General features: G+C 46.1%; 3 pseudogenes; all 3 read right to left on the bottom strand.

Annotated features, from left to right (window-relative positions):
* Positions 1 to 41,552: 41,552 nt before the first annotated feature.
* Positions 41,553 to 41,921, bottom strand: LOC116899558 (annotated as a pseudogene).
* A 21,234-nt stretch (positions 41,922 to 63,155) lies between these two features.
* LOC116898557 lies at positions 63,156 to 64,652 on the bottom strand (annotated as a pseudogene).
* A 141-nt stretch (positions 64,653 to 64,793) lies between these two features.
* LOC116898556 lies at positions 64,794 to 65,832 on the bottom strand (annotated as a pseudogene).
* Between the last annotated feature and the right edge of the window lie 6,257 nt (positions 65,833 to 72,089).

The following is a 72,089-nucleotide window of genomic DNA, read 5'->3' as shown; positions in this document are numbered from 1 at the left end:
TCATCTCCCAGTACTAAACCCAGCTCATATCTGTGGGAGAAGAAGACCACATGTCCCCTAAGATTTAAAAAGACTTAACATTCTGTTATGAGATTATGGGCCACTGCCACATCAGAGGAATCGAAATATCATGCTTCATGTCCCTAGAGGATATGGTGTCCACAAAGGTCAGTTTGCAGTTATGGTCTTCCTCTATGTGGGTCTGAATAGCTAAAACTCTCTGAGCATGCTCAAGAGAGGGTCTTTCACCTCTGCTTTCCCTACCAGTGTCAGTTCATCATCTGAGCCTCAGATGGATCACAGATGGATAAAGTCCTCTGAGTAGTTTTGAGGGGATCTGGACTAGGTCAGGAAAGAATGGGGTGTGAGTTAGCTGCTGTGTGCAATGGGTGGAATTGGTGCCTTTGCTCACCTCGAAATGCCAAAGACACAGTGGGGGAGCTGTGAAGACTTACAAGGTGGAGGGACATCCTCAGATGTCATTCCCTAGGTCTACTTTATAGGGAAAGCTCACACAAGGAGGAAGAGGCCCGCATGGCTCAGAGCAAAGCCTGCTGTGACAGGCCTGGCTGTGTGGTGAAGTGGGCTCAGTGTAGAGCTGTTAGGACACTGGACAAGGCCAACAACTGCCCATGTTACACAAAGGGAGAAGTATAAGTAGTAGATGATATCCAGACTGTGTGCCAAGGTGATCACTGTGAGAATGACTGAAATGAGTGTGTCTGAAGTGTTTTACAAAGAAAGCCAGGAGGAAGGAGAGTTCCTGGGTCTGGGGCCTGTCAAGCAGGACTTCAAATGTGGCCCTTTCTGGTGAGTTTTGATGGGTTTCTGTGTGGTCAGGGCAGTCAACCTCAGGAGAGACCTGCCTCAGCCTGCTGTCCCCTTTCTCACAAGGTCACAGTGTATCATTTATCTCAGTGATGGACAGACAGGAGTACATTTACCAGAACATAATACATAGCCCGTCCTTCCATATATGGACAATTTAGATGCATTGGGTTGTGATTCCAGCAAGAGTATCTAAGTCAGACCAGGAGGCACAGGATGAAGAGGTAGGGGGACATCCCTGACAACAGCTGCAGCAAGAGCGGTGGGACTAGTCATACGCAGCCATGTTTCCAACCTCCCTAGCTTTAGGATGTGGTGCCATCAAAGCCTCTGCTCTAGGTGCAGACCTGAGGCTGCTTGGGAGAGTTTCCTTTTACATGATGTAGAAGTTTCCCCGTGCTGCCCACTGAGAACAGAACCCCAGGTCATCAGCTATGCGTGGTGTCAGCTGCAGGACTGAGCCCCCCTTGTGCCCTCTCCTCTCATAGATGTTTGGAATCCCAGTTTCTTGTCATAAAACGCTAAGTTAACTAAGGTAATCATCTTACCAGCATCTAAAAGATGAGGACCACGGTGACTTTCAGTTCAGTCTCTAAGAGAGAGTAAGGAACGACCTTACTTAAGGTGATCTGAATCTTGGCTTTCAGATTTGTGGTGAACCTCTGAGTGCCTCATGTCAGGAATCATGCTAACTTCTGGAGTCATGGCTCATCTTCTGTGAGGTAGGACTGTGCAGATTTGTCAGTGATCCCTAGAAGATAGAATTGCAGTGTTAAGGTGGGAGACCTCAGACCCATTTTCTTTTGTGGGCTCTCAGTCTACCTGAGAGTTTTCTTCAGTCAGAGGCACATTGCTCCTTGAACAGGTTGTTGGTTATGACAGCAGATGAAGGTCCTACTGAGAAGGGAAGTGTTTCTGAGTGCATCCATGGTCTAGCTCAGACTCTGATAGAAGTCAGAGCTTGATCCTCACTCATTTGACATTTGCAGCAACCTCCTCACGGAATGCAGGACACTGGACAGTGTGGCAGATTTAGTGTGGAAGGTGGAGATAGAAGGAAGAAGACCCAACATGGGTCGAGGTCATGGAAGAACCCTAGCCCCTTCCTTTCTGGACTCCCAGCTCCTACAGAAGTAGTTATTGATGCTGCCAAGGAAAGAATGGAAAAAGTTCCAACCCTGAAAGAATCAAGAAGGTTTCACTGTGGAGCTGGGAGCTCTCAGACTCAGAAACTCAGAAACTGGGGTAGGTCACGCACTGAGCTTTAAGTTCACTCTCAAAACTGAGTCTAGATTAGGGTTCCTGGCTTGGACTTCTCACAAGTAAATAAGAGCATCTTGTGTAAGGGTTCTGAGTACCCTGATGTGGGCTTGCCCATCCTAAAGTGTTACAGACATACTGCCATAGCCACAGAAAGTCCTGGCAAAATGAATGTAGGCAGAAATTTCAGAGGCAAATGAAGTAGGATGCTAAGATTCAATGAGACTTAACCTTAGAGAACTAAGCTGAGAGGTTGAGGATCCCCAAGTCAATATTCAAGGCAAGTCTGCAGGAGAGATATGATCCAGACTGGCATCCAAGGAAGGAGAACAGCACATGTGTGTACCAAGGCAGAGGCTCCCCACTTCTCAGACTAGTCAGGTACTTTTCCTGGATGTACTGGGACTGCCTAAGACCCTGCAGGTTCTTCGTGTACAAAAACTTTTACTAGAATAGACAATAGAGTTCATTTCCTGGATATTTCACCGAGTTTGGGAAATGCTTCAAGAGAGTTATTCTCTGACCTCTATAGGCTACCCAGAAAATAAACATGCTACATCTCTAACACACACACACACACACACACACACACACAATGAAAGAGAGAGAAACAGACAGAGGCAAAAGGCAGAGAGATAAAGAAAAGGAAAGAGTCAGAAACAGATGCAGAGACAGACAGAAAGCAGGAGTATCAGACAGACAGACAGGGAGGATCGACAGAGAGTGAGTAGTGAAGTGAGTGAGGACATATGTAAATAATATAAAACCCTTTCAAGATTACAGGCTCTCAGAGCCATACCATCTGTGAAAATTAGGGTAATGTCTGTAAGCCTCATACATACCAAGTAGCATGGAATTGGACCTACTCAAGAAGCACAGGGTAGCAGAAGGAAAATGGCATGAGAGGGTGACCAGTCGTCTTGGAGGGAGGGGTTCCACACCTGGAAAAGGACCTGGCAGAGGAAACAGAAAAAAAAGGATCAAATGGAGGCAAAGAAGTCTGCTGAGAAATCTTCCTCTATGTCTGGAAGGCATTACTTGAGGACACAGTAGAGACATCGCAGTTATGAGCTGATGGCTGAGTGAAAACAGTGTCAGGTATAATGTGGGGAGAAACTGAGAGGGCAGAGAGAACACACTACAAGGTGTCAGCCTTGAGCCCAGGCAAAGTGAGAAGCTGAAGCCTCCAGTCATGAGTCTGAGAGTTTTCAATGTTGGGAGCTGTGGTGGCCACAGGAGCAATTCATGGTCTTTAATCAGACTCTCAAGCAGTGCAGGAGAGGTGACCTGGAGGGAGAGTCTTCACAGAGGAGTCCCTCTAGATGAAGTTCCCTGTGAGCATGTCTGTAGAGGACAGATTTGATTACCTTAATTGAAATGGGAAGGCACAACAGCTTCGGCAGTGTCATTCCCTAGGCTTGTATCCCAGACTGCATGACAGCAGAGAGCTCTAAATGAGCACAAGCAAGCAAGCCTCATGCATGCATTTCTGTCCCTCTGCTCTTGACTGTGGCTATGACATGGGTAGTCCCTTTGCACACGACCCTGGTTTTCACTGTGGTCATGCAGTATAACCTGGAAGTGTCACGTCACTGTGATAGAAATGCAACTGAAAAGGATAATCAGATAATCGCACTGACTCTAAAACAACCCAGGGCAACAGTAGAAGATATCTGGTGTTTCCCTTAGTCAGTCAAAGTTATCAACCTCTGGCTCCCAACTCATGCTCAGTGGGACCAGGGGCACACTGCCTCACTCCCTCTGAATGTCTCGTCTCCAGTCGTAGTGTAAAAATGTCCTTCAGGGAGTTCTGTCAAGCGTCAGAGGGACCTGTGTCAGTGTGTGCCATGTGTCAGAGGACAGCACAGAGGAGTTTCCAGGGACCCTGAGCACCTCCACTAATGACCTTCCCTGAAACACCAATCATATTGAGAGGCAAGCCTGTGCTACTCCCCTTCTTCTCTCTTTCCACCTCTGCACTGAGAGAAACGAGTGTGCAGCGTCCTTGCTGAAGCGTGGGGGAAGGCAAGGGAAGAGAAGGCGCTCGATAACAGTTGGATACCCAGAGGTCTCACATTTGAGGAATAACCACTGACCTGAACTGCCAGCCCCTCTGCACATGGCCATTTTCCAAGCCCTAACCTGCAGAGGAATTCTAGGTCTAGGCATTGAAATGGAGGACGAACATCACACGTGTCCACACTGTGTTTCCCAGACCTCTATCGGACATCTGCTTGTGATGATGCACGTGAACTTGCTGGACTCAGTGACAGTGTCTCCTGTCTGGCAGACAGAGGCACTTGGCCTGCCACGGGGCCATATCCAGCAGCATCTTGTGGGAAAGCACCAGGATCTGCAAGGAAGACATGAGGGGATGGGATGCCATGGGATGAGAAGGACAGAGTCCCCAGTACCTTGGTCATGATCCAGCCCATAGCTTCCTGACCTGACACTGTACTGAGATTCTGGAGAGAAGAAGTGTGACCAGACCGGAGGATGAACTCCTCACAAAGAGAGTCACAGGAGTTAAGTGTGCAGACAGAGAGGACAGCAGAGAGAGTGCATGGATGGTAGAACATCATAGGATATTGCCATGTTCCTGGAGAAGCATGCTGATACTAGGGAAATGCCATTCAGAGAAGGCTTGCCCACTGAAGATGGGAGCACAGTGTCTTTCGAAGCTGATGTCTGATCACAAAGTGTAGGTTGCTGAGAGAGACAAAGCTAGTGTTCCCAGGGACCCCACCTCGTGCTGCCTCTAGGCATCATGGAAGTCTAGCTACTCAAAACACTGTTTTAGTCAGGTTCCTTTTTGACTACACTAAACACGTTCTATAGAAAAGGAGGCTGGAACACAGAATCAAACAGGGGAGAACTTCCTGGAAGTGGCGGGCAGGTGTGCACACTGAGCAGTGAGTGTCAGCGTGTTCAGGGATACACACCACAGGATGGGTAATGAATGAAGAGGGACAGGCCCTCACAGGAGATCCTGAAGAGTCTGTGCAGGGGACATGCCACCCAGGGATCCCTCAGTCCTATCAGCCCTCCAGGACGCTATTCATCTTAGAACTATGAGTAATATTGAGATGGGACTGAAGGAACTTGGGGACGTGGGTTGAGATGAAGCACACGGTGAGAGCCATCTGGGACCTCACCATGTTCCTCACCTGGTCTTTCCTTTCAAGTGTACACACCGTCTGCTCTGAGACAGAAAGTTCAGGTTGGGGGATGGAAAGCTCATCTTCTCACGAGCTGAACTAGATTTTTGCCCCAGAGGCAGCAGCATTAGCAGCAACTACAGTTGCTCACAGAGTTCCAGAGGTTGGGCATTCAGTGACACAGCAGGTCCCGTCTTTCTCTTCAGACCGTCCTCAGCAACCACAAACAGGGAAGGACTTCGGTGCACAGAATCAGGATCTTGGCTCCATCCCGTGTTGTTCCTGTCAGAAAAGCCTCGTGACCCTTCACTGTTTACTTAAGGTCAGAATCATAACTGGAGGCATCTGAAGAGAGACAGTGACAGAAGGTCAGAACACGGAGGATTAAGATAACTCCTCCCACCTGTACTACTCAGTGTCTTATTTTCATAGTTAAGGAAAATCCTGGAGAGGGACAGGGTATGTGCAAGGAGACTGACTGTTTGCCTGGAGAGGGAGCAGGCTAAAGGCTGAGGGACACCCCAGGTCCAGGAGACCTCATGGTGAAATTTATCTGCAGCCATCACCTGCTTAGAAACTCACCATGCATATATATGAGAAGAATGGTGGAGCCCCAGGCAGGAACATGGCTTCTTTTTTCTGGGATTCCAACATTGTCCTCCTATCAAGATGGCCTCCTCATCTTCTGACTTTCCCATCACCTGTAAAAGAGGAGTGTGCACGTCAGCTCTTTGGCATGTCGTTACACCCAACACTCCCAGGGCCTGAGATCTGAGTGGAGAACACCATTTCACCAAGCAATGAATTACAATAAATTTCCCACAGGGTTTCCATAAAACTCACACTATCACAGCCCCTCCTCAGGTCCAGTCATTTATGATGGCTGTCTGTCCCATGGCTTTTCTCATCAGAGCTCTTTTCACAGGGACAGAGTTTCCCAACAACCTGTACTAGGATGACACTCCCAGTCTCATTACCCTTTTTACCTGTTTTGCTGTGGACTTACCTCATCACCTTTGTCTTCCCAGTGCCCTGGACCGTGCCCGAGTGTCAGCTCTTTGGGCACAGCTTGTCCCCCACACCAGTGATCCTGGGATCCAGCCACTAGCAAGGGCCTTGCACATCACTATGCATAGCGAACGGCAACTGACCAAAGGACAGATCACATGAATGTATAGAGACAGGAGGAAGCTGGGGTCACATCTCAGAGCCAATCTTCACCCTAAATCCTTGTGGGTAAGAATGAAGTCAGGCCTCTGAATGGAGAATGGCTTCCATGATGCTACAGGAGGATAGGATTAGGCAAAGTCCAGGTTGTGAGGAACAGGCAGCATGGTAAGAAGCGGGAGTCCAGCTCTGTCAAAAAGCCCACAGAACACAATCCCAAGGAACTGAAGTGGCAGTTATCAGGGGCCACCCACTGACCAATCTGTAGAGGTCTCCTCTAGACTCTTCAAGTCCTAAGACTGTGAAGCAAGGCTAAAGGAGTCTAGGAAGATGTTGCTGTCTTTTGGTGACAGGGTTATAACTAGAACACCAGCATAAAATGAAGGTCTTTTTTTTTTTTTTTTGGAGCTGAGGACCGAACCCAGGGCCTTGCATTTGCTAGGCAAGCGCTCTACCACTGAGCTAAATCCCCAACCCCTAAAATGAAGGTCTTAAGAGGGGCTCAGCAGTTGCACCATGTAGCTTCCAGGTTCAGCTGGATTGCCCATCATTTTTGCATGCAGTCCTCCTGTCCTTACTGTCACCTCAGTGACAATAGCACCTTCTAAGGCCAGGTCTCCTGTACAGAGACTGAGCAATCATCCCATAAGCTTGAACGTTCGAGTAGCCTTGCCAGAGGATAGTTCACTGGGACATGTGCTTCTATAGGTCATGGTAACAACACTGCAGCCTGAAGTGAAGGGGACCAGGTCCACCCACTGTTCATGTCCTGGGTCACTCTCACAGGGCTCAGGATTCTCAGTAGCCCCCCTTGATCTTGGGGTTCACATCAGGACACTGATGTCATCTGTGTTTGCTCCGCCATTCCTCCTTTGTCTCCTGGCCCTAATGAGGACAGACTTCATTCCCTAGACTCTAGACTCTGTCCACAGCCCTGCAGCATCTCCCACTCTTACCTCCCCCAGAGCTTGATTTGGACATTTTCTTGGGTATGACTGAGAATCTCGGTCCACTCTTGCCTTGAGCACTGGAGTCTCAGTTGGATAGGATCAGAGTTGCAGAAGTCTGTGGTCTTCTCTTTAGTCACAGACAGGGAGAATATGGAACCTTAGATTAGCATAGGGGTCAGGCCAGGTTAAGAAATCTGCAGGGATGTAAGTGTTCAAGCTTCTTCTGAAGACAAGGGCAACAGGGAAGAGGAGGCCTCCTTCCTTTCCTGTCAGCAGTATCTCTGGAGCAGCGACGGCTGCCCTGGTGTGACCTGCACTGATGTGGGTTACGTGTGCTTTAGGAGGAGGTGAGCCTCGGGGATCCTGGTGGTGTTAGAGGTCACGGAACACCTGTCCCTCCTTCACCTTTACTCTTGGGTTCTGGCCATTTGGGTGTGAATGCTGCTCTCAGGCAGGATCCTGGTGCACACAGCAGCATGTTTCACAGTAATTCAAGCCTTAGAGTTTCCTCAGAATTCGTGAGACCTACAAGTGGTCAGGATATAGGCATCATCTGGGTGCCCCCCTCTTCTGAAGTAAAGAAGTGTATGCATACTGTTTTTCCTATTTGGGCCGAAGTTCCAGGAGGCATGACTCTTTTACTTCCCTATGAACCTACACAGATTGAGTGCTCAGGGGCTTACCTAGTATTTTGTCAGAGCCTACCTAATTCTTCTTGGGGGGAACCTCCTGACACATCCCTGGACACTCAAGTGCAGTGCACCACTAGCTACTTTTGAAGCAGAGTGGAGAAAGGGCTCATGGTTGAGAGGTTGGACTGTTTGTTCTTGGAGATGATCTTACCTTGGTTCCCCGCTCTCATGCCCAGGGACTAACAATCACGAGTCACTCCAGCTCCTATGTGATCCAGAGCCCTCTGCTGGTCATCATAAGTGCCTGCACGTACTTGCACAGGTTACAGAGAGAGAGAGAGAGAGAGAGAGAGAGAGAGAGAGAGAGAGAGAGAGAGAGAGAGAGAGAGAGACAGAGAGACAGAGAGAGAGAGAGAGAGAGAGAGAGAGAGAGAGAGAGAGAGAGAGAGAGAGAGAGAGACAGAGACAGAGAGACAGAGACAGAGTGAGAAGAGAAACTAAAAATGTTTTGAAAAAGGAAATGCGCATTTAATTGGACGTTGCACAAAGAAAGACAGCACTTTAAATTTTATGTCACTCTGAGTGCCATGGTGAGAACTCAGGCCATCCCATGACAATCCGAGGACAAAAGTAGGGGCTACTATTCATATCCACTAAAGCAACCTTGGTCCATGCTGTAGGGACATATTTAATCAATGTGGCAGAAGATGACCCACAAGTTAATCTGGCATTTGAGTTTATCCTTAGTAAGATCATATGGGTGTGGTGACACACAGGGCAGTGGTTATGTGCACTGGCTGCTCATGCAGAGGCCCCAGGTTGGAGTCCCAGCACCTACAGTGTGCCTAACAAACCCTTGAAACTCCAGTACTAACGGATCAACACAGACAGGACATACAAGAATCTATTCTCCTCCTATCTATATGCTGGACTGGGGAAAGGAGAACATCAGATGCCTAGGCCTGGTCTTCTGACGATTCTGGAAAATATTTTAACCTCAGATTTCTTGCTCTTAGAAGCCAAATCAAACCTTTCACTTCAGCAGTCTTATCAAGGATGGTACTCTGTGGTCATCTAAGCCAGGCCCCTCCCTCAGCTCCTCTTGCTCACTATTTCCTGGTCAGTCACTTCCTCCACGGTGTTGAAGAGCAGCAGAGAGCTGAGAAAGGAACTTAGAGTCACCCTAAAACTGCACCCCACTGTTCACACACTGAGAAGCACTTAAGATTCACCTAAATAAGCTGTCCACGAGTCCACACTTGGGCCCCACTTCAGAGAAAAGTATGTCAAATATGACATGGGCCCAAGATATTGATCCCTCACTCAACAGTGCTTGCCCAGTGAGCATTTTACACACTTCACTATGTCCCTAGGACCGGAGCCAGAGCCACTAAGGGAGTGGCAGGATGTGGAGTGCAATTACAGCCAATGGCATCCTCAGTGTCAAGCCAAGTAGCTGCAGGGAAGCCTCCCCAGACTGCTGGGCCGGGCCAAGATCCAGCAAGGAAGGCTTCCTCAGGGAAAACTGTTCCCAAGAGTATTACAGCTCACTAAGACGGATGTGCTCGGATGATTCTTGGTGAAATAGCTCATGCACTTTTTCCCTTGTGGACAGAGGCCTGTTCCACATTCCAGGAATGGACTGGGATCCAGGGGTAGATGCTTCTATTTGGCTCAGTCTTCGGATGTTAGGATGCTTTATATGCATGGGGGAGGGCCTCAGGTGCTGTCCCTAAGTGACGTGATCCTTCTAGTGGAATGTCATGTTCACTTGTTCTGAGACCGGTACACTTGGTCTGATTTAGAACTAATGCCTAGTGTTCTCAATTATGAGGATTCCGGGGGAGGGGTTCTTTTTTTTTCTTTCTTTCTTTTTTTTTTTTTTTTATTTTGAACCGACTTCAACCTTTCCATGTTTTCTGTCTGGTAGCAAGCCCCATTGCCCTATGCAACAAAAATCAAAGCATCTAATCAATACTTGGGGTAGTGAACTGAAGAGAAGGCCCTCAAAAGAAGACCCACAAAGGTAGACACTTCAACAAGTGCTCAGCATCCTCACCATCCGGGAAGGGAATTAAAGGTGTTTGAGGTGACAGGTCCCCCTCTCCACCATGACTGGTAACAAGGAAACCAAGGCCAACAAATGACAGGCAGGACAGGGAGAATCATGGATGCTCACACTGATGGTGGGAAGTGAGACCGGGAAGTGACCCTGGATGCCAGCATGAAAGTTCCTCAGAACAAGGAAAAGGGGACTCCTGCCTGATCCATCAATGTAGGGCAGGGATCCTCAGACATCCAGGCTCATGGTTGCCCTGTTCACTATGGCTCAGAAGGGAACCGACAGGATGAGCACAAACATGTGGGAGGGGATGAGAAATCAGCAACACTGTCACATCATTACATGTGAAGGAAATTGAGATAAGCAGGACGTGTGTCGACATGGAGATCAAGATGCTAAGTGAAATAAGCCAGTCTCAGGAACAGAAGTGTGTGTGTGTGTATGCTTTAGTGTGCCTGTGTTCATCTGTTTGTGTGCCTACCGTGGTGTGTCAATCTTAAGACAGAAAAAGCAAGAGTAGACAAGTTCTGAGAGGGAAAGGTAAGAGATATTGTGGGCGAGAAGAGGAGGCACCGTATGTAATGTGTATGACACAACACAGAGTGAGGAAATAGCTGGGCTTGCAAGGAAACCCACCTATGAGGTTCAGGAAAGTGAACAGGCCACTGGGAAGAGGAAGGAAATACCACATAATCTATGCACAAGTACACAAAAGCTAGCACACACACACACACACACACAACATAATGGAGCACAGTTATTACAATTGGTTACGAAGAGAAACCTAAAATAGATCATAATTTAAAAAACAATATCCAGGGCTAAACCAAAGCAACTATATGAGGATAGATGTTTAAGCCTAAAGACCCATACTGCATCCCCAGATTCCAAACAAAACGGCTTACTGGGTAGCAAACAATATAAAGTAAAATATGCAAACACGGCAAAGCCTGAGGCAGAGACAACAGAACTGACTAAAATCTCCAAGGCCAGCCAGGCTAATATATGACCCAACAATATCAATGGGGACTGTAGAGCAGCAGGGTGGAAGGAGAGAGCTCACCATCAAACACTTTCCTCTAACCGTGACCCTTACTGTGAGTGCCCAGCACACCAACGCACATACACACATGAAGAAATGCACGTGTGCACACACATGTACACAGAACCACAGCCACACAAGCAAAGGTAATTAAAGAGTAAAAGCTATAATCAAATTCATACTGATCAGACATGCTAGTGCTCATGAAGGGGTGGTGTGTTAGACAGGGAAAGGTGACCGGTGTGGGGGATTTGAGTTCCTACAGGCACAGCTACAAGTTTTGAAAATCTCCTGGAATCATGTTTGCAATGCGTGAGATAATCGTACCAATGGCTGTTGAAATCTTAGGATATGTTCAAAAGTTCCCAAGTTGTACTCTACAAATCCCTGCGTTATATAGTATGAGAAGTTTAATAAATTCATTAATCAATTATAGAAATAAGAAAGTAGAGCATTTCATTAAATGTGGGAAATCGAACAGTAATCAAACTAGGACCCGGGTCCTGTGGGTATAACTGGGTGTCTCAACTCTGCAGCCTGCTCCATGGATTGCATCTGGACCCCTAAGCCCGGTGGGGGGAGTTCTGACTAGCAGGAGAGCTGCCAGTTCATCTGTTTCCCTTCTCTGGCTTCCTGGAATCCTACAAAGTCAATGGCTCGCCCTTAAGAACACAGCAGCTTGGGCGGTGCGGCTGGTACAGGCCTTAGCTTAGGTCCAGCAGTCAGGAAGCAGAGGCAGGTGAAACTCTGAGAGTTTGAGGGCAGCCTGGTCTACAGAGGGAGTTCCAAGACAGCCAGGGCTACACAGAGAATCCCTGTCTCAAAACAAAACAACCAGTCAGCCCTCTGAGGGGTTAGGGAGAGGGTATAGGTCCCTAAGGATATGTCCATAGGGTCACCTGACTCAGGCTGCTCTCCTGAGCTGCTGAGGAAATGAAGGAAAGTCACATTGAAAGTGAAGTTGGCTACCAGGAATCTCAGGCTGTTTAATTGGTACAGCACAGGGGGAGGGGTTAGCTAGCCTGGGTGGAAGGTGTCTGTCCATGATCAGTGTCAGGCTGTAAATATCAGGGGGAGAAAGCACACTGGCTAGAACTTGCACGCACTGATCAGACATTCAGCCACACTCATGACTGGACTCCAGAGCAAAGCTGTGCTCTTCACCCGGGCGCATAAGAGGAAGGTCTTTTGTAGTGGGGCTGCTATTAGGTCCTTTTTTGATTCAAAACTGCAATGAGAACTCTGTCAGTCTCCCATGTGTCACCAGTTAATTGCTCTTGGATGGTAACCAGACTTCCTCCTACTCAGGCACATTGGGAAGGGGTTGTAAAACCATTAACCAAAGGTCATAAAAAGGAATCTAACAATTTATTATAGGTTTTAGGACAGAAGATAAAATATTGACTGGGTTTATCTATGTGAAATGTCACTAATAACTTGGTTATGGCTTTAAACCTTCAGGGAGCCTGTGGAGCCCAGAGAGGTGCTGGGCGGTTAGGCAGATGATTACTCCTGACTGATATGCATGTCAGAATTCTCTGCTGTAAATTTCTATTTCTATTTATGACTTGACTTCATGTGTGAACTTGCAATCAACTTTTTTTTACATGTGATCATGTATTCTGAAAGATGTATAAGTACTGAGGACAAGAGAGGATGAAAGAAATTTTTTTCCGTTTCTCCACTTAGAAAAATTTTCCCTTTCCCTGCTTAGAATCTTTGTATAACGTAGTAATAAACACTATGATCACTTTTCAAAGCGTCCCTTTTCTCCCCTGTGACTTCTGACCAGCAGGCACGTTAGAGCCTCGCACTTCCTGCTGAGACAAAGGCTTGCTCCTTTGCCGTTTTCTGAAGAGGTGCGAAATGCCAGAAACTGCTGTTTCTGACTTCAGAGGAACACAAAAGGCAGGTCAGATCCAGCAGCAAGGTAACTTAGACTTAGATAAGTAATGTAATTTCTTTTTTTAAATTACTATACAGCAACTCTAAATACCTTGTAAGACAAATTCTTTTTCTTTTCTTTTCTTTTCTTTTTTTCGGAGCTGGGGACGGAACCCAGGGCCTTGCGCTTGCTAGGCAAGCGCTCTACCACTGAGCTAAATACCCCAACCCTGAAAGACAAATTCTTAACCCTGTACCTGGTAAGACAAAGTCTTATGCTTTGCTAGTACTTTCCCCCCTCAGCTGCCTCAGGAAGAACCAAGAAGAAGAAGAAGACCTCACCCCAGCCTGGCCCCCAGCGGGGATCCGCCACTACTGGGCAGCATGCCCAGAGCAAGTCAGGTTAGCAAGACAGTCAGCAGCCCTCCTCTGAAGGCTCTCTTTCACTTCCTGCCTCCAGGTTCCTGCCCTGATGGAGTTCCTGCCTTGGCTTCTCTTCAAAGACGGCCAAGGATCAGGACACATGAGCCTCATGAAGCTTGTGTTCCCTGCGTTGCTTTTGGTCATAGTGTCTGCCACATTGATGCAAAGTAGCCTACGACACACTTGTATTTTGTACACAGTCCTCACCAGGCAGTGGATGTTCCAGGACAGAGAATGAAGAAGGAAGGGAGGCTGATAGGCCCGCCCCCTTGCAGAAAGGGGATTGGTGGGCAGAACTTTGGGGGATGGACAAACCCTAACTGCCACAAGCTGTTGTTTAACTTAACATTCACTAGCCCAGAGCCCGCGGTGAGGTACTCAGATACTCTGTCTTTATCTCTACATGACATTTCTCACTTTGGGGCAGGGTGGACTCAAGGCAGGGTTTCTCTGAGTAGCCCTAGATGTCCTGGAACTCAGAGATCCACCTGCCTCTGCCTCCCGGGTGCTGGGATTAAATGTGCGCACCTCCCCCCACAAGGCTTCCTCATGGCGTTTCTCACAGTTCAACCTCCAAATGTGGAGAACGCAGTGACCACCCCCAGGAGCCAGGCACAGGGAAGGCAGGAGATGGGAAGCTGGCCTGAAGCCTAAGGGAACAAAGTTTCAGGTGGGCAGGAGGAATCGTCTCAGACACTCTACACAGCAGGATGATGGTCGGCCTGAAGCGATCTCCTAAGATGTGCAGAGCAACTGCCGGCTTCCTTTGCCCATGGGATCTTAGTAGACAGCGTGGAGACCCCTAACCCCCGGGATTTGAGGGAAGTGGGAGGGAATGAGCCAAGTTTGGATTCTTCCCAGAGTTAAGTCCTAATGTCTCCATAGTCTGTGCCCAGGCCCCAGCCTGTTGGCCTCCACAGTTGAACAGTATTAAGGGGCAGTATTGAGGCTGCAGTTGACCTGGCCGGTGGTGCAGGTTCTGTACTGGATAAAAGTCACAGAGAATGCCTTTGGGAAAGAATAACAAGGTGACCTGAGGAAGCAGACCTCAGAGTTTTCTTTCCCTTTCCAGAAGGCTGTCTGCAAACCTGACACGGTCCTGTCTCCTATTTTCCTTTTTTAATATAAGGAAAACAAAGTAGACCGAATACTCAAACTTCACTAAGAGCCTAGACAGAGGGAGAGTTATGCCAGGTGTCACCACGTCAGTCGAGGCATGCAGGGGACAGAACACCAGGCCTTTGGCCTCACCTCTAGAAAGAGCTGCTGTCAGGTCTGGTGTAAGCTGCTGGCTTGGGTGTACCGTTCTGCCACCCAGAATGACAGCTGTGAGTGAGACTTTTCTAGTGTCCAAGGGTTTACTTGCTGCACAGCTCCATGCCTCTGAGAATGTGACACCAGTGTCCAAGCAGGACACACCTGGCCGAATGGGACAGCTCCCACTTTCTGCTTATGGGAGGCCGCATGCAAGCACAGACCTAGGACAGTCACAGTCACCAGAGGATTGTGGGAACAAAGGGCAGTCCTGGGGACAGCAGGGTGAAGATACAGCTGAGTGCAAGGAAGGTCTCAAGGACATGTCCTGTGGTTAGGAAATTGATCCTGGCACCTTGCCAGTCTTTAATGAAACTAAAATTCTGTCTAGGTAGGCCCTCCCCAAGTCTCCAGAACTGCTGTTCCCCTCATTCCATACATGGGCCATAAAACCCAGCCTTCACTGACAGAGGCTGACATCAGACCCTGAAGAAGTGTGCACCTCAGAAGGATGCATGGGGAGGTGATGCAGGTGGTGCCCTAGGTCTGCTGTGTCTGTAGGAGGAGGAGGAGTTTCTCAAGGAATGATAGGAATGTGGGATTGCTTAAATTGGCTTCTGCCTCCAAAGAACAACTTGGTGAGGATCTGTCACCTCTGATGAGGCATAGGTGCCCCATCATGAGTTCCACTGTCAGCTTCTCCCTCAGGAGGACAGTTAACCGTCAAAGGCAGGATGCTCCCACTTTGGAAGAAGAGGGAAGGAAAGGCTTTCCACATCCTCTGAGGCTCCTCCTGCAATTTTCTAAGAATGCTTCTCATACAGAGAGGGCAGTGCCCTGAAGGTAGGAGAAAGCACTGAGCTACGATGAGATCTCAAGTTAACCATACATTGACCACATTCATTCATTCATTCATTCATTCACTCACTCCCTCTCTCTCTCATGCCTCCATCCCTCCCTCCCTCAGTGAAGAAAACATTATGCCTAGAATGTCTCCAGTATCTCCTGCTCATGAACCTGGTATCCACAATCACTAAGTTTGCTGTTTGAGCCTCCTATAGCAGGATGGTTTGGATTCAGGTCTCTGAGCTCAATGCCCTATTTCCTGGCAGTAACAGAAACGTTGCCCGCCTGCTGCCTCCCCAAGCACCAGCCCAGGCTGCACTATGCAGAGCTCTTCTGCACTTTGCTGCTCACAGGTCCTTTCTTTCCTCTGCCTGGGATCCCCGTCCTGCAGCTGTGCATTGTTTCTCCTTATCAAATCCAACATCCAGATGATCCTGCTTGAGTGATCCATAGACTTCTTAAATCCCCTGGGCTCCGCTGCTCTCTAGAAACACCCTGGAGGAATTCCTAAGTGAGGCTTCCTTCACCCATCACTGGGCACCTCGGAGGCTGGAAAAGCTGGCAGGCCTCAGCAAAGCAGCCCAGGCTTGTCCTGCAGATTACCCTCTCTAGACATGAGGAGCTTCCATGTGTCCAGCAAGGGCAGAATGGTAGGGCCTCCTTGTGTACACCCAGAAAGATACCCAGGTCAAGGATTCCACTGTGCTTAGGGCGTGAGCACAAGAGTGGTGAGATCAGTTCCTGGGAATCCTTTTACATGGGTCCAGGTTGAGCCCCCATAGAGATCTTCATTGAGAAACTTCAGAAAGAAGGGCTGGGTTACAGAATGAAGATGAGGGGAGGAATCCTGCACTAAATGCTGTCTCCCAGCACTGGAGAGATCAGTGCAGGGGAGGGATAACATGGAGTGGATGCCTGTTTAGGGCTGAGCTGGGCACTTTGACCTCTATGTTTTAGTATGGACACAGATACTTGGACATATACCATGGCTTTCATGTTAACCAGACACATATGTGGATGCCTACAGCCAATAGAGATGCGGATGCTCACAGGCAACCATTGGATTGAGCCTGGGGACCCAAATGGAGGAGTTAGTGGAAGGACTGAAGGATCTGTAAGGGTTTGCATCCCCATAGGAAGAACAACATCAACCAACCAGACATCCCAGAACTCCCAGTGACTAAACCACCAACCAAAGAGTACACATGGAAGGCCCTATGGCTCCAGCCTCATTTATTGCAGAGGATGGCCTTATCTGGCATAGATGGCAGGAGAGGCCTTCTGTCCTGTGAAGGCTCAATGCCCCAGTGTAGGGGAATGCCAGGGCAGTGAGGTGGGAGTAGGGGGGTGGGGGAACACCCTTAGAGAAGCAGGAGAAAAGGGGGATGGGGGAGGATGTTTGAGGAAGTGACACTGGGATGTGGGAAAACGTTTGAAATTAAATTAAATTAAGTTAAATAACCAATAAAGATTTTTTTTTAAAAAGGGTTCTCCACAAAGAGCTCACAGACATGTCCGAGAGCTTCCAAGAGAAGCCAAGCAAGCATTTTTGAGGAGCAGTGTGCATACTAAGGAGTGCAGGATCGATTCAGTGGCTTGATGGAGTTCACACAACAAATGACGTCTCTGCTGCCCCCTTTGATGACCTGGATCAATTATTGCTCCCATTGCCTCTCCCCAGTGCTCTTTTACATAGCTCACACAGGAGGCTGTCCATAGACAAATATCTATTATGATATTGTCAACTGCATTTAGGACACTTTCAATCAGTTATGACAAGTAAGTGTATGATATTCCTAGGGTGTAAGCCTGGGAACATTGCCACTTCAAAGAGATTCTATAATATTTCTCTCTGGAGTCTGACTTTTGTGCACAGTAGAGTTCAGTGTCTGTAGGCTAGCTTTGTAGACTCAAGCCTGTCCCTAACCCTTTAGGGCTGCTTCTAAGTGTGGATGGGCTTTGTGCAGAGCTCTTTTTCCCTTAATGTGCTGTGGGCTTAAGCCCTCAGCTTTTGCTCAGAGACCGGGGGAAATGCATTTGCAATTAGTACTCATGAAGTGACACATGAGTTGATTCCCAGTGACACCCTTCCTGGTTTGCAGAGGCTGCCATTCTCTGGGTCCTCATATGACTGGGAATTCTTTCTATGCACTTCAACCCATGCTAAAGTCCTATTCTAGAGAAACCAATCTGTCCCTGCCTCCCTGCAGGAGGCCTGTGTATAACACTGTTCCCAAGTGTGAGGGCCTTAGCAGTGCAATCCGGGGAAGGTTCAAGGATGGAACTCTTTCAAGCTGCAGTCTGTAAAGAACCCTGACAGATAAGCCTCCATTCTCTCCTCTGCCTCTTCTATGGCTCCTCTGTTTGCAGCCAGGGTATTGCCCAAAAGGCAAGGGCTCCTGAGAGTTTGCTGAAGCTCACACAAGGGACAACCACAGAAGAACACTGGGTCCTGGGCTCTACCTGGGGCTCTCCTTCAGGGGACAACAGAAGAAAATGAAAAGCCTGGAGACACGTTTGCCCCCTGCACTGTCTTCAGGCAGCTGCTGTTGTGCAGTGTCCTGAACAGACACTGACAGGATCAATGCTTCTTCCTTATGGGGAAAACTGAAGGAGAGGAAATTGTGACCGTCCTACAGCCAAGTCCAAGTTGATCACATGACCTTTGATATTAAGTGTGTCCCCATTATTTCCTCATACTCTCTCTTCTGCACAGATGCACACATGATATGTGTCACACCAAAATCACAGAACATGGAGGGCTAGGATGGTGTGGCCTGCGTAGGCCTCACTTGGAATAGTCTGTGAACTTTGCTCACTCATATTTGGTGAACCATGGAGTTTCTGAATATCTTCTAGTGGGTGCCTTCTCTGGGGCAACTGTCAAAAGTTGGTACATGAGGGGTTTTAGCTAAGCAGAGATGGGACCTGGAACTTCGTGTCTCCCTGTTAGGATTTAGGCCTGCAGCTCACCCTGTGTGTTCCCTATGCAGAGGAGGTGCCCTGTGCCCTCATCTCAGAGAGCTTCCTGCCCAGACTCCACCCAACATTCCTATTGTATGACTCCCTCAGAACAAGTTCTGGGGTATTGAAAGTCTCTGGGTCACAAGGTACTGCTCTAGGATTTATGGCAAAAACAAAGTCAAACACTTGACAGTGCTGTCTGCATAAACAGGTTGTGTGGGCTTTGCTTGGGGGCAGGATTTGATGCCATTATATTGTGTTCAGATAGCCTCTGTGCCTTCTCCTTGCAGTTAAGAACGTTCTTCTGCCAGGACAAACTCTCAATTATTATTGAAAAAGCTAGATGTCATCACGACATGAAACTTGAAACTTGAATTCAGAATCAGAACATTAATAGCAATACTATGTAGTATTCTGTGATTTCTGGGTAGTACTTTTATGGCTTTCAGGTCCCTGCAAAGCCAGGGTGGACTAATTTTTTTTCTTTTTTTTTTTTCGGAGCTGGGGACCGAACCCACGGCCTTGTGCTTGCTAGGCAAGCGCTCTACCACTGAGCTAAATCCCCAACCCCCAGGGTGGGCTAATTTTACAGAGTCAAGCCCACAGAGCTATAGGGAAAAGCACCATATACTCACTCTTGCGGTTTTTCTTTCTGAAGAGACTTGCCTTGAAGGGAGATTGAGTACTTTTCCTTGACCTCTGCTGACAGGTGCAAGGGAAATCCCAACCCATGGACAAGAAATTAAACCAAGACATGAACACAGGAGTTCTTTGGTTGCAACAAAAGAAAACAAAAACAAAAACAAAAACAAAAACAAAAAAAACAGCTCCCTGGACTTTAGGAACAAAAACCCAACCCAGACCACAGTCTTATGCACATGGTGTTTTTCACTTAAACAATTCCCCCACAAATGTTCCATGTGAACATAAAGTGGAGGGTGCCTCTCTCACCACATTGTCACAGAAACTGTCTTGACTTTTGCCTTAACAGCCTTTTTCTTCCTAGTGATCATGCTAAGGACCTAGGTAGGGGTTTGAATGAGGATGGTCTCCGTAGGGTCCTGTGCTACAATAGTTGATCCTAGCGGGTACTGACCCTAGGATTGGGTACTGTGGCCTTGAGAAGAGCTCTATCTCTGGGGCTGTGTTTGAAGGGTTCAAAAGCCTAGGTCATTCCCAATGACTCATTCCCTCTCTGCCTCCCAATCGTGGACCAATTCCTTAGCAGGGGGAGCTGAAACTAAGAGGAAGTGGGTGCTGAAAGGATCATTCAAGCTCAAGGTTTGGGTTAACCAAATGTAACACACTGTCAAGATTGTGGCTCCATGGTCATTCCTGTAGGGTGAGAGCCCACGGTCTGTCCATGGTGAGGTTCCTGTACTGCCCTGAAATCCAGCCTAGCTTGCAGTGCTCATGTACAGGTTTTCCCCGTGTACCTGCAGCCTGGGTTCCTGGTTTTCCCAGACAGTGACATCCTTCACCTCCATGTGCATAACTCCAGGAACTCTCCTCTGTAGTCCTGCTACTTCTCTGTTGTACCCAGGTGAGCTTGACCATAGCAGGGCTCTACACACGTGTGTTAAAGCATACTTTTCATCTCTCCTTAATGTTACTCCTTAACACCCCAACACCTTTCTGTTGGAGATTCAGCTCATGGCTGCCATTATGAAAGGGCTCCAGCAGTGAGCTGTGTGCCTAGCCAACGGTTATGTAATATAATATCTGTAGCATCACTGTCCAACCCCTACATTCTGAGGTAATGTTGGTGACAGATCAAATTAAACTAAAAATAACCCAAAGAACTGTCATACTGGAAGTCTGCCAGAGAGCACTGGTTCTCTCTAGATGTCAGCTGAGGTGGCAGAACATCATCAGAGGCAAAAGGTTTTGCAAAAGGAAAAAGTTCCTTAGTATTAATAATATTTACTCTCCTTGATTCTTTGTTGGGGCCAGAAAACTATGGATTCAGGAAAATTAATACCTGTTTATTAACAGTGTCCACTGGGTATGTGTGGGGAGGGGATAAGGTAAAGGATTTATTGCTAGTGCTCCCTTTTCTGGCCCTTGTCTGCCTGAGCTCTTTGTGAACTAGAGAGGAAAGGAAAATAATTAAATTTTTGTACACAGGCAAATTTGCACATACACATATACATTGATACAAATACATTCTAGCCCAGCAATCAGTCTCAACGCCACAAGTATTCATGCATGCTTGCATGTATACACATATACCTACATAGGTACATATGAACAGACAGACATATACATTTGGATGGAGGGAGGGATGGAGGGAGGGATGGAGGGATAGAAGGATGGAGGGATGGATGGAGGGAGTGTTGGAAGGTTAGAAGGATGGAGGGATGGAAGGATGGAACAAAGCTCCCCAGTGCAACCCCACCATCTTTATTTCTGTTCTCTGGCATTTTCATAGATAAATGTTGCACAGAATGGGAGTGACAGAAGGATGTAGATACTGAGTTGCAAGCAGCTCTGTCCCGTAAGAGCGGTATAAACTCAAAGCAGCTCTTCCCCAGGGGCCTGCATCGCCATATTGCACACCAGTGGCTTTACTGCCAACATGAACTAGAATGGTTTTCCTGGATCACAGATTTCTCCCAAGTCTATTTGTGCTCTTTGTGGTTGGGGTATGAAAGCTCATTATATTTCTTATTATACAGCCTTTACTAAATATTATGAATTGGGAATTGGAACATTCTATTCTTGATTATGTATCCCCAGGAAACCAACTAAAACCATCTCTTAAAACTTTCTTCCTAAGATCAAATCAGGAATTCAATAAAATCATTCTTCATCTGAACAGTATTGATTCATGAAGTCATCTTTAGGTTGATCTGCAGGAAATCTGCTCAATGGGGTGGGTTAAAGCCCAAGGATTATTACACTAATTCCATAATGAGAGGAAAGGCACAGCACTTGCCAAAAGCAATCCCGAGATGAAGTCTCTTTGAGGCCTTGCATCTCACAGCTCAGCCATCTTAGTTCAAGCAGAGAGTGAGGCCTCCTCCAGGAAGGCCACCTGCTAGCCTTAGTGTTTCCTAAATGGCTCCTGACAGGACTTTACAGTTTATTCCTTGCTTCCCATCCATTCCTCTTGCTTTCGTACATGAACTTTCCTCATTTTCAGGTAGGATACCTAGGAAGTGGACAGATTGCTTGGGATACGTCTATCTCTGAACAAATACCTCCAAGATCCAACTTGATAACCCTTATCTGGCATTCTAAGTAACTGAAAGTTTCTACCCTGAAGTAGAAGTTTCCTGTCTTCTCCTGCTTGGCCTCTTAGTATGGTCTTTGAGAGAGGTCAATTCTGAGAGGTTGTTTCATGACCCCTACCACACATGCACACAGAATGAAGATCAAGGAAAAAGGATGACCAAAGTGTGAATGCTTCGGTCCTTAGAAGGGGGAACAAAAATATTCATAGGAGGAGATATGGAGACAAAGTTTGGAGCACAGACTGAAGGAATGGCCATTCAGAACCTGCCCGACCTGGGGATCGAGCCCATATACATACAATCATGAAACCCAGACAATATTGCTGATGCCAAAAAGTGCATGCTGACTGGAGTCTGATATAGCTATCTCCTGAGAGGCTCTGCCAGAGCCTGAGAAATACAGAGGTGAATGCTGGCAGCCAACCATTGAACTGAGAATGGGGTCCCTGTTGGTGGAATTAGAGAAAGGGTTGAAGGAGGTAAAGGGGCTTTCAAACCCATAAGAACAACAATATCAACCAACCAGAGCTCCCAGGCACTAAACCACTACTCAAAGAGTACACATAGACAGACCCATGGCTCCAACTGCATTTGTAGCAGAGGATGGCATTGTTGGGCACCAAATGTAGAAGAAGCCCTTGGTCCTGCCATGGCTGGACGCCCCAATGTAGGGGAATGTCAGGGCGGGAAGGTGGGAAGCGGGGGTGGTTGGGTGGGGCAAAGAGGGTAACATTTGAAATGTAAATAAAAAATATCAAAAATTAAAATTTAGATATTATTTATCCAAAGATGAATTACATGTGTTTATAGCTGTTTTCTCTAACAAAGCACATGCTCTTCTACATGATCACATACTCACTAAAACAGGCACATGCAAAACACATAGCCTGTCACTTTTATATTTAGTTATCAATTTGAAATTCATAGTTGAAAATTATCATTTCTCTCTAAATTTGAACATGTCCTTATTGCCATAAATTCAATACATTATAATAAAATATAACAGTGTTCTATAAAAAAAAAGATATGCAAGGAGGTTGAGCATGGATCTACCACTTCAGCCAATCCTGTGTGCCCTAAAGAGAAGGGCCAGTGAGCCCAACTTTGGCCTCCTCCATATTTGGCCCTCAGGTGTGCATGGACCTTTGCCCTGACACTAGCAAGACACAAAATGAAAGAAGTTGCCTTAGGGGAGCCATGTGATGGTAAGAAGGCAGGCAAGTGCAGCCTGGACTTGCTACTCTATTTCATCACCAGTTCATCTTCCGAGGAAGCACAAGGAAGGAGATCATGGAAATAGATTGCCACAGGGACCTGGAACATTTCAGTTCATGTCTCTAAGCAACTAGAAAATCTAATTCAGCACATTCTCCCCCAGCACAGACCCCAGAGATGAGGTCTGCCCTCTATTGAAGACATTAAGAGACATCCATCGGACATAAATTGGAAGAAATATTTCAACTCTGACCCATCCAGATTGAAACATTATAGACATGGCTTCAATTCCAATGAGATCTTTGAATCCTTGCAAAATAATGTGAGAAAATGATGGGTACTTATTTGATTTTAAAAGAATGGGTACAAAAGGGGTGTGAACACACACCTAACACTTGAGCCAAGCCTGTGAGTCTATGCTATATGTCACTCACATCATCAGCACATCACCCCATCCCTGATGCCACTAAAGAGAAGGGCCACTGAGCTCAAATTTGGCTTCCTCCAAATCTGTCACTCAGGAGTAAATGGGCCTATTGCTCTAACACTATCAGGACACAAGATGGCAAGAAGTGCTTCCATTCCTACCAAAAGAGCCTCCAAGAGCCTTCCAAAGAGCCAATTTACTGCCTGTGCCTTCTATTCAGGAGCTGCCCCATGTGTCTGCAGCAAGATATCAGAAGAGGAAATGCCCTCCCACCTGTGGAAGACTCTGAGAAGGAAATCTCATCTCCCTCTCAAAATATTGGGTGCTTCAAAACACTGCGCTAGATTACCAGGGCTTGCCTATCAAGACTCTGGTGCTTCCTGAGGGCACCAAAGACAAAGACCCACCATTTAATCTTCCTAATGTGGCTCCTCTGAAAGAGGCAGGAAGCAGAACCAATGACAGTATAGACAAACATGTGATGCCGCATCACAAACGTGACATTGGTCACTATACCATCCTATATCTTTAGCCTTTTGCAGTTTCTAGTTACTGAGTGTCCACCAGGAGGAAGCTTCTTTGACCTGACCATGAATAATGTTCCCCTGCAGGGGGAGGCAGAAGCAATGAAAACATTCAGGCAGACAGTGTCAGCCATGAAGTACTGCCACAGCCTTGTTATTGTCCGTCGAGGCAGGAAACCCAGCTCTCCCTCGGACATGCAGAGGGTAATGTGGATTATATAATAACCTTTGTCCTGGCCATCGAGTGCAAACAGAGTGGGAACAGAGCTTGAATGGCCCAGAGGCATAATGGGGCAGCCATATGCTGTCGAGGAAGCAGAGGAGTGCATCTGGACTTCCTCGTCCATTTCCTCACCCCTAGGTATGGCTCCTTCAGAGGAAGCAGGAGACAGACCTAGATAAAGGGTTGCCAAGGGAACCTGGGACAGTCCAGCTCACTTTCCTGGGCAGCTTGAAAACATAATTCACCATGTCCTCAGAGTCCCCCAGGGATGAGGCCCTCCAGTGAGGACACTAAGAGATATCCACGGGGCATGGAAGTGAAGCTAATACCACACAGCGACCTATCCAGATTAAAACAATAGAACATGCTCTGAAGCATGGGGTTTTAGGTCAAAGGCATTTTAGTTTTAAAAAAATTGCACAAGAGACTTTAGCATGGATCTATATTCAAGCCTGTGATACCATGCCCTATGCTACCCTATCACCAGCACATCACTCTATGTCTGGCCTTCCATAAAGAGAAGCGCTACTGAGCCCAAATTTGGCAGCCAGTGCATCTAGCCCTCAGGAAAGCATGAGACTATTGTCCTGACACCATCAGCACACAAGATGGAAAGATGTGCCTCATGACTGCCATTGCTTCACACTGTCCCAAGAAGAAAATTTGCCTGTGCCCTCCATTCAGGAGCTGTGGCTGCCCCATGTGTCTGCAGCTGGATATCGGAAAAGGAAATGTCCATGGCCACCTGAGGAAGACTCTTGACATGGAAATCTCACCACCCCAGAATATTGGGTGCATCAAGAGACGGTGCACGAGAATCAGGGCTTGCTTTTCTCCAGACTCTGTTAACTTCCAAAGGGCCCCAAAGACAAAGACCCAGTATATGCCTGCCAAATTGGATCCCTGGAAACAGGCAGGAAGCAGACTCATTGAAAGTGTAAAAAATTACAGGATGGTGCATCACAACCTTGTTATAGTTCGACACGCCATCCTAAATCATCAGCCTCTTCCGGGTTCTAGTAACATCAAAGTATCTAGTTCTGAGTGTGCTCCAGGGGGAAACTTCTTCGTCCTGACAATGGAGGACGGCCTGCTGTAGGAGGGAGAGGCAATAAAAGTATTCAGGCAGATGGTGTCAGTAATACCACAACCTTGGCATTGCCTATTGAGATAGGAAACCCCAGCTTTTCCTCAGAGATGAAGAGGGTAAAGTAAAGGTAACAGAATTTGGCCTGGCTATCAAGTACACACCCAGCATCTTCCTGAAATGGTCACGTGGGAACAAGAGCTTTAATGCCCCAGAGGGTTTATTATAGCAGCCATGTGATGGCAAGGAGGCAGGCATGTACAGTCTGGGCATGCTACTCTATTTTCTCACCACTGGGTATCACCCCTTCAGAGGAAGCACCAGGAAAGAGATCATGGAAATAGATTGCCTTGGGGACCTGTGACATTCCAGCTCACGTCTCTGAGCAACCTGAAAACCTAATTGATCAGATCCTCCCAGATCCCCCAGAGTTGAGATCTTTCATTGAAGACATTAAGAGACACCCATGGGACATTAAATATGGAGGAAGTATTTATCCAGAGTGAAACATTATAGACATGGTCTGATGCATGGTTTTTACATTTCAAGGAGTTCTTTAAATCCCTGCAAAATAATGTGGTGAAATGATGGGTATTTACTTGATTTTCAAAGAATGGGTACAAAAGGGGCTTCAATGTGTATCTAACACTTCAGCCAGGCCTTTGATTCTATGCCCTATGCCTCGCACATCACCAGCACATCCCTCTGTCTCTGGTCTTCCAAGAAGAGAAGGGCCAATGAGCTCAAACTTGGCTTCCTCCTCATCTGGCCCTCAGGAGTAAATGGGCCATTTCCCTAACACTGTCAGGACACAAGATGGCAAGAAGTGCCTCCCTGCCTTCCATTGCTTCACATTTTCCCCAAAGGAAGAGCTGATTTACTGCCTATGCCCTCCAGTCAGGAGCTATGGCTGCCCAATGTGTCTGGTGCAGCATAGCAGAAGAGGAAATGCCCACGCCACCTGAGGAAGTAGCTAACAAGGAAGTCTCACCACCCCTCAGAATATTGGGTCAAGAGACTGCATAAGAGAATCAGGGCTTGCCTGTCAAGATTCTGTTGCATCCAGAAGGCACCACTGACAAAAACCCACCACATATCTTCCAAATGAAGATATGTGAAAGAGACAGGAAGCAGACCCAAGGAAAATGTAGACAAGTATGGGGTGGTGCATCACAACCTTAACATTGGTCACTACACCATCCTACATCATTAGCCTTTTCCAGTTTCTAGAAACATAAAAGCAGTTCAATCTCGTAACTGATTGTGCTCCATGATGAAACTTCTTTGACTCGATAATGGAGGATGGCCTGCTGCAGGGGGAAGAGGCAAAGAATATATTCAGGAAGATAGTATAATGTATAATGTACTGCCACCACCCTGACATTGTCCATTGAGACATGAAACTCCCACATATCCCCTGAGATGCAGAGGGTAATGTGACTTTGTCCTGGTCATCAAAGGCCAATCCAGCACCTTACTGAAATGGCAGTGTGGAACCAAGGGATTTAATGCCCTAGAGGTCATACAATGGCAGCCATATGCTAGTAAGGAGGCAGATAAGTGCAGTCTGGGTGTGCTACTCTATTTTATCACCACTGGGTGTCACTCCTTCAGAGGAAGCACCGTGAAAGAACTCAAGATAAAGATAACCAAGGGGACAGCTCACTTCTGTGGGCAACTTGAAAACCTAATTCACCATATCCTCATAGTTCTCCCAGAGAAGAGGCCCTCCAGTGAAAACATTAAGAAACATCCATGGGTCATGAAAGGTGAAGTAAATAGTACAAATGTGCCCTATCCAGATTAAAACAATATAGTCATGCTCTGAGGCACGGGCTTTAAGGCAAACAAGACCTTGGAATCACAGATCATATGAAGCTCAAGAAGAAGGAAGACCAAAATTTGGATGCTTCATTCCTTCTTAGAAGGGAGAACAAAATGCTCACAGGAAGAAATACAGGGACAAAGAGAAGAGCAGGAACTGAATAAAAGGTCATTCAGAGACTGCCCCACGTGGGGATCCATCCTATATACTGCCACCAAACCCAGTCACTATTGCTGATGCCAGGAAGTGCTTGCTGACAGGAGCCTGATATGGATGTCTCCTGAAAGGCTCTGCCAGAGCCCTACTGATAAAGATGAGGATAGTTGCAGCCAACTATTGGACTGAACACGGGACCCCAATGGAGGAGTTAGAGAAAACACTGAAGTAGCTGAAGGGGTTTGCAACCTCATAGGAAGAACAACAATATCAACCAGCCAGATCCTCCAGAGCTCCCAGGAACTAAACCACCAACCAAGGAGTACATGTGGAGGGACCCATGACTCCAGCCGCATATGTAGCAGAGGATGACATTGTCCAGCATCAATAGGAGGAGAAGCCCTTGGTCCTGTGAAGGCTCATTTCCCCAGTGTAGGGTAATGCCTGGGTGTTGAGGTTGGAGTGGGTAGGTAGGAGTGGGAGCATCCTGATAGAAGCCAGGGGAGGGGGAGGCGGTATGGGAGAGGAGGAAAAAGGGATAACATTTGAAATGTAAATGCATAAAATATCTAAGAAAAATCAAATTAAAAAAGAGAGATATCCATGGGTCATGGAAGGTGAAGTAAATATAGCAAACGCGACCTATCCATATTAAAGCAATACAGATATTCTCTGAAGCATGGGCTTTGAAGTCAATGGGATCTTGAAATCCCAGCAAAAAGAAGTTTGATGAATTGATGGGTACATATATTAATTAAAAAAAAACATAACCAAGAGGCTTTAGCATGAATCTACCACTTTGCCCAAGCCTGTGATTCCATGTCCTAGGCCACCCCTCACCATCACATCCTTCTATCTCTGCTTTTCCAATAAGAGGAGGGTCAGTGAACCCAACTTTGGCATCCTCCACTCTGGGCCTCAGGAGAGCATGGGCCTGTTCCCCTGGCACTATCAGCACACAAGATGGCAAGAAGGGCTTCCATGCCTGCCTTTGCTTCACACTGTCCCAAGAAGAAGAGCCAATTTCCTGCCTGTGCCTTCCATTCAGGAGCTGTGGCTGCCCCATGTGTCTGCAGCTGCACATCGGAGAGGAAAGGCCCTTCCTGCCTGAGGAAGACCAAAAAGGAAATCTCATCTCCCCCTCAGAACACTGGGTGCCCCAAGATGCTTGGCAAGAGAATCAGGGCTTTCCCCTCCAGAGTCTGTGATGTCTGTGATGTCCCAAGGGCTCCAAAGACAAAAACCCACCACATATCTTCCAAAAGTGGCTTCTGTGAAGGAGACAGGAAGCAGAACCAAGAAAAAATGTAGACAAGTATGGGAGGGCGCATCACAAGACATTGGTCACCACCCCATCCTACATCATCAGCCTCTTCCACTTTCTAGAAACATCAAAACAAGTTAATTTTATAATGGAGTATTCTCCAGGAGGAATATAATTTGAATTTGCTGCAAGAAGAGAAGATGAGGTAAAGAAAATATTAGAGCAGATAGTGACAACCATAAAGTCTTGGCAAAACCTTGACATTTTTCGTCAAGACATTAAACCTGAAAACATTTTGCAAGATACAGATAAAATATGAAGCTAATAGAGGAGGATTTCCAAGTTGTAGATCAAAAGTTCTTATCAATATACCCGTGTCTTCCAATATAAAAGAAACATCCCTGCACCGGGGGCATTCCTTGAAACGGCATGTGTGATCCAGATGTGGTACAACAGGAGGCCACAGAATCATTTCACCCAAGTCTAGCTTATTCAACCAGTGGGTTTACAGACGTGCCGTTCTCGAGTGTGCATGTGGACTCTGGTGAGGACTCGTGATGCAAGAGCAGACGATCCCAAAATGCCGGACCCAGCTCCGTCTTCATCTTAGAAAAGCTGCACCGCTGGGTATCAACCCATGCTTGTCCTTGTTGAGGGTCATAAGTACCCCAAACAGGGAGGACCATGGAATGGCTCTCCCTTAAATAACCTTCCTCTTAACAGTCCCAAATGTTATTACATACTCAATAGATCATTAAGTATCTAATGGCTTTGACTTCTCAGTGAGGAAATGTCAGTGCGTTTGATCCTCTAAAGCAATAGCTACTAAGGTCTGCGTCTTCCTTCCTTTTGCTGTAGTAAGACACCATGACCAAGACAACAGACTTAGAAAAGTGAATTGTAATTCAGACTCATAGACCGAGAGTCTACTGTGGTACAACAACGCCATTGTGAGAGGAACAGCTGAGTGCTGACTTGGTCCACAAGTGGGAGGCAGAGAGGGAATGAGTCATTGGGAATGGGAATGGTCTGGGCTTTTGGCACCTATAAAACCAACCCCAGGGACACAGGTCTCCCTCAAGAAGCACTGCCTTACCCTTCTGACAGCTGTGGCAACTAGGAAGCAACTACAGAAGCACCTGATCCTCATTCAAACCCCTAGGTTGGCCCCTAGCATTATCGAAAAGGAAGAAAACGTCCCTGAAGGCAAAAGTCAAGACAGCCACTGTGCCAACATGGTGAGAGGGACACTGCCCATTTCTTGTTCCCATGGAGCATTTGTGAGGGAATTAAAAGTGAAAAAGGAACACCATGAGTATAAGTCTGTGGTCTGCTTTGTGGTTTGGTCTCTATAGTTCAGGGAGATCCTATGTGCCTATCTTGGTTTACTATCTAGACCTTGTGTTGGGATTTTCCCTGGACCTGTCAGCCCAGCTCAAGAAGGAGCCCAGGCCTCAACCTCACTTCATGGTCAACCTCTTCAGAAAGAAAAACCTCAGGAGTAAGTATATGGAGATGTTTCCTATAGTTGTGTGGGTTTGACTCTGTAAAATTAGCCTACCCTGGCCTTGCAGGGACCTGACAGCCATAAAAGTATGACCCAGGAAAGCACAGAGAAGCATCTGCCTTTGTTTTGATATCGCTGTTCTCCAGCATCTGAATTCTACTCTCAATTTCCATGTCATGACAACATCTACTTTTTCTTAAAAACATATAATTGAATGTTCATCCTGGCAGGAGAACCTTGCTAACTGTGTGAAGAAAAAGCACAGATACCATCCAAACATATGACAATGGCATTCAAATACTGTCCCCAAAACAAAGCCCAAACCGCCCTCTCATGCACACAGGAGTGTCAAGTGTTCGAATTTCTTCTTGCCATAAAGACTGGGGTGGTACCCTGTGAACCTGAGCACTTCAGTGCCCCAGAACTTGTTCTGACAGAGTCATACAACCATGCAGTTGGGTGGAGTCTGGGCAGGAAGCTCTCTGAGATGAGGGCACAGGGCACCTCCTCTGCATAGGGAACACACAGGGTGAGCTGCAGGCCTAAATCCTAACAGGGAGCCACTCTCTGCTCAGCTAAAACCCCTCATGTACCAACTTTTGACAGTTGCCCCAGAGAAGGCACCCACTAGAAGATATTCAGAAACTCCATGGTTCACCAAATATGAGTGAGCAAAGTTCACAGACTATTCCAAGTGAGGCCTACGCAGGCCACACCATCCTAGCCCTCCATGTTCTGTGACTTTGGTGTGACACATATCATGTGTGCATCTGTGCAGAAGAGAGAGTATGAGGAAATAATGGGGACACACTTAATACCAAAGGTCATGTGATCAACTTGGACTTGGCTGTAGGACGGTCACAATTTCCTCTCCTTCAGTTTTCCCCATAAGGAAGAAGCATTGATCCTGTCAGTGTCTGTTCAGGACACTGCACAACAGCAGCTGCCTGAAGACAGTGCAGGGGGCAAACGTGTCTCCAGGTTTTCATTTTCTTCTGTTGTCCCCTGAAGGAGAGCCCCAGGTAGAGCCCAGGACCCAGTGTTCTTCTGTGGTTGTCCCTTGTGTGAGCTTCAGCAAACTCTCAGGAGCCCTTGCCTTTTGGGCAATACCCTGGCTGCAAACAGAGGAGCCATAGAAGAGGCAGAGGAGAGAATGGAGGCTTGTCTGTCAGGGTTCTTTACAGACTGCAGCTTGAAAGAGTTCCATCCTTGAACCTTCCCCGGATTGCACTGCTAAGGCCCTCACACTTGGGAACAGTGTTATACACAGGCCTCCTGCAGGGAGGCAGGGACAGATTGGTTTCTCTAGAATAGGACTTTAGCATGGGCTGAAGTACAGATAGAGAGAAGTCCCTGTCATATGAGGACCCAGAGAATGGCAGACTCTAGATGTGTTTGTGCTCATCCTGTCTGGTTCCCTTCTGAGCCATAGTGAACAGGGCAACCATGAGCCTGGATGTCTGAGGATCCCTGCCTTACATTGACGGATCAGGCAGCAGTCCCCTTTTCCTTGTTCTGAGGAACTTTCATGATGGCAGCTAGGGTGGCTGCCCCAGTCTCACTTCCCAACATCAGTGTGTGAGCATCCATGATTCTCCCTGTCCTGACCGTCATTTGTTGGCCTTGGTTTCCTTGTTACCAGTCATGGTGGAAGGGGGCCTGTCACCTCAGACACCTTTAATTCCCTTCCGGGATGGCAAGGATGCTGAACACTTGATGAAGTGTCTACCTTTGTGGGTCTTCTTTTGAGGGCAACCCCAAGTATTGACTAGATGCCTTGGTTTTTGTTGTGTGGGTATTGGATCCTGCACCAAGACAGAAAACCTAGCAAGGTTGATGTTGGTTCAAAAATTAAACTGCAGGAATTCTCCCATAATTGAGAACACTAGGCATTAGTTCCAATTCAGACCAAGGTCTATCTGTCTCAGAACAAATGACTAGGACATTCCACTAGGAGGACATTGTCACTTAGGGACAACACCTGAGGCCCTTTTCCATACAAATAAAGCATCGTAAGATCTCAGGTTGGTCCAACTGGAAGCATCTATCCCTGCATCCCACCCCACCTCAAAATGTTCACAAGGTCCTTGTCCACAAGGAAAAGGTGCATGAGTTACTTCAGCAAGAATCATCTGAGAGCATCCGTCTTACTGACCTGTAATACTCCTTCGAAGGCTTTTCTCTCAGGAAGCTTTCCTTGTTGGACCTGGGCCCCACCCAGCAGTCCTGATGGAGGTTTCCCTGCAGCTGCTTGGCTAGCCTCTGTGGAGGCCATTGGCGATTAATCTCAGCCACATCCTGCCACTCCTCATCCGCTCCAGCTCTGACTCTGGTTTCTAGCTGCCCCTTACATCTTGCCCCTTGCCACCAACTCCAGGGCTTCGAGGGAAGCAGAAGAGGTCCAGTAGTCGGCCATCCCTGGTTTCACCCTGAAAAACCAACATTTTGTCTTTTCTGGCTAGGCCAGAGCCTCTCAGGGCCTTTCCTTCTAGGAGGCCCAAGTAAGGATCTCATGTCAGATTTGCCCTGGTCTAGAGACCAACAGTTTTATAGAGTTCAATGAGTTTAAAATATCACCTGGATTTAGATTTGACAACCATTTTTCTGTTTCCATATTTTTCATTTCTGCAGGGTATCTATTTGCTTTGGTCACTTTTCCTTGTTGTACAGTTTTAAATTTCACACGAGCCCACATGTTAAGTCCTAAGCCCATCTTCTACCTTACCCATATCACTTTCAAAGTCCTAGGCTTACTTGGCTATGTGCTAAAGTGTGCTGTGATTTTCTGAAGCATTTCAGGTCTTATCTTTGTGATTCTGATTCATTTGGAATAATCTTAATGTGTGGTCAGAGCAACTTCAGTCTCTCATAGATGGACATTTGGTTTTCCCAGCACCAGTTGTTGACCAAGGTGAGCCTTTTTGTGCAGATTTCCATCACCACCTTTGTGTAGAATTAGACGTCTCTTACTGTGTGGGATCGTTAGATAATACACCCAAGGTCAGTGATCTGTCCGTGTGTTTCTGTGCCACACCACTGTTTTCCATTCTGTGGATGTGCAGTTTCTCCAGCATGGTGCTCTCTTCCTCTTCTTTTTTTCTTCCTTCTCCTCCTCTTGCTGTTGTTCCTCCTCCTCCATCTTTTCTCTCTCCCTCCTCATCATTTTCCCCTTCTTTTCTTCATTCTCCACCTTCAGCTCTTCTTTTGCTTTCTCTTCCACTTCATATTTTGTTTTGTGTTGCTCTGCCTCTCCTGACTCGATATGTACACCAGGCTGGCCTCAAACTCAAGGTCTGCCACCGCTTCTGCCTTGCCAGGGCTAGAATCTATGGCTTGTATGCCTAACAGGACTGCTTTCTGCTTACTTTGGCTGATGGAGGACATTTGTTCTTTGATAAGATATGATTCTTGTCTGTTATGAATATAACTGTGATCTCAGTGTGGATGGAGGTTTATTAGTTGATCACTTTCACCAATATAGACATTTTACAATGGAGACTACCTTAATCAGTACACTCAAGATGTTTTTGCATCTTCTTTAGTTTCTACAGGGTCTGAACTTTTTCTTTATATTATATGTTCTTTCGGTCTTCCTGTTGGGCTTATATTTGTAGTTTTTCTTTCAAAAAATTATGAATAGGGTTGTTCATTCCTTTCTGCTAACTTTGTAAATGGTTTATGGAAATGTTAGCGAATGCTGACTTTGGGTTCAGGCTCTTGGGGATGGTCCCCATAGTTTGTACTTGAGCATGACTGATCATATAGTCACGTAGTGACATGGACGGAATGCCTCCATCACCAAGGCCTATGATCATGCTTGTGATTCACTTTATTGATGATGCGTGTGGAGGCTGAGGGAGATGGTTAGTGCCCTCAGTGTTAGGCAGATGGGCCTCAGTTGCATAAGAAAGCAAGCTAGACATGTGCCTGTGAGCCAACCTGTAAGCAGTGTTCACCTTTGTGTTCTAGGTCAGGGTCTTGCCTAGAGTTGCAAATTTGGGTATACTCAGTGATGTCCTGTGACCAGGAAATGTAAGGGAAATATTTCCTCCCTATTTCACGTTTGGTCAAAGCATCTTTTTTTTTTCTTTTTCTCCTTTCTTTCTTCCTTTCTTTCTTTCTTTCTTTCTTTCTTTCTTCCTTCCTTTCTTTCTTTCTTTCGACATAGTGTGGCGTTCTATGTCTTTTTAACTAGATTTTTTTAAATTTACATTTCAAATGTTATCCCCTTTCCTGTTTTCCTATTCATGAAGCCCCATGCCATCCCTCCTCCTACTATGAGGGTCTTCCCCCACCCATCCCACCCCCTTCCCATCTTCCCGCCCTGATATTCCACTACTCTGGGGGGTCCAACCTTGGCAGGACCAAAGGCTTCTCATCCCATTGGTGCCCAACAAGGCCATCCTCTGCTACATATGCAGCTGGAGTCATGGGTCTGTGCAGGTGTACTCTTTGGATGGTGGTTTAGTCCCTGGGAATTCTGGTTGGTTGGTATTGTTCTTATGGGGATGCAAACGTCTTCAGCTCCTTCAATGGAGACCCGGTTCTCAGTTCAATGGTTTGCTGCTAGCATTCACCTCTGTATTTGTCACGCTCTGTCAGAGCCTCTCAGGCTCCTGCCAGCCTGCACTTTATGGCATCAGCAATATTGTCTGGATTTGGTGGCTGTATGTATATGGGCTGGATCCCCAGGTGGTGCAGGCTCTTAATGGCCATTCCTTCAGTCTCTGCTCCAAACTTTGCCTCCTTATTTCCTCCCTTGAATTTTTTGTTCCCTCATCTAAGAAGGACTGAAGCATCTGCTTTGATTTTCTTTCTTCTTGAGCTTCATGTGGTCTGTGGAGTGTATCTTGGGTAATGTGAGCTTTGGGACTAATATCTATCAGTGAGTGCAAGTGTGTTATTTTGTAATTGGTTTACTTCACTCAAGATATTTTCTAGTTCCATCTACTTGCCTATGAATTTCATGAACTCATTGTTTTTAATAGCTAAGTAGTACTCCATTGTGTAAATGTACCACATTTTCTGTATCCGTTCCTCTGTTGAAGGGCATCTGGGTTCTTTCCAAATTCTGGCTATTATAAATAAGACTGCTATGAACATAGTGGATCATGTGTCCTTGTTATATGTTGCAGCATCTTTTGGATGTGTGCCCAGGAGTGGTATAGCTAGGTCCTCAGGAAGTACTATGTCCAATTTTTGAGGAACTTCCAGACTGATTTCCAGAATGGTTGTACCAGCTTGCAATCCCACCAGCAATGGAGGAGTGTTCCTCTTTCTCCACATCTTTGCCAGCATCTGATGTCACTTGAGTTCTTGATCTTAGCTATTCTGACTGGTGTGAAGTGAAATTTCATGGTTGTTTTGATTTGCATTTCCCTAATAACTAAGGAAGTTGAACATTTCTTTAGGTGTTTCTCAGCCATTCAATATTCCTCAGCTGAGAATTCTCTGTACCCATTTTAATAGGGCTATTTGATTCTCTGGAGTCTAACTTCTTGAGTTCTTTGTATGTCTATGTATATATATTGGATATTAGCCCTCTATCAGATGTAGGATTGGTAAAGATCTTTTCCCAATCTACTGGCTGCCATGTTGTCCTAATAACAGTGTCTTTGTCTTACAGAAACTTTGCAATTTTATGAGGTCCCATTTATCAATTCTCAATCTTACAGCATAAGCCATTGGTATTCTGTTCAGGAAATTTTCTCCAGTGCCCATGTGTTCGAGGCTCTTCCCTACTTTTTCTTCTATTAGTTTGAGTGCATCTGGTTTTATATGGAGATCCTTGATCCACTTGGAATTGAGCTTTGTACAGGGTGATAAGAATGGATCAATTTACACTCTTCTAAATGCTGACTTACAGCTGAACCATCACCATTTGTTCAAAATGCTATCTTTTTTCCACTGGATGGTTTTAGCTCCTTTGTCAAAGATCAAGTGATGACCACAGGTGTGTGGGTTCATTTCTGGGTTTTCAATTCCTAAGCCCGATAAACAACTTCAGCAAAGTGGCTGAATATAAAATTAAATCAAACAAATCAGTAGCCTTCCTCTACTCAAAGGCTAAACAGGCTGAGAAAGAAGTTAGGGAAATTTCACCCTTCACAATAGTCACAAATAATATAAAATACCTTGGGGTGACTCTAACCAAGCAAATGAAAGATCTGTATTACAAGAACTTCAAGTCTCTGAAGAAAGAAATTGAAGATCTCAGAAGATGGAAAGATCTCTCATGCTCATGGATTGGCAGGATTAATATAGTAAAAATGGCCATTTTGCCAAAAGCAATCTACAGATTCAATGAAATCTCCACCAAAATTCCAACTCAAATTTCTAACTCTATGAATTAGAAAGCAATTTGCAAATACATTTGAAATAACAAAAAAATTTCAGGATAGTGGAAACTATCCTCAATAATAAAAGAATCACCATCCCTGACCTCAAGCTGTATTACAAAGCAATCGTGATAAAAACTGTCTGGTCTTGGCACTGAGACAGGCAGGTAGATCACAGCACCTTTATAACGCCAATGGAGAAGCTCTGTTGTAGAGATGACACCTGCATTTTCAGTGCTGTGCATCAGGACACTGAGGATGAAGGTCCTTTTTAGTCACGGACCTGGAACAAAGTAAATTGGAAGTCAACACACTCAGCTTACTGAGTGTTTAAGCCTGAGGCCTGGGGATGCAGTGTAGTGGGTAAAACACTCACTGGGCTTCCTGTTGCTCCAGGGTCTAATCTCTCCAGCTGGGTGTGGCCACATAGGTCACGCTGCCTGCCCCCAAACCACAGTGTGTGTCCTACACTTCTGCTGGGTTGTCAGCCCTCCTGTACACTCAACCAATCCTGTACCTTCCAGAAAAACCCCCTTATACCAGCCATGTAAGGTTCCTGATATTGGATTAAAGATACCTTGTCTTTGTTCTTTCATGGAGCAAGATGTCAGGTACAGTACCATCACAGGACAAGCATTGACCCCTCTGTCCCTGGTGGCATTCCTGACCTGAATCCTGCATACAGAGGCAGGTGTGATCTTCCAGCCTGGCAGTTGACACCTGGGCTCCATTTGGGACCCGAATCTCACTGTCAGACAACCCCTCCCATCTTCCTTTCTCTTTCCTCCTAGATGCAAAGGATCTAGTGATGCCCGTTTCTCACCACTACACCACCCCAGGGCCACTGGTACTGCTGTGCTGTCCTGTGCTGTTATTCTCTAAATGGTGACCACATTTTGAGGTGTCCATGGAGCAGAGTAGTCACAGCACTATGTTGGGGCCCTTTGTCTGTGTCACATGAAGATCTGTGTTCGGTGTGTTCCGTGCCACCTGCATCCTGACTTGCACAGTTACTAGAGCAGCTTCCACTCCCATGAGCTGTGTCCTATTGTCTACCTGGTTGCCAGCATTTGTTGCTGTTTTCTTTTAAACAATAATTTCATTAATTCTTTAAGAATTTATGTTCATCACCCCTTCCACAAACTACTCCCACAGATGCCCTCTCATCCCTCAACTCCTGCCCACCTACTGGGTGACAAACCCTGAGGGGCCTCCAGCAGGCCAAGCCTAACAAACAGAATTCAGGCAGGCAACCCCCTTCCCCCATCCCCTCTTCCTTGGTAAGACCTTATATTACAATCTTGAAGCTAGCCAACAAAGTCCAGTCCCTTATTTGGCTAGGTCTTCCTCCTCAGGATATTACCAAGGTCCAGCTATGAAAACATTGAACTTCAGCAATCAAAAGCTGTCCCATGGCTCACCCAAATGCCTGGAGACAACAAACCAGAATAGCCCAGTCTATCACCTTTTCCTGTTGAAAATCACAGCAGCCAGGTCCTTTGCTGCTGTTCCCTGCCTGACTTAGAAATCAGCCACTTTAAAGCACCTGTGAAAATGCACCCATTGAATGTGGTTTTGTGGTTTGATCTTAATCCTGAGCCCTGTATGGAGCATTCTCTACTCCTCACATGTGTGGGTCCCTCCAAAACCTTCCCTGGGCATATGTAACATATAAATCTGTCCACCCCAGATAGGAAACAAAATAGTAGGGATACCACCCAGTCCTGCTTGGTAATACAATGAGTTTTGTGGGAATAAACTCCAACGGGGAATATGAGAGATGACTCAGAGGAACACAAATGACTCAAAGGTGAATCACCACAGCCTATCCCCAACTTGGGTGACAAGCTTGCCTTAGTTTGCAACCTGGAGCACACTGCACAGCCTGACAGCAGCTCAACAGGTGGAAGAGTGTTGTAAGTCTCGGTTGCTCTAAAACTCATTCAGGCAGCATGGCTGTTTTCTGCTTCTGTCAGGCAGCTGGCTGGTCTGGTCTCACAGTTGAGCTTGTACCATGGCTTGTCTGAGAGGGACTGAGCAGCTTAGGTTGATTACATCTTGGAAAAAGATGTAGGGAATCTGTTCAGTTTCAGGGACTTCCTGAAATTATTTGGAATTGTTACCTTCCTATTTAAGGAGCTTCCATGCTAAATGAATGTTCCAGTCTCTCAGGGAAGGGATATACAACATGGATACTCAACACCACCCAACTACGAGAAGTTTTCCACTCCTCTTCCTCTTCCCCCTCCTCTCCCTCCTCCCCCTCTTTTTCTTCCTCCTCCTCATCTTTCTATTCTTTCTTTTCCTACTTCTCTTCTCCCTTATCCTCCTATTCCGCCTCTTCTTCCTCCCCATCTTGTTCCTTCTGTTCCTTCTTTTCTCAACAAATCTCAATGGTGAAGTCTGCCTTGGCATATCATTGCCCTCTCAGGGCTTGCCATGAGAACACTGACTTTCCCCCTCTCATCAGCTGTCAGGTGCCAACCATCTCTTACCTTGTGGTGGGATTTCTTTTTTTTTTTAAAGATTTATTTATTTATTATATATAAGTACACTGTAGCTGTCTTCAGATACACCAGAAGAGAGCATAAGATCTCATTACAGATGGTTGTGAGCCACCATGTGGTTGCTGGGAATTGAACTCATGACCTCTGGAAGAGTCGTCGGGTGCTCTTAACCACTGAGCCATCTCTCCAGCCCTGTGGTGGGATTTCTTATCCATGTTCCCACATCCCTGTTAATGAGATTCTTCCTGGTGTGAGCTTGCTCAGTTCTCATGTGCTGCGACAGTCAATGTGAGTTTCTATTTGCAACAACCCTGCTGTGTTCCTGATGTTATCGACCACTTTGGCATTTACAGTCTTCCTAGTTCTCATCTAAAGATCCCTGAGCCTTGGGATTGGAAGTTCTGCTTTTTGTTTGTTTAAGTTGATAATGGTTTGGGGGTGTGTGTGTGTGTGTGTGTGTGTGTGTGTGTGTGTGTGTGTGTGTGTGTGTGTGAAGTTTACCTCACACACCTCAATCCCACTCATTTCTCCCTTTTTTCCTGTGCACTCTCTTCACCCTTGCAACCAACCCCCAACTAAAGGGGTAAAACTCCTGTGGACGCTTCAGTGTGTAACACTGGGTCCTATACCATCTTGCTTGCAAAAGTTTATGATGATGGCTTTTTGGTGTGGTATAAAGCTTCTGCCACTCTATCAATACTGGAACTTCACTGTGACACCTCTCAGAATCTTGTTATTGTCAACCTCCCATGTTTGGAGATCCTGGAGATTAGGATTAGTAGGACTGGTTCCTTCCTGTACTTGTGGAGCAATTCATCAGAGGGCTAGATGTTGGTGTGGGGCAAATCATAGCCCCAGATCTGGGCCTGAGAAACATCTGTGCAAGTCAGCCTGGCAGCTTTTGCACTCTCCAAGGGTAGTGCCCAATCAGAAATCCCTGAAAACAGGGCCAGCTCTTCCCTGCTGCCCAGGTAAGGTGCCAGTCCCAGTCTCCCAAGGATTGCAGCTAGTGAGGGGCATGTCCAGTTCTGTTACAGATGACCACGGGGCCAGCTTTCATGGCTGCCATAGATAGCAAGGGATTAGGGAGGGGAGGGTGGTCTGTCCTTCATCTTCACCAGTGCCTTCCAGACAAGAAGCAGGGCCCTCAGGACCTACTCTTCACAACTCATACCACCAGGGCTGGCTCTACTGTGCTACTCAGGCATGGTGCAGGGCCTGACCTCCCGAATGCTGCAGCAAGTGACATGCAGGAGCAGCACTCCTGCTCTGGTAACATCAGTGCCAGGTCTCATGATGCCTGCAGGTAGTGAGGTACTAGGGCAGGGGAGGGCGTCCCTTTCTTGTCCATACCACCGACTGGGCAACAAGTGTCAGGGCCAGCCCTCTTACACTTGCTCTTACTGAGGGCAACGCACCATCCTTATGCTGGACTGAGATATAGGCAGTGGGGCTCCTGCTATTGCATGATGACTATGGCTAATGCCACGTGGTTATGTTAGGTAGTACCTGACATGGCCCGTGGGGAGTTTGCTGGAGAGCATGCATATAATTTCTACTTTTAGCTAAAAATTCTGCAGACCTTGTCTCAAATTGGTTGTCCTTCTTTTGGAGTCACATGGCCCATTGTTCTAACGTTTTGTTGACTAGGATACCACACCTGTACTCAACAGATTTTCTGTATTGAGTGGCTTTTTTGTGTAAGTCACCTCTCACCTCCCTGGACACAGCTTAATTAAGTCTTGCATCTTCTTGTTGAGGACCTTAATAATTTCGGATTGGTCAAATCACCCAGGGAAAACAAAACATGTACGGATTTTCTCAGCCCCACTGAATAAAACTGACCTTCTTCCTTCCTGTCCATGAGCTCTGGTTTACAATTATAATTGCTTGGTTGCTGTCTTCTTGCCTTACAGAAACTTTGCAGTTTTATGAGGCCCCATTTGTCAATTCTTGATTTTAGAGCATAAGCCATTGGTGTTCTGTTCAGGAATTTTTCCCCAGTGCCCACGTGTTCGAGGCTCTTCCCCACTTTTTCTTCTATTAGTTTGAGTGTATCTGGTTTTATGTGGAGGTCCTTAATCCCCTTGGACTTGAGCTTTCTGCAGAGTGATAAGAATGAGTCATTTTGCATTCTTCTACATGCTGACCCCAAGTTGAACCAACACCATTTGTTGAAAATGCTGCCTTTTTTCCACTGGACGGTTTTAACTCCTTTGTCAAAGATCAAGTGAGCATAGGTGTGTGGGTTCATTTCTGCGTCTTCAATTCTATTTCACTGATCTACCTGCCAGTCTCTGTACCAATATCATACAGTTGTTTTTTTTTTTTTTATCACTATTGCTCCATAATATAGCTTAATTTCAGGGATGGTGATTTCCCCAGAAGTTCTTGTATTGTTGACAATAGTTTTTGCTATCCTGGGTTTTTGGTTATTCCAGATGAATTTGCAAATTGCTCTTTCTAAGTCCATGAAGAATTGAGTTGGAATTTTGATGGGGATTGCATTGAATCTGTAGATTGCTTTTGGCAAAATGGCCAGTTTTACTATATTAATCCTGCCAACCCATGACATGGGAGATCTTTCCATCTTCTGAGACCTTCAATTTCTTTCTTCAGAGACTTGAAGTTCTTGTCATACAGATCTTTCAGTTGCTTGTTTAGAGTCACTCCAAGGTATTTTTTATTGTTTGTGACTATTGTGAAGGGTGTTGTTTCCCTAATTTCTTTTTATTTTCTCATCGTCTTACAGTTTATTGTCACTGTCGCTGTCTCAGGCCTTGACTGCGCACTTGCGCAGTGGGTACAGACGGTCCTTCTGCTGCTGCTTCTTGGTCTTCGGCTTCTCTTCGTGATTGGTGAGCCCGCAGCGCATGGCTCTCGTCTTCTCGGGTCGCAGGTGCAGGGGCTTGTACTTCTTTCCCTTGTAGAACTTCCTGAGGTTTTCCTTTTGAGTCTGATTAATGACAGTGAGGACACAAGTGATGGATTTGCATATGACTCATATCTTGGAGGGCTTGGACGCGGCGCCATCTGTCATTTTGGCAACTCGAAGCTGGGACAGTTCCACCTTCAGATCGTCCAGTTGTTTTAACAGCTCTTCCTTCTTGCTGCGCAGGTTCCGAGCCTTAATCTTGGCCATTCTGCGTTGTTCACTTGTTCACGGCTGAGGCCACCTGGTTCGATAGGAAAAAACCTAATTTCTTTCTCAGGTTGTTTATCCTTTGAGTAGAAGAAGGCTACTGATTTGTTTAATTATATATGCAGCCACTTTGCTGAAGTTGTTTATCAGGTTTAGGAGTCACTTAAGTACACTATCATATCATCAGCAAATAGTGATATTTTGACTTCTTCCTTTCCAATTTGTATCCCTTTGACCTCTTTTTGTTGTCTGATTGCTCTGGCTAGGACTTCGAGTACTATATTAAATAGATAGGGAGAGAATAGTCAGCCTTGTCTAGTCCCTGATTTTAGTGGGATTGCTTCAATTAAACTAAATTGCATTCAGTTTGATGTTGGCTTCTGGTTTGCTGTATGTTGCTTTTACTATATTTAGGTATAGGCCTTGAATTCCTGATCTTTCCAAGACTTTTATCATGAAGGGGAGTTGAATTTTGTCAAATGCTTTCTCAGCATCTAATTAGATGATCATTTTTTTTCCTTTGAGTTTGTTTATGTAATGGATTATGTTGATGGATTTCTGTTTATTGAACCATCCCTGCATCTCTGGGATGAAACCTACTTGATCACAATGGATGATTGTTTTAATGTTCTTGGATTTCCAAGAATTTTATTGAGTAATTTTGCATCAATATTCATAAGGGAAATTGGTCTGAAGTTTTCTTTCTTTGTTATGTCTCTGTGTGGTTTACGTATAAACATAATTGTGGCTTCATAGAAGGAATTTGATAGTGCTCCATCTGTTTCTATTTTGTGGAATAGTTTGGACAGTATTGGTATTAGGTCTTCTATGAAGGTCTGATAGAATTCTAAACCCATCTGGTCCAGGACTCTTTTTGGTAGGGAGAATTTTAATAACTGCTCTATTTCTTTAGATGGTTTATCTGATCCTGATTTAACTTTGGTTCCTGGTATCTGTCTAGAAAATTGGACCTTTCGTCCAGATTTTCGAGTTTTATTGAATATAGGCTTTTGTAGTAGGATCTGATGATTTTTTGAATTTCCTCAGATTCTGTTATGTCTCCCTTTCATTTCTGATTTTGTTAATTTGGATACTGTCTCTGTGCCCTCTGGTTAGTCTGGCTAAGGGTTTATCTATCTTGTTGATTTCCTCAAAGAACCGGTTCCTGGTTTTGTTGATTCTTCGTATAGTTCTTTTGGTTTCTACTTGCTTGATTTCAGCCCTGAGTTTGATTATTTCCTGTCATCTACTCCTCTTGGGTGTATTTGTTTCTTTTTGTTCTAGAGCTTTTAGGTGTGCTGTCAAGCTGCTAATGTATGCTCTCTCCAGTTTCTTTTTGGAGGCACCCAGATTTTTTTCTTAGTACTGCTTTAATTATGTCCCAAAAGTTTGTGTATGTTCTGCCTTCATTTTCATTAAATTCTAAGAAGTCTTTAATTTCTTTATTTGTTCCTTGACCAAGTTATCACTGAGTAGAGCGTTGTTCAACTTCCATGTTTATGTGGGCTTTCTGTCTTTTTTGTTGTTATTGAAGACCAGTCTTAGTCCATGGTAATCTCATAGGATGCATGGAATTATTTCAATCTTGTATCTGTTGAGGCCTGTTTTGTGACTGATAATATGGTGAATTTTGGAGAAGGTATCATGAGGTGCTGAGAAGAAGGTATATTCTTTTGTTTTAAGATGAAATGTTCTATAAGTATCTGTTAAGTACATTTGGTTCATAGCTTCTGTTAGTTTCTCTATGTCTCTGTTTAATTTCTGTTTCCATGATCTGTCCATTGATGAGACCGAGGTGTTGAAATCTCCTACCATTATTGTGTGAGGTGCAATGTGTGCTTTGAGCTTTAGTAAGGTTTCTTTTATGAATGTAAGTAAGTGCCCTTGCATTTGGAGCATAGATATTCAGGATTGAGAGTTCGTCTTAGTGGATTTTTCCTTTGATGAGTATGAAGTGTCATTTTTTGATAACTTTTGATTGAAAGTTGATTTTATTCAATATTAGAATGGCTACTCCAGCTTGTTTCTTAGGACCATTTGCTTGGAAAATTGTTTTCCAGCCTTTTACTTAGAGGTAGTATCTGTCTTCGTCACTGAGGTATGTTTCCTGTATGCAGCAAAACGTTGGGTCCTCATTACTTATCCAGTCTGTTAGTCTGTGCTTTTTATTGGGGAACTGAGTCCATTGGTGTTAGGAGATATTAAGGAATAGTGATTGTTGTTTCCTGTTATTTTTGTTGTTAGAGTGAAATTATGTTTGTATGACTCTCTTCTTTCTGTTTTGTTGCAAGGAGAATACTTTCTTGCTTTTTCAAGGGTGTAGTTTCCCTGCCTGTTTTAGAGTTTTCCATCTATTATCCTTTGTAGGGCTGGATTTGTGGGAAGATTGTGTAAATTCAGTTTTGTCATAGAATATCTTGGTTTCTTCATCTATGGTAATGGAGACTTTTTCTGGATATAGTAGCCTGGGCTGGCATGTGTGTTCTCTTAGTGTCTGTATGGCATTTGCCCAGGATCTTCTGCCTTTCAGAGTCACTGGTGAGAAGTCTGGTGTAATTCTGATAGGTCTGCCTTTATATGTTACTTGACCTTTTCCTCTTACTCTTTATAATATTCTTTCTTTGTTTTTTGTGATTGGTGTTTTGACTATTATGTGATGGGAGGAATTTATTTTCTGGACTATTTGGAGTTCTGTAGACTTCTTGTATGTTTATGGGCTTCTCTTTCTGTAGGTTAGGGAAGTTTTCTTCTATAATTTTGTTGAAGATATTTACTGGTTCTTTATGTTGGGAGTCTTCGCTATCTTCTATAACTATTATCTTTAGGTTTGATTTTCTCATTGTGTCCTGGATTTCCTGGATGTTTTGGGTTAGGAGCTTTTTGAGTTTTACAATTTCTTTGACGGTTGTGTCAATGTTTTCTATGGTATCTTCTGCCCCTGAGATTTTCTTTTCTATCTCTTATATTCTGTTGATGATGCTCATGTCTATGACTCCTGATCGCTTTCTTAGGTTTTCTATCTCCAGGGTTGTCTCCTTTTGTGATTTCTTTATTGTTTCTATTTTCATTTTTAAATCCTGGATGGTTTTGTTCAATTCCTTCACCTGTTTGTGTTTTCCTGAAACTCTTTAAGGGATTTTCATGTTTCCTCTTTAAGGGCTTCTACTTGTTTACCTGTGTTGTCCTGTATTTCTTTAAGAGAGTTATTTATGTCCTTCTTAAAGTCCCCTGTCATTACCATAATATGTGATTTTAAATCCAAATCTTGCTTTTCCAGTGTGTTTGGATATCCAGTATTCGCTCTGGTGGGAGGACTGGCCCCTGATGATGCCAAGTAGTCTTGGTTTGTGTTGCTTAGGTTCCTGTGCTTGCCTCTCACCATCAGGTTGTCTCTGGTGTTTGCTTGTCTTGCTGTCATTGACAGTGGCTTGACCCTCTTGTAAGACTGTGTGTCGGCAGTCCTGTAGACCTAACCTCTGGTTTTTTTTTTTCAGCCAGAGAGCTGTTGGACTGGGTCAGCTCCAGGGCAGGTAGAAACTGGAAGGGTCTTGTCACAGACTGCTCCTGGGTTTGTGTGTCCAGAAGCCTCCAGGCAGGTCACTTGGAGCAGAAGTGGTGGTCTTACCTCTGCTCTCAGGTGTGTTAGCACTCCTGGCAACTGGCTTTTAGCTCTGGGCTCAAGCAGAAACTGGAAGGATCCTGCCCCTGACTGCTCCTAGTTTCCTGTATCCAGAGGGTACTAGGCAGGTTCCTCTTTGGCCAGTAATGTAAGCAGAAGTGGCTGTCTCCCCTGAGCTATCCAGGAAGAAAGTTTTAAAAGATGGCTTTAGTTGTTTTTCAAAAAAAAAAAAAGTAACAAAGTCAGAATCAGGAATAGAATGTGCCCATTCCTCATAATATTAAGTAAAGGCTGCATAGTAAGGAATACAGTGAGCTTTTGTACTTACGCTTAAGAGAAATAATAGACGGGTCAATTTGTGATCAAGGAAGACCATTCATTCTAGGGCATATTCAAGGATAAAGCCAGGGTGTGCACTATGATAAGGCAAGGCCATGTGAAAACTGCTGCTTTGAACATAGAAGGAGCTTGTAGAATCAAACAGGCTCTGAAATAATATCAGCATCCTATCGTAACCTCCATTTTGTGTAACATTTTATATGAGGTAATTTCTTAGACATTTTGCCTATGAAAAGAAAGATGGGCTTGGCTAGGGGAGCTTTGCCCAATCCATCCAACCATTCATCAAAATGTATATGTCTGTCTGGTAATATGTACGTGTGTGTATAGAGTTGATTGAGACAGATGGATATACTAGAATGTGTGTGTCTGTGTGTCTGTGCATATTTGCTTGTATACAAAAATTTAGTTATTTTGCTTTCCTTCCATTCTAATTCACAAGTAGTTAACCAGCCTGGCCAGTGAAGGGCTCCAGGCCCTGTCATGAGAAGTGAGAGCTCTAGCAATAAACCCATCACACCACCCCCTGCACCCCCTGTACCCACTCTTAAGGAACAGGTGTTGCTTTGCCTGAAGCCATAGGTTTCCGGCCCCAGAATAACAAAGAATCAGGGGGAGTAAATATTAATACTAAGCAACTTTTACTTTCCCCAAACCTAATTTTCACCCAAGGATGATCTGCTCCCTTGGCTTACTCTGGGAGGATCCGTGCTCTCTGGCAGCTTCCCTGCACTGTAGTGCCATGCATGAAATATGTGGGGTTTTTTAATTATTTGATTTGATCTGTCACCAACAGTAATTCAGAATGAAGATTTTGGACGGTGACGCTACAGATATTAAATAACCGCTGGCCATGCACACAGCTCACTGCTGCTGCCCTTTCATAATGGCAGCCATGAGCTGAATCTCCAACAGAAAGGTATTGGGTCTTAAGGAGTAGCATTAGGGAAAGATGAAAAGTATGCTTTAACACACGCGCGTAGAGCCCTGCTATGGTCAAGCTCACCTGGGTACAACAGAGAAGTAGCAGGACTACAGAGGAGAGTTCCTGGAGTTATGCACATGGAGGTGAAGGATGTCACTGTCTGGAGAAACCAGGAACCCAGGCTGCAGGCACACGGGGAAACCCTGTACATGAGCACTGCAAGCTAGGCTGGATTTCAGGGCAGTACAGGAACCTCACCATGGACAGACCGTGGGCTCTCACCCTACAGGAATGACCATGGAGCCACAATCTTGACAGTGTGTTACATTTTGTTAACCCAAACTTTGAACAGCCCTTTCCCCATCCACATCCTTTTAGTTTCAGCTCCCACTACCAAGGAAAATTCCTCTTCCAGTTCCTTATCCAAGTGAGAGCCTGATTAATATCACCTCCCCTTTAAGACAGATCTCTGGTCACCTACGGCCTGGTGAGATACCAGGCTGCACTTGGCCTGTGAGCTGCTGTTCCCTGTTTGGAAGCTCAAGCTGCTCTTGTCTTCAGTGTCACCATAGTTGTAGCATTCCTGAACCTGTAGTTGTCTACACTGACATAAGAGCAGTCCATGCAAAAGAACTCGCCAATCCGGAGAAGGCAGGATCAGGAGCCATATTGGGTGCAGGTAGAAATTTCAAAGTTTGTGTGAGCCTGGACAAAGAGGCTGCTTTTATAAGAAATGTGGGAAATGGAGTCACTTCTGTAATGCTGTATCACTAGTTTTATACATCACAACCAGTGTTCTTGTTAAAACCCAAAACTCAGCTATAATTTATACACTAAGAGAGAAGTAAATATTTAAAGTGAGTTGAACCTAAGGAACGAATAAAACCCACTCCATCTCTCTAAGTTTGTGTCTACACATTCTCTCTTTCCCTCCCTTTCCTCTTTTTCTTTCTTATCCTTCCTGTCTCTCCCCTCTTTCATTCTCCTAAACCTTTAGCTCCAGGGCTTACTGTGTCAAGCTCATGGGTCTCTCAACAGTTATGAAGAAAGCCTCCATGTTAGTCCACTTCAGAATGTCCCTCTGACAGAAGCGCTCATTCTTTAACACTCCCCGACTCTGACCATGATATTCATGACAACCAAGCCAAACTGCTTATCTGTTCCTTTGTCTACTAAACTGCCTCAGCTTCACACGTGAGGCCAACAGCCCTCTGGAGAAAGCTTGGCTGACCCACTGTTAATACAGAGCCGTCCTTACTGAGCATCCTCACCTTGTCCTCCCCACCTTCGTCCTCCCAGTCCTCACTCAGTGTAATCAGCATCTGAGGCAGCATGGATCTAGAGTATGGTTTTCAGTTGCAGATCAAAGGCTCTTATCAATAAACCTGTGTCTCCCACACAAAAGAGTTGTCTGTGCACTAGGCGGCATCCCTTGAAAACACATGTACAAATATCTGTGTAGTCCAGATGTGGTGCCAACAGCAGACTTCTGGGGATAGCGTACCATGACATGGATGACATGGGACCCTCAGAAGCAGGACACTCATCCCTCCAGGGGGTCGGCCATCAGGAATAAGGAACTGCCCTCAGCAGGCCTGGATGGTGACATCTCAGAAGACTGCTGGCAGCTCCTTTGTAAAAGGTTGTTCCCATTTGTCAAACTTTAGCCTTGGACAATGGGTATATAGATTTCATCTGTTTGTAATTGCTTTTCACTCAGCCATGGTGTGCATAATTAGTCTATTATATCTGATTTTCCTATTTCTCCCTCTGCTCTCCTGAATTCTGTGTAACTAGATGTTCCTTGATATAATGATTCTGAAACAATCAAAAACTGAGGCATGGGGGGACAGCACAGCACATTCTGAATGGCCCAGGATCGTGCTGTGAAAGAGGTTCTGGAAAATTAACCCAACAACCCTGGGTGCACTCTCATTTTTGGAACGACGCAATAACTGCACAACAGTAGTTTCTGGTTAATGTCTGACTTGCAAATAAAGTTTGAAGAAATTATGTCTAGAAATAAAGAAAATGGAACAGAGAATCATACAGGGTCTATTACCAGAAAGAAGAAATTTACTAGAACTAGGAAAATCATTAATATGAGAGAAACAATCATGAGACCAGGGAAAAATGGAAGAAGGGAACACAAACACAGGATACTTTGATTCATGAGGGAAAAAGCTATTGAACTTATTAAATGGTTTTACATAATACTTGAGAGTGGTTCCTGGTCTCCATTGGCTATGAATGATAAGCAAGGAAAAAGGAGACTTCTAAAAGAAGATGTAGAATGCATACATGTATACACTAGTAAAACCAAGTTAATGCACTGGGACTCTTATGAGAATCATTGTTTGCAGCATGCAGAAGCAGAAGCTAGCAGAAGTGCTGAGTTAGGGATTAACCTGTCTCTTTCTAACCACTGCCTGCCACCTTTGCCGTGCCATTTATCATTAGAGCTTCTCAGGAAACCCCTTGTAGCTGGCCTGGAGCTCTGAGCTCTGAAGTACAAATGACAAGTTTGTAATTCTTATTTTGGCCATGGGCTTGGGAAAAGGGGATGCTTGAAACTTTGGGGAACAATCATACTTCTTGGTTCTTAGTTCTTTGTGAGATGTGGTCTTTCTTTTGAGTCTGGCACATCTGGTAATGATTACACAATGTCTACCTCCTTCGTGTAACAATCAAAGACTGGGGCCTGGCAGAGGCAAGAGAGTGTGAGTGTGCAGGAAGGAAAGAGACAGAGCAGCCTCAAGCCTAAAGAGGGAGCTCAACTAAAGCCTGAGAGAGACTGGGAAGCAGAGAGAGGCTAGCATGGGATCTCTGGAGGAGAAAGTGCTAGTGAGTGTGCTCAACCTCAAGCTGCAAGCAAGGTAAGGGGAGGGAGGGAGGGGTGGGACAGAGACAGCAACAGAGACAGAGACAGCGACAGAGACAGAGCAAGCTCATCCTCCAGTTGAGACTGCCTTTCAGTTTGTACCCAAAAACACTGCCTGTTTGTTCCTTAAGGGCCTTCCAGATATCACTGCTTCTAGTTGAGCCCACCAATCCTGTGTGGAGGCTGGACCCCAGCAACAGACCACAGAACTGTTCTAAGTCTGGCTGATTCAATGGGTTCATGGGAGCTCCTTGCTGAAGGATGCATGGCACAGGGGGTATGGGGTTCACCTTGAAAAATCTGCATTTCTGAAGCTACACCTGCCTTGCTTATCTGAAATTTCCTTCACATGTAATGGTGCGTCAGTGTTCCTGATTTCTCATCCCCTCCCACATGTTTGTGCTCATCCTGTCGGTTCCCTTCTGAGCCATAGTGAACAGGGCAACCATGAGCCTGGATGTCTGAGGATCTGTGCCCTACATTGATGGATCAGGCAGGAGTCCCCTTTTCCTTGTTCTGAGGAACTTTCATGCTGGCATCCAGGGTCACTTCCCCGGTCTCACTTCCCACCATCAGTGTGTGAGCATCCATGATTCTCCCCGTCCTGCCTGTCATTTTCCGTGTTACCAGTCAGGTGGAGGGGGGACCTGTCACCTCAAACAACTTTAATTCCCTTCCCGGGATGGTGAGGATGCTGAACACTTGTTGAAGTGTCTACCTTTGTGGGTCTTCTTTTGAGGGCCTTCTGTTTAGTTTTCTCCCCCATGCATGGATTACATGACATGGCTTTTTGTGTAATTTTATGTGGGGCACTGGATCCTGCCACGAGACAAAAGACCCGGCAAAATGGAAGTAGGTTTTAAAGACCCCGGCAATTCTCATAATTGAGAACAGTAGGCATTAGTTCCAAGTCAGGCCAAGGCCTACAGGTTTCAGAACAAGTAAACATGACATTCCAGTAGTTGGATGATGTACCTTAGGGACAACTTAAGCCCATCCCACATGCAAATGAAGCATCCTAACCTCTCTTATTGAGCCAACTAGAAACATCTACCCCTGGATCCTAGACAACCCCATAATGTTCATAAGTTCCTTGTTTACAAGGAAGAAAGTGCAGAGTTATTTCACCAAGAATCATCCGAGCGCATCCGTCGTATTGAGCTGTAATATACTTGGGAATGGTTTTCCCTTAGGAAGCCTTCCTTGCTTCCTTGCCCCGCCCAGCGGTCTGGGTTTGAGGCTTCCCTGCAGCTGCTTGGCTTGACACTGAGGATGCCATTGGCTGTAATTGCACTCCACATCCTGCCACTCCCTTGGTGGCTCTGGCTCTGATCCTTTGGATAAAGTATAGTGTATGAAATACTCACTGGGCAAGCACAGATGAGTCAGTCTCCAAACTCCTGAGGCCATGTCTGCTTTGATTTACTTTTCTTTGTGGTGGAGTCCACGTGTACACACTTGAGTAGTTCTTAGGTGAATCTTAAGTGCCTCTCAGTGTGTGAACACTAGGGTAGAGTTTTAGGGTGACTTTGATGTCCTTTCTCAACCCTCTGCCGCTCTTCAACACCACAGAGGAAATGACTGACCAGGAAATAGCCAGCAAGAAGAGCTGAGGGACAGACCTGGCTTAGATGACCCTAGAGTATTAACCTTGAGAAGAATACTGGTCTGACAGGTTATTTGATTTCTAAGAGCAGGAAATCTGATGTTAAAATATTTCCCTGAGAGAGTATTCAAATCAACAAAATCAGAACTGAAAAGGAGACATAACAACAGAAACAGGAAATTTAAAAACTCATTAGATCCTACTAAAAGGCCTGTACTCAAGAAGACTGGAAAATCTGGATGAAATGGACAATTTTCTAGGCAGATACCAGGTACCAAAGTTAGATCAGGATTGGACAAACCATCTAAACAGTCCCACAACTCCTAAAGAAATAGAAGCACTCATTAGAAGTCTCCCAACCAAAAAAAGCCTAGTGGGGGTTGGGGATTTAGCTCAGTGGTAGAGCGTTAGCCTAGCAAGTGCAAGGCCCTGGGTTCAGTCCCCAGCTCTGAAAAAAAAAAAAAAAGAAAGCCCAGGACTGGATGGGTTTAGTGCAGAATTATGTCAGACCTTTGTGGAATACCTAATACCAGTACTCTCCAAGCTATTCCACAAAATAGAAACTGGAAGAACACTACCCAATTCCTTTTATGACGTCACAGTTCACCTATACCTAAACCACACAGAGACCCAAAAACGAAAGAGAGCTTCAGACCAATTTCCCTTATGAATGTTGATGCAAAATTACTCAATGAAATTCTTGCAACTCCAAGAACATATCAAAGCAGTCATCCATCATGATCAAGTAGGCTTCATCCCAAGGATGCAGAGATATACAATACATGGAAATCTATAAACATAATTTACTATATAAACAAACTCACAGAAAAAACCCATGTGATTATCACATTAGGTGCTGAGAAAGCATTGGACAAAATTCAACACCCTTTCATGTTAAAAGTCTTGAAAACACCAGGAATTCGAGGTCCCTACCTAAACATAGTAAAAACAATATACAGCAAACCAGTTGCCAACATGGAACTAAATGGAAAGATACTTGAAGCAATGCCACTAAAATCAGGGACTAGACAAGGCTGCCCACTCTCTCCACACCTATTCAATGTAGAACTTGAAGTCCTCGCCAGAGCAATCAGAAAACAAAGAGGTCAGAGGGATACAAATTGGAAAGGACGAAGTTAAAATATCACTATTTGCAGATGATATGATAATATACCAATGACCCCAAAAATTCCAATGGAGAACTCCTAAACCTGATAAACAACTTCAGCAAAGTGGCTGGATATAAAGTTAACTCAAACAAATCAGTAGCCTTCCTCTACTCAAGGGATAAACAGGCTGAGAATGAAATTAGGGAAATAACACCATTCACAATACTCACAAATAACGTAAAATGCCTCAGTGTGACTCTAACCAAGCAAGTGAAAGATCTGTATGACAAGAACTTCAAGTCTCTGAAGAAAGAAATCAAGGAATATCTCACAAGATGGAAAGATCTCCCATGAAAATCGACTGGCAGGATTAATAGAGGAAAAATAGCCATCTTGCCAAAAGCAATCTACAGATTCAATGCAATTCCCATCAAAATTCCCATTCAATTCCTGATAGAGTTAGAAAGAGCCATTTGCAAATTCATTTGGAATAATAAAAAACCAAAAATAGCAAGAGCTTCTGGGGAAATCACCATCTCTGACCTCCAGCTGTATAGTGATAAAACTGTATGGTATTGGTACAGAGACAGGCAGGTAGATCAATAGAATAGAATTCAAGACCCAGAAATGAACCCACACACCTATGGTCACTTTATCTTTGCCAAAGGAGCTAATACCATCCAGTGGAAAAAACATAGCATTTTCAACAAACGGTGCTGGTTCAACTGCAGGTCAGCATGTAGAGGAATGCAAATTGATCCATTCTTTTCGACCTTTTGGACCTCAAGTCCAAGTGGATCAAGGACCCCACACATAAAACCAGATGCACTGAAAGTAATGGAAGAAAAAGTCAGGAAGAGCCTCGAAACATGGACACTGGGGGAAATTTCCTGAACAGAACACCAATGGCTTATGCTCGAAGATCAAGAATAGACAAATGGGACTTCATAAAATTGCAAAGGTCCTGTAAGGCAAAAGACACTGTCATTAGGACAAAACAGAAACCAAGAGATTGGGAAAAGATCTTTACCAATCCTACATCTGATAGAGGGCTAATATCCAACATATACAAAGAACTCAAGAAGTTAGACTCCAGAGAAACAAATAACCCTATTAAAAATGGGGTAGAGATCTAAACAAAGAATTCACAACTGAGAAATATTGAATGGCTGAGAAGCATATAAAGAAATGTTCAACATCCTTAGTCATCAGGGAAATGCAAATCAAAACAACCCTGACATTCCAATTCACACTATAGCTAAGAGAAAAAACTGAGGTGACAACAGATGCTGGCCAGGATATAGAGAAATAGGAACACTCCTCCATTGTTGGTGGGATTGCAAGCTGATACAACTACTCTGGAAATCAGTCTGGAGGTTCCTCAGAAAATTGGACCTATTACAACCTGAGAACCCGACTATACCACTTTTGGGCATATACCCAAAAGATGCTCCAATATATAACAAGGATACATGCTCCACTATGTTCATAGCACCCTTATTTATAATAGCCAGAAGCTGGAAAAAAACAAAATGCCCTTCAGCACAGGAATGGATACAGAAAATTCGGTACATCTACACAATGGAGTGCTACTCAGTTATCAAAACAATGACTTCATGAAATTCATAGGCAAGTGGATGGAACTAGAAAATACCATCCTGAGTGAGGTAACCCAAACACAGAGAAACACACATGATATGCACTCACTGATAAGTGGATATTAGCCACAAAGCTTGGATTACCCAAGATACAATCCACAGACCACATGAAGCTCAAGAAGAATGATGACCAAAGTGCAGAGGCTTGAGACCTTCTTAGAAGGGTGAACAAAAAATATTCCCAGGAGGAATATGAAGACAAAGTTTGGAGCAGAGACTGTAAAATCCCCGAGACTGCCTCACCTGGGATCCACCCATATACATAGTCACCAAACCCAGACACTGTTGCAGATGCCAAGAAGTGCATGCTGACAGGAGCCTGATATAGCTGTCTCCTGAGAGGCTCTGAGAGCCTGACAAATACAGAGGTGAGGATGATTACAGCCAACCATTGAACTGAGAACGGGGTCCCCAATGGAAGAGTTAGGGAAGGATTGAAGGAGCTGAAGTGGTTTGCAACCCCATAAGGACAACAGTACCAACCAACCAGAGTTCCCAGGGACTAAACCACCATCCAAAGAGTATGGGGTTACCCATGGCTCCAGCTGTATATGTAGCAGAGGATAAGCTTGTCGGGCATCAATGGTAGGAGAAGCCCTTAGTCCTGGGGAGGCTGGACTCCCAGTGTAGGGGTATGTCAGGCCGGGGAAGCAGGAAGGGGTGGGTGGTGGGGGAACACCCTCATAGATGCAGGGGGAAGGGGTAGGATAGGGGGTTTATGGATGGGAAACCGGGCAAGGGGATAACATTCAAAATGTAAATAAAAATATTCAATAAAGAAATATTTCTCTGATTCACTCTGGGGATAGCCAGAAGACTGGCCCTAGGGACCTGATGATCTCTATTCCAGCTCATAGGTAGGAGGAGAATAGATTCCTGTAAGCCCTGTCTCCAATGTGAACAAGGACATGTGATGCTGGCAGCCAAGAGCAGAGCTTCATACTGCTTGTGACTTGCAAGAGAAGCAGCTGGACCTAAAGGTACTGATGGAGGGCTCAGGCAGGCCCTTCCACGGCTCTGCTTCTGTCAGAGCAAGGGAGCCCATCTATCCAGCTGCATGTGGCCTCCGTGCCATCTGCCACATGACTTCAGCATCTGCCTTACACTTCTATTGGCTTCTCAGCCCTCCTGTACTCTCCACCAACCTGTACCTTCCAAAGAATCCCCTATGCCAGTCATGTGCTGGTTTCTGTATTGGCGAGCCCTTGGTCCTGGCAAGGCTGGACCCCAGCCTAGGGGCATGTCAAACTGGGGAAGGAGGAAGGGGTGGGTGGGTGGGGGAACACCCTCAAAGACACAGGGGAAGGGGGTGGGATGGGGGTTTATGGACGGGAACCTGGGTGATGGGATATAACTATTCTGTTTTTGTTCTATCCTAGAGCAAGATTCAGGTACAGTGACTTCATAGGGTGATCATGAATTCCTGTGTCCCAGGTGGCATTGCTGACCTGAAGCCTCCATACAGAGGCAGATGTGCTCTTCCAGATGGGGGAGCTGATACCTGGGCTACATTTAGTCATGAATCTCACCCTCACACAATCCCTCCCACTTTCCTTTTGCTTTCCTCCTAAAAGCAGAGGATGTAGTGATTTCAGTATCCACTGGAACCACTCACTACACCACCTTAGGGCCACTGCATTGCTCTGCTGCCCTGCACTGCTATTCTGTAAATGGTGGCTCACGTTGAGATTGCCAGAGAGCATGGCAATCACAACACTGAGGGTCACAGATGCATGACATGGCTCTGTGAGCCTTGCACAGGTCATTTTCTTTAACGTCCCCTCCCAATGTCTAAAGTTGGAATCTCTGAATGATTCTCTGTAGGTTTAGTGTTGCTGAGGCATGGGCCTGTAAACAAATCATGGATAAAACCCATGTCAGGCACCTTGTCCCGGGACTCATTCCAGAGTGGTATCTGTACAGATTTGAGCTGTGGGATTCTGAAGTGCATAGAGGTGAATCTTGGAAATATCAGGCTCAGAGCCTTGTTCTCACTCAAACAAGGGTGAAAAGGGTCAAAAACCACAAAGTACAGAACTGGAGTTTTAATGTCGCCTGTGGGTCCACCTATTTCCAGCCCCTTGAAATCTTTCTTTAAAAAAAATCTTTCTTAGCCCATGTGTCAAGTGGGATAAGATCAGGACATGACACTCCCAATCAGGACTCTCTCATAGATGAGGTACCTGAGGAGGACTGTGGATACCTGGGCACAAGACTCCTAAACCTGGTATCACAGAAACACAAGTGTCACATTCCTAGTCCTGGTTGCAACAGCATCGTCACCAAGCTGCTTCTCTGGAGTGGGGCCTTCTTCCTCTTCTAGGATTCAAGGTAACCTCTGACCTGAGGCTGTCAGGCTCTCTGTATCTTGCAATGTCTGATGAAACTTTGGTCCTTGAACTTTTCTCCTGTGCATGGATGCTTTCCGTGTACTTCCTAAGGATGTGGTCCATCCTTATAGAGCCCAAGCTATTGGCTGCAATCCATTGCTAAGCTGGGGACATCAGCAAGGCCACAATGTTTGTGACAAGAGGCTGAATATGGAGAACAAAATGAAGGAACTTGTGTAAGTTGAGAGAAGAATGGTTTCTTGCAGTAGATATGGTCCCAGCTGTCCCACCAGTCTTTGTACTCCCAGACTTCCTAGCGCCCCACCACCAGTGCATAAGAAACCCTCCTCACTATACTTGTCCCTCCAACCTGAAAGTCTGAGCTTTTCCATGGTGCTCTCCTGTCAGCAGAATCAGAAGCTCACTGAAGTGTTAGCCAAGGAGACATACAAGAACTGAAGGAGGCTGAGAGGGAGACTTGGGAGCTCTCTGCACTAGGACAGTCAGGTTTTTGGAAAGAGTTAACTTGTGCATCCTGCCGTCCAGAGGCATCCTGTCCTGGGGAAGTGACGGGTCCTAGCTGTTCTGATGTTGGGAAGGCTCTGCTCCTGCACTGAACTGGTGAACAGCATGGCGTCTCCAGGCCTTTGTTCTCCTCCCTACAGTGTGGCTAAGAATGTAAACATCCAGTCAGGGGTGTCCTCATGGACACCTCAAAAGTCTGATCACTGTGGTCAGACCATGATGGGGATCAGGTATGGAAGAGCTTCAGGAATGGGGTTAGTGAGCACAGAGAATGTGAGGATCCCAGCAGAACTCTGAGGAGAGAGGACAGAGAGACACAACTACACCTTTATTGATCATATGCCCAGTTAGAGGAAGCATCATCTGTGTTATCCATGTACTTAAGGCAAGCAAAGAGACCACACATAGATCCTGCAGCCATTTATCAGAAGTTTTCCCTGGAGACTTGACAGCTCAAGGGCTGGGATGAACATATAAACACATCAAGGGGTGATGATATCCAATGGTTCTTCCTCCATAGCTGAAAAAAAATGTCCAAATGTTACTTCTGGGGAAGACCCACTCTACTGTGCCCAGCCCCCAGGATTCAAGGAGAGTTTTGGGTCTGGGGTCTTCTCCATTTCCAGTCAGGGCTTCAAAAGAAATGGTGGGACACTGCAGATGATGACTTTTGTGTCTTCAGAGATGTCCTCCCCAGCCTGAACCTGTAAACCCCAGGGTTCCAAACAAAGGTCACAGTGTCATCATTTATCTCAAAGTGATGGACAGACTTTGGAAAACCTACTTTTAAAAAGGGAAAATCATCACAATTCTGAGATTCTACCTCAAATATGGACAGATTTGGGAGGATTGGAGAAAGATGCATTGGGTTGTGATTCAAAAGTACAAGTATCTAAGTCAGACCAGGAGGCACTGGATGAAGAGGTAGGGGGACATCCCTGACAACAGCTGCAGCAAGAGCGGTGGGACTCAGTCATGCCAGCCATGTTTCCAACCTCCTAGCTTTAGGATGTGGTGCCATCAAAGCCTCTGCTCTAGGTGCAGACCTGAGGCTGCTTGGGAGAGATTTCAACTTTTACATGATGTAGAAGTTTCCCCGTGCTACCCTGAAAACACAACCCCAGGTCATCAGGCTGCAGGACTGAGCCCCTTTTGCCCTCTCCTCTCATAGCACACAGGAACCTCAGTGTCTTAGCATCAAAGCTAACATATCTAATGTTCATTTACTAGCATATAACAGATGAGGTCCATGTGAGCTCAAAAAGGATACTGTTAAAGTACTGTCTCTAAGGGGAGACTAAAAAGACAAGGAGGAAGGGTGATCAAATTTGGCCTTTGGATCTATGGTGAATCTCTGAGTGTCTCAGGTCATGAGTCACTGCAAAACCAATATTGGCTCTCATCTTCTGTGCAGGTAGGACTGGCCTGAATTTGTCAGTGATCCCTAGGGAAATGGAATTGCAGTGTTAAGGTGAGATACCTCAGACCCATTTTCTTTTGTGGACTCAAAATTTTCTCATGGCAGAGGAACATTGCTCCTTGACAGGTTGATTGAACAGGATTTTGAAGGGGTTATCCCAGAAGAACAACAAAGTGAAGCCAAGTGTTTCCCAGAGCATCAGTGTTCATCAGAAATAGACACTGTAGATGAGCCACTGGCTCTGCCCAGCATCCTCCCTGAGTGTAGTTGGGCACTGGGAACAGGAATGGCCTTGGAGAGATGTAGGGGTATTTTTAGTGTGGAAGGTGGAGATAAAGGCAATTAAAAAAAGATCCAGCATGGGTCCAAGATCATGCAAGGGTTATCCCTTGCTTTCTGGGCTCCTGCTTTTGCATAATCAGTTGTTGACACAGCCAAGAACATTTTCAGTGAATAAACCATGAAACTTGGACAGTGGAGCTGGGAGCTCTCAGGCTCAGGAACCACACTGGAGCAGGTCATGCTCTGAGCTTTAAGTTTATTCTCACCTCTGAGTCAGGATTAAGGTTGTTGGCTTGGTCCCACTCACAGGTAAATAAGAGCATCTGCTGTAAGGGCTCTGGATCTGCTGATGAGGAAAGCCATGTCCTAAACTATTACAGACTTGTTACAGCCAAAGAAAGTTCTGGCAAAATAAAGGTAGGCAGAAAGATCTGGGACAAATGAAGTAGGATGCTAAGATTCAATGAGACTTAACCTTAGAGAACTAAGCTGAGAGGTTGAGGATAGAATGAATAGGGGATCAGGACAATCAAGGCAGTCTGGCAGGAGAGATATGATCCAGACTGGATGGTGGCATCCAAGGAAGGAGAACAGCTCAGGTCTTCTGTGCCAAGGCCAAGGCTCCACTGCCCAGACAATGGAGTTCTGTGTGTACTGGCACTGACAAAAGACCCTTCAGATTCTTCACCTGCAAAAACTTCCAAGAATAGACAATAGAGTACAATCTCAGGGTATTTCCCAAGTTTGAGTAATGCCTCAATGTATCCTTTGACCTCTACACGGTACTCAGAAACATCATGCTACCTCTTCCCACACAATGATACAGACAGATACAGACAGATAGACAGGCAGACAGAGACTGAGAGGCAGGGAGAAAGAGCAAAGGAAAGAGAAACAGATGCAGAGACAGAGACAAAGCAGTAGTAACAGAGAGACAGAGGATAAGGAAGTAAGTGACTAAATATGTCAATAATATAAAGTGCTTCCCAAGGTTATGGGCTCTCAGAGCCATACCGTCTGTGAAAATTAGGGTAATGTCTGTAAGCCTCATACATACCTAGTAGCACTGAATTGGGCCTACTCAAAGAAGCACAGGGTAACAGAAGGAAAATGGCATGAGAGGGTGACCAGTCGTTATCCTTTCTTGGAGGGAGGGGTTCCACACCTGGAAAAGGACCTGGCAGAGGAAACAGAAAATAAAGGATCAAATGAAGGCAAAAGTCTGCTGGAGAAATCTCCTCCTATGTCTGAAGGCATCACTTGAGGACATGCAGTAGAGACATCAAGTTAGCCAAGAGCTGATGGCTGAGTGAAAACAGTGTCAGGTATAATGTGGGAAAAACTGAGAGGCAGAGAGAACACACTACAAGGTGTCAGCCTTGAGCCCAGGCAAAGGGACAGCTGAAGCCTCCAGTCATGAGTCTGAGAGGTTCCAATGTTGGGAAGCTGACCATGGTGGCCACAGGAGCAATTCATGGTCTTTAATCAGACTCTCAAGCAGAATGAGGAGAGGTGGCCTGGAGGAGAGTCTTCACAGAGGACTGAGTGAAAAGATGAAGTTCCCCTGTGAGCATGTCTGTAGAGGCCAGCCATTTGATTACCTTAATTGACGATGGAAGGCACAACAGCTTCGGCAGTGTCATTCCCCAGGATTGGATAATTCCCAGCTCAATGTGACAGCAGAGAGCTCTAGATGAGCACAAGCAAGCAAGCCTCATGCATGCATTCTGTCCCTCTGCTCTAGGCTATGACATGGGTAGTCCTTTGCACACGAAAGCCTTGGCTTCCATGGTCTTGCAGTATAACCTGGAAGTGTCACCTCACTGTGATAGAAATGCAACTAAAAGGTTTAGTTTTTCAGATAATCACTGAGCCTAAAACAACCCAGGGCAACAGTAGAAGATATCAATCTGTAGGTCCCAACTCATGCTCAGTGGAACATTTCCTTTTCTCTCCCTCAGGCAGGGGTCTCATCTCCAGACATAATGTAAAAATTTCCTTGGAGGGCACAGGCAGGAATTGGGTCAGAGGGACTTCTGTCAGTGTGGGACAAGTGTCAGATTACAACACAGGATTTTACAGTGACCTTGAGCATCTCCACTAATGACCTGGAAATACCAATCATATTGAGAGGCAAGTGGAGGATGTTGGATCACTGGCCCCTTGTTCTGTGTGCCACCATTTTCTCCCCAGGCTTGATTCTGGAATTTCTGGAGAGGCTTGAAATCCCTGTTTATTCTTTGCCTCTTAGAGCGTTTTTGGAAGCTCAGTTAGACAGGATCAGAGTTGCAAATGTCTGTGGTCTTCTCTTAGTGAGTCCTGGAACACTGGATTAGCACAGTTCAGGGTCTAGAAATATGCTCTATTGTTTTAATCTGGATAGGTCGCTGTGTGGTATTAGCTTCACTTCCATGCCCCGTGGATATCTCTTAGTGTCCTCACTGGAGGGCCTCATCCCTGGGGGACTCTGAGGACATTGTGAATTATGTTTTCAAGCTACCCAGGAAAGTGAGCTGGACTGTCCCAGGTTCCCTTGGCAACCCTTTATCTAGGTCTGTCTCCTGCTTCCTCTGAAGGAGCCATACCTAGGGGTGAGGAAATGGACGAGGAAGTCCAGATGCACTCCTCTGCCTCCTCGCCAGCATATGGCTGCCCCATTATGCCCTCTGGGCCATTCAAGCTCTGTTCCCACTCTGCCATTGCAGTAAGGTGCTGGGTTTGCACTCGATGCCAGGACAAAGGTTATTACATAACCCACATTACCCTCTGCATGTCCGAGGGAAAGCTGGGTTTCCTGCCTCGACGGACAATGCCAAGGCTGTGGCAGTACTTCATGGCTGACACTGTCTGCCTGAATGTTTTCATTGCCTCTCCCTCCTCCTGCAGGCCATCCTCCACTGTCAGGTCGGAGAAGTGTCCTCCTGGGGCACACTCAGGAACAAGATGGACCCGACTTGCTGTTACTAGAGCCTGGGAGAGGCTGATGGTGTAGGTTGGGGTAGTGACCACTGTCAGGTGTGATGCCCCAGCCCATACTTGTTGACACTTTCTTTGGGTCTGCTTCCTGCCTCTTTCAGAGGCGCCACATTTTGAAGGTAAATGGTGGGTGTTTGTCTTTAGAGCCCTTGTGTAGCCACAGAGTCTTGACAGGCAAGTCCTGATTCTCTTACACAGTCTCTTGAAGCACCCAATATTCTCCAGGGGTGGTGAGATTTCCTTATAAAGAGTCTCAGGTGGCCATGAGCATTTCCTCTTCTGATATCCAGCTGCAGACACACGGGGCAGCCACAGCTCCTGAGTGGAGGGCACAGGCAGGAAATGCCTCTGTCCTTGGGACAGTGTGAGCGATGGCAGGCATGGAAGCGCTTCTGCCTGAATGTTTTCTTTGCATCTCCCTCCTGAAGGGACCATCATTCATGGTCAAAGAACTTGCCTACTGGAGCACACTCAGCAACTGGATGCACCCACTTTTATGTTTCTAGAGTCTGCAAGAGGCTGATGATGTAGGATGGTGTAGTGACCAAGGTCAAGGTTGTGATGCGCCCTCCCATACTTGTCTACATTTTCATTGGTTCTGCTTCCTGTCTCTTTCACAGAAGCCACATTTGGAAGATATATGGTGGGTTTTTGTCTTTGGTGTCCTCGGGATGCAACAGAATCTTGACAGGCAAGCCCTGATTCTCTTATGCAGTCTCTTGAGGCACCCAATATTCTGAGGGGTGGTGAGACTTCCTTGTTAGCTACTTCCTCAGGGGGTGTGGGCATTTCCTCTTCTGCTATGCTGCTCCAGACACATGGGGCAGCCACAGCTCCTGACGGAGGGCATAGGCAGTAAATCAGCTCTTCCTTTGGGGAAAAAGTAAAGCAGTGGCACCGGGGAGGCACTTCTTGCCATCTTGTGTCCTGACAGTTCTAGGGAAATGGCCCATTTACTCCTGAGGGCCAGATGAGGAGGAAGCCAAGTTTGAGCTCACTGGCCCTTCTCTTCTTGGAAGACCAGAGACAGAGGGATGTGCTGGTGATATGGGTGGCATAGGGCATAGCATCGCAGGCTCGGCTCAAGTGTTAGGTGTGTGTTTATGCCCCTCTTGTACCCATTCTTTTAAAAGCAAATAAGTTCCCAACATTTTGCCACATTATTTACAGGGATTAGAAGATCTCTTTGAAATTTAAAGCCATGCATGGCAGCATGTCTATAATGTTACAATCTGAATAAGTCACATTTGGAATACTTCTACCACATTTAATGTCCTATGGATGTCTCTCAATGACTTTAATGGAGGCCTCATTTCTGGAGGAAATGAGATGATGTTTTGATGTGGGTTTTCAGGTTGCTCAGAGACATGAGCTGGAATGTCACAGGTCCTAGTGGCAATCTAATTCCTTGATCTCTTTCCTGGTTCTTCTTCTGAAGGGACAGTACCCCGTGGTGAGGAAATAGAGTCGCATGCCCAGACTGCACCCATGTGTCTCCGTGCCATCCTAAGGTCCACTAATGCCACCTCTGGGTCATTAAAGCTCTTGGTCCCACACTGCCATTTCAGTAAGGTCCAGGATTGTACTTGATGGCCATGCCAAAGTCTATCACCTTCACATTACCCTCTGCCACTCTGAGGGAAAGCAGGGGTTTCCTGTCTCGGTGGACAATGTCAAGGCTGTGGCATTACGTTATTGCCGATTCTATCTGCCTGACTATTTTCTTTGCCTCTTCATCTTGGGGTGGGCTGTCCTCCATTGTCAGGTCAGAGAAGTTTCCCCCTGGAGCACACTTAGTGAGTAGATGGACCTGCTTTGATGTTACTACAACCTGGATGAGGTAATGAAGTTAAAATGGTGTAGTGCACGACATCAGTGTTGTGATGCCCCATGCCATATTGTTTACCCTTTTAATGGGTTCTGGGTCCTTCCTCTTTCAGAGGATCTACGTTCTTGTAAGATAGATGGGGGTCTTTGTCTTTGGTGCCCTCCCTCCGGAAGCAACACAGTTTTCATAGGGAAGCTGTGATTCTCTAACAGTGACTTGAAGCACCTAATCCTTAGAGGACATGATGAGATTGCCTTGTCAGAGAATTCTTCAGGTAGCACAGGCATTTCCTCTCCGATGTGCTGCTGCAGACACACGGGGCAGCCACAGCTCCTGAATGGAGGGCACAGGCAGGAAATTGGCTCTTCTTCTTGGGACAGTGTGAAGCAAAGGCAGGCATGGAAGCCCTTCTTGCCATCTTGTGTCCTGATAGTGCCAGGGGAACAGGCCCATGCTCTCCTGAGGGCCAGATGTGGAGGATGCCAAAGTTGGGCTCACTGTCCCTCCTCTTGTTGGAAGAACAGAGATAGATGGATGAGCTGGTGATGGGGTGGCATAGGGCACGCAAGCACAGGCTTGGATGAAGTAAAAGATCTGCGCTTAATCTCGTGTGTATGTTTCCTTTCAAAATCAAATGTGTACCCATTGGTTCATCATACCTTTTTGCAGGGATTCCAAGAAATTGTTGACAGTGAATGCCTTGTCTCTGAGCATGTCTATATTGTTTGATTCAGAATAAGGCACACTTGGGATAATTCCTTTACAGTTAACAACCCTTGGATGTCACTTAATGTCTTCAGTGGAGGGCCCTCATCTCTGGAGGAACTGGGAGAATATGGTGAATTAGGTTTTCAGGTTGTGGAGAGACATGAGCTTGGATGTCACAGGTCCCCATGGCAATTTTTTCCTCAATGTCTTTCATGGTGCTTCTTCTGAAAGGGTAGTACCCAGTGGTGATAGAGTAGCACACCCCAACTCACACATCTGCCTCTCGGCCGTCATATGGCCACAAAAACAACCCCCTTTTTCACACACTGTCGTTTCAGTAAGGTGTTGGTTGTACACTTGATGGCCATGGCCAAGTCTATTACTTTCACATGACCCTCTGCATCTCTTGAGGAAAAACTGGGGTTTCCTGTCTTGATGGATAATGTCAAGGTGGCAGTGCTTTATGGCTGACACTGCCTGCCTGAATATTTTCTCTACCTCTACCTGTAGCAGGTCATCCCCCATTTTCAACTTCTTTGGCACACTCAGTAACTAGATAGACTCCCTTTGACTCAAAGAGGCTGATGCTGTCGTGACCAATGTCAAGAATGTGATGCGACATCCCACGCTTGTTTACACTTTTATTGGGTCTGGTTCCTGCCTCTTTCAGTGGAGGCTCTTTCTAAGTTGAGAAATATGGTGGGTCTGTTTCTGGAGTGCTCGGGGAGCAACAGTCATGACAGGCATGCGTGGATTCTCTTTCAGTCTCTTGAAGCACCCAATATGCTCAGGGGGTGATGAGATTTCCTTGTTTGAGGTTTCCTCAGGTGGTAGGGGATCTCCTCGTCCAACACACTGCTGTAGACACAAGGGAAAATGCAAAGCAGTAGCAGGCATGGAAGCCCTTCTTGCCACCCTGTGTGCGTTAGTGTCAGGGAAACAGGCCCATGCTCTCCTGAGGGCCAGATGTGGAGGAAGCCAAAGTTGGGCTCACTGCCCCTTCTCTTTATGGAAAGATCAGAGGTAGAGGGATGTGCTAGTGGATGGTTTGGTATGGATGGGGTGGCACAGGACATAAAGTCACAGGCTTGGATGAAGAGGAAGATCTGGGCTCAAACCTCTTGCATAATTTTTTATTAAACTAAAAAATGTACCCATCCATTTTTTTTTTTCCCGGCTGGGATTCCAGGATCTCATTGGCTTAAAATCTTCACCTTCCTTTACCCATGGGTGCCTCTTAGCGTCTTCAATGGAAGGCCTCATCTCTGTGGGAACTATGAGGATATGGTGAATTAGGTTTTCAAGTTGCCAACAGAGCTGAGATGGAATGTCACAGTTTCCTGTGGCAATCTTTATCTGTTTCATGGTCCTTCTCTGAAGGATGATAACCAGTGGTGATGGTATAGAGTACCACACTCGGAGCGCACACATCTGCTTTCTTGCCATCCATCACATGGCTGCTGTAATACTCCCTATTGGGCATTAAAGCTCTTGGTCCCACATCTCAATTTCAGTAAGGTGCTTTGTCTGCTCTTGATGGCAAGGCCAATGTCTGTTACCTTCACGTTACCCTCTGCGTCTCTGAGGAAAAGCTAGGGTTTCGAGTCTCCATGGAGAATGCCAAGGTGTGGCAGTACTTTATAGCTGACACCGTCTCCCTGAGTGTTTTCTTTGCCTCTTCTTCCTGCTGTGGATCATCCTCCATTCCAAGGTCAAAGCACTGTCCTCCTGGAGCACACTCAGTAACTGGATGGACCTGCCCTGATATTACTAGACCGCAGAAGCGGCTGATGGTGTAGGATGGTGTAGTGAACAATATTGGGGTTGTGATGGACCGTCCCGTTCCTGTTTACCCTTTCATTACATTCTGCATCCTGCCTCTTGCAGAGAAGTCACATTCTCAGAACATGATATGGTGGGTTTTTGTCGATGCAGTCCTGGGAAGCAACAGAGTCTGGAGAGGCCAGCCCTGCTTCTCTTGCGCAGTCTCTTGAAGCTCCTAACATTCAGAATGGGTGATGACATTTTTTTGTCAGAGTCTTCCTGAGGAGGCGTGGGCACTTCCTCTTCCAATGTGCTGCTGCAGACACATGAGGCAGCCACAGCCCCTGAATGGAGGGCACAGGCAGGGAATCAGCTCTTTTCTGGCGCACTGTGAAGCCATGGCAGGCAGGAGGCACTTCTTGCCATCTCGTGCCCTGACCGTGTCCGGGCAAAGGTCTGTGCACACCCGAGGGCCAGATGTGCAGAAGGCCAGATTTGGGCTCACTGCCCTTCTCTTTAGGGAAGACCAGAAATGTGCTGGTGTTGTGTGAGGGGTAGGATATGGAGTCACAGGCTTGGCTCAAGTGTTAGGTGTGTGTTCATGCCCCTCTTGTACCCATTCTTTTAAAGTCAAATATGTACCCTTCATTTTGCCACAATATTTTGCAGGGATTCCAAGATCTCGTTGAAATTTAAAGCCATGCATCAGAGCATGTCTATCGTCTCAATCCAGATAGGTCAGAGTTGAAATACTTCCTCCACATTTAATGTCCCATGGATGTCTCTTAATGTCTTCAATGGAGAACTTCACGTCTCTGGGGAACTGGGATGATCTCATGCTTTTCAAGTTGCTCAGAGACATGAGTTGGAATGTCATAGGTCCCGCAATCTATTTCCACGATCTCTTTCCTGGTGCTTCCTGAAGAGTAGGACCCACTGATGACGGAATGGAGTAGCTGTCCAGACTGGACCTGTCTGCTTCCTTGACATCACATGGCTCCACTGAGGCAACTTCTGGGGCACAAAAGCCCTTGGTGTCACACTGCTCTTTCAGGAAGCTGCTCGGTCTGCACTCCATGGCCTGGGCAAATCTATTACATCCTTCACATTACCCTCCGCCTCTCTGAGGAAACTGGGGTTTCCGGTCTCCATGGACAATGTCAAGGCTGTGGCAGTACTTCATGGTTGCCTGAATGTTTTCTTTGCCTCTTCCTCCGACAGTGGACACCCTCCATTGTCAGGTCAGAGAAGTGTCCTCCTGGGGCACACTCAGGAACAAGATGGACCTGACTTGCTGTTACTAGAACCTGGGAGAGGCTGATGGTTTAGCATGGGGTAGTGACCACTGTCAGGTGTGATGCCCCAGCCCATACTTGTTGACACTTTCATTGGGTCTGCTTCCTGCCTCTTTATGCTCGTTTTTTTATTTATTTAAAAATTTCAACATGAATGAACACACATTAACATTTTTATTTTCATTTCAAATGTTATCCCCTTTCCCAGTTTCCCATCCATAACCCCCCTATCCCATGCCCCTCCCCTTGCTTCTATGAGGGTGTTCCTCCTCCCCAAACACCCACCCCTTCATGGCTCCCTGCCCTGACATTCCCCTACACTGGGGGCGGGGTCCAACCTTGGCAGGACTGCCCAGTGGTGCCTAACAAGGCCCTGCTTGGCTACATATGCAACTGGAGCCATGGCTCTGTCCATGTGTACTCTTTGGGTAGTGGTTTAGTCCCTGGGAGGTCTGTTTGGTTGGTATTGTCGTTCTTATGGGGTTGCAAACCCCTTCAGCTCCTTGAAACCTTTTTGTAACTCCTCCAATGGGAACCCTGTTCTCTGTTCAGTGGTTGGCTTTGAGCATCCACATCTGTATTTGTCAGGCTCTGGCAAAGCCTCTCAGGTGACAGCTTTTATCAGGCTCCTGTCAGCATGCACTTCTTGGTATCAGAAATGCTGTGTGGGTTTGGTGGCTGTATGTATATGAGCTGGATCCCAGGGTGGGTAGGCTCTGAGTATCCATTCCTCTAGTCTCTGCTGCAAACTTTGTTTCCGTATCTCCTATGAATATTTTCCCCCTTTTAAGAAGGACTGAAGCATCTGCACTTTGGTCTTCCTCCTTCTTGAGCTTCATGTGGTCTGTGGATTATATCCTGGGTATTTCGAGCTTTTGGGCTAATATCCAGAGATACAGGCATGTGCTGGTGAAAGGAGGGGCATAGTGCATGGAAACCAGGCTTGGCTGAAGTGGTAGATCCATGCTCAACCTCCATGCATACCTGTTCTTTTAAAATCAAATATGCACCCATCATTCCGCCAGTGCCTTTTTTTTTTTTTTGGAGGGGTTCAACCATCTCATTGGCATTAGACAGCATTCCTCAGAGCATGTCTACACTGTTGTAATATAGAGAGACCACAGTTGGGATATTTACTTCACCTTTCCTGACCCATGGGTGTCCCTCAGTGTCTTGAGTGCAGGGCCTCATCTCTCAAGACACTGTGAGGACCTGGATAATTAGGTTTTCAACGTGCTCAGAGATACAACTTAGAATATGACAGGTCCCCTGGCAATCTTTTTCTTGATACCGTTCATGTGGCTTCCTCTGAACTGGTGGCACCCAGTGTGATAAAATAGAAAAGCAAGCACAGACCCCACACATCTGCCTTTATCCCACCACGTGGCCCCTCTAGTACAATCTCTGGGGTACCAAAGCCCTTGGTTCCTCACTGCCATTTCGGGAGGATGCTAGGTCTGAGCTTGGTGGAGCAGCCAAAGCATCAGCTTGGTTTTTCTGTCTGCATCTTGTATAATGTTTTGAAGTTTAGCGTCTCGAACAATGTCAAGTTTGGGGCAGTACTTTGTGGCTATCTGCCCAAAATTTCCTTTGCCTCTCCCTCCTGCAGCAGGCCATCCTCCATTATCAGGTCAAACAAGTTTCCTCCTGGAGCTCACTCTGTAGCTAGATAGACCTGCTTTGATGTTGTTACTAGAACCTTCAAGAGCCTGATGGAGTCAGCATGGTGAAGTGTCTGAGGTGTCATTTCTATCAGTGTTCTCCTGATGTGCTTCTTGGTTATCTCTACAGTTTTTATGGCCAGCACAGCTTGTGTTTGTCTTTGGCAGGCAAGATTGACAGTGCCAAATGTACCCTTGCCGATGGGAAGAGCACACGGACTCCCGAGTTGGTTCTGTGCAGAATTGCTGGCCACAAGGCTAGGGTTGCTTTGTTCTGGTGCATACCGCTGCTGAGGGACGACCCACAGCTCCTACACTAGGTGCAGCTGATCTCACCCAACAACTAAACAGACAGCTGTGAGGGAATCCCACAGGTCGCCAACCACAGCTCTCTCTTCTGTAGGGACAGAACTACAGACAGCCCACAGCCTCCTATGGGGGACCCTCAATCTTCCATCACAGTAATGTCAGAGCAAGAAATGGAACAAGCACAACACGGCATAAGCCACAGTGGCTGTCTCTACTTTGGGCCACTGGGACCTTTGCATTCTCTTGAAAATGAGATTAGCCTCTCCCAGTTCAGCGGTTCAGAGACAGATATCTACTTGTTTAACAGGCAGCAGAGTGCTTCAGTGGCCTTTGTAGATAGATGTTGACCAGCACTCCATGCAAGCAGGGCCAGCTCTAACCTGCTGCTCAGGTAGGGTGTCGGTCACAGTCTTTGGAGTTTTGCAGCTAGTGAGGGACATGGCCAGTTCTGTTACAGATGACCACAGGGCCAGCTCTCCTGCCTGCCATTGGTATCACGTGATGAATGAATGAAGAGGGATCTCACCCTCGCCTAGCAGACAAGAGGACCCTTGGGGCTTGTTCTGTGCTCCCAGGCAAGGTCTGGGGCCTGAACTCCAGAGTGCTGTAGCAAGTGAGTGTCAGGGGCAGCGCTCCTGCTCTGGTCACACCAGAGTCAAGTCTCAAGCTCGCTGTAGGTGGTGCGGCACAAGGACAGAGAAGGGTGTCCTTTTCTTTGTCTGCACTACTGAATTGGCACCAAGTAGCAGTGCCAGCTCACCCAAACTTGCTCTTCCCGAGGGCAACACACACCCTCCTCAGGCGGTGACTGTGATTTAGGTCAGTGTAGTCCCTGCTATGTCATGATGGGGAAAGCCAGTGGCAATGTTGTGCAGTGCCTCACATGCCCCCTAAGGAGGTTTCCTGGAGAGCATGCAAACTCCAGACCGTGTCTGAAAGATTGTCCTTGGTTTGGAGTCAGGTGGCCCATTGATGTTTCCAGCAGTTTGAGACCTGGTAACTAGGATAAGCCAGCTATACTGACAAGCTTTCTGCATTGAAGTGTGGCTTTCTTTTGTAAGAAAACTCTTACCTACGCAGACACACACTGACTAAAGACTTGCTACTCTCGTCAGGGACCTCAGTAATCTTGGATTGGTCTTCTCACTCAGGGAAAACAAAACCTGTACCTGTCTTTTCAGCCCACTGAATAAAACTGATCTTTTTGTTCCCAGTTATGACTGCTTGGTTGGTGTCTTCTTTTAAACCAAACTGTGCAGTCCAAAAAATATCTCCACCTTTTTCCTGACCTGTCTTTAGCCTGACTGGACATCTAACATTTACCAGGATCATGAGGCCCTGGACTGTTTCCTGAGCCTATTTTTTTAATTGATGAGAGTTGCTAGGTAATTTTGCTTTTGTTGTGTGGTCAAACCTCGGATCTTGGAAAAGAAACTTCAAAGATTTAAAGCTTTGATTATATGAATAGGTCCTTATTACTAGAGATTTCTCAAATAGTTTAAAATTACCATGACTGTGTAACAGAAAAAGAAGCAATAGATAAAAGAGATCCCAGAGGGAAAGCAAGAGATACCAGGAGAGGAAGGGGGAAGAAGGACATCTGTTCCTATGTTGGTGAGATTACAGAGGGTCCATGTCCCATGCTGTATTGGCCTTCCTGTGGTGCAACAGAAGTGAATGTACAAAACTCAAATACCCAGGACTTCTCGTAGACCAGCACCCATGTCCTATTCTTTTAACCGCAGCCCAGCTAACGTGCTGCCAGACACTAACCCAAGGGAGCCTCTTCCAGAGAGCAGAGCAGTTGTGGTCATCACACTCCCTCAGCCTTGATGGGGGAACAAGAGGAGGTGACTGCGTGATGCTGCAGTGGATACAGACGGGATGCCTAGCCATGAACCACCGAGAGGGGAAGGTACATTCTAGGTTCTTCCCCAGGCATGTCACGTGTAGCTCAGCTCATCCAGATGGGCACTGACAGTTTGGCTTCAGCTTGTAGGTAACCATGGGACCTCTGAGTGAATGATTGACTGCTGCAGGTGGAAGACAGAGACCCCATATTGTGTACCTGATATAACATGGGACCTAGAGGGGTCGTATGCTTCTACCCCTAGCTATATGCTCACTGGTACAAGACTGGCCTCCTGTTATGTTTGTCAAGGAAAGGTGTGTGTTCATAAGAACAATGTTACGTGTCGCTTTTCCTAGGATCCCCGTTCTTTGTCGACTTGGCATTCTTTGAATTCTCCCAGCTCCTCAATCTACCAAGTCTTGGTGTAAGCCATGGATCCAGAGATTCCCTATAGCTTCCTAAATGATGTTTAATCCCAAGGCTTTGCAAAAAAGTCTGAGGCTTAAGACCTAGTCTTTTGAAGCCTTTCGCTGGGAGAACTAGAGTTGTCTCCCCACATATTCTAAATCCCAAGACAGCGAGTCAGGGAGAGCAGGTGTTGATGGCACATTCCAAGTTCAAGGGAAAAGTGATGCTGGGTCCACAGATCCTCTGTGCCTTGTCAGCTGGGAACAGCTCTGTGACGCACAGATTTGGTTCAGGAATCCCCCGGGTGGTTCTTTCCTGAGAGTGCTGCAGTCGCTCATAAGACCATCTCTACTGTCCGGTTCTGTGTGTCAACCTGATGGAAGCTGGAGATATCACAGAGAAAGGAGCCTCCCTTGAGGAAATGCCTCCATGAGATCCAGGTGTAAGGCATTTTCTCAGTTAGTGATCAAGGGTTGGAGGGCCCGTTGTGGCTGGGGCCTTCCCTGGACTTTCCGGGATCTAAAAGAAAGCAGGCTGAATAAACAGGGGAAGCGAGTCAATAAATAGCACTTCTTCATGGCCTCTGCATCAGCTCCTGTCCCCAAGGTCCTGCCCTGTGTGAGTTCCAGTTCTGACTTCCTTTCGTGATGGACAGCAATGTGGAAGTGTAAGC

Source organism: Rattus rattus, chromosome 4 (assembly GCF_011064425.1).
Source record: "Rattus rattus isolate New Zealand chromosome 4, Rrattus_CSIRO_v1, whole genome shotgun sequence".
In the NCBI taxonomy this organism is placed as follows: Eukaryota; Metazoa; Chordata; class Mammalia; order Rodentia; family Muridae; genus Rattus; species Rattus rattus.
This window is presented reverse-complemented; position numbering and strand designations above follow the sequence as displayed.